At 44.7% G+C, this 72,089-nt stretch overlaps 1 protein-coding gene across 1 annotated transcript; it reads right to left on the reverse strand.

Annotated features, from left to right (window-relative positions):
- Positions 1-8,976: 8,976 nt before the first annotated feature.
- On the reverse strand, positions 8,977-56,371 carry LOC138741761 (gamma-aminobutyric acid receptor subunit beta-4-like). The gene is made up of 6 exons (XM_069896045.1): positions 56,166-56,371; positions 39,521-39,603; positions 35,816-35,953; positions 26,599-26,751; positions 21,736-21,980; positions 8,977-9,789 (listed from the first exon to the last, which is right to left on the reverse strand). Exons 1-6 carry the CDS (start codon positions 56,369-56,371, stop codon positions 9,439-9,441), a joined length of 1,176 nt encoding a protein of 391 aa, XP_069752146.1. The 3' UTR covers positions 8,977-9,438.
- Positions 56,372-72,089: the final 15,718 nt, after the last annotated feature.

Consider the following 72,089-nt stretch of genomic DNA (forward strand, 5'->3'; position numbering starts at 1 on the left):
TTCTTGCACAGAACCTCAAATGATGATGTGCACTCTGTCTCAAATCTTCAACAATTTAACAAAAAGTACCAGTCTGAAAACAGTTGATCAGGTAGTTCAAGTCAGGTGCAGTACATAAAGTTGAAGGTAGTTCTCAATAGTCGCCGAAAATGTCCTCCCAGAATCACAGTGTGGCTTTCGCGCAAATAGAGGAACTACTGACATGGTCTTTGCCCTCAGACAGCTCCAAGAAAAGTGCAGAGAACGAAACAAAGGACTCTACATCACCTTTGTTGACCTCACCAAAGCCTTTGACACTGTGAGTAGGAAAGGGCTTTGGCAAATACTAGAGCGCCTCGGATGCCCCCCCAACTGCACGAAAACCAACAAGGTCGGGTCAGATACAGCAATGAACTCTCCGAACCCTTCTCCATTGACAATGGCGTGAAGCAAGGCTGCATCCTCGCACCAACCCTCTTTAGTATCTTCTTCAGCATGATGCTGAAACAAGCCATGAAAGACCTCAACAATGAAGACGCTCCTTACATCCGGTACCGCACAGATGGTAGTCTCTTCAATCTGAGGCGCCTGCAAGCTCACACCAAGACACAAGAGCAACTTATCCGTGAACTACTCTTTGCAGACGATGCCGCTTTAGTTGCCCATTCAGAGCCAGCTCTCCAGCGCATGACGTCCTGTTTTGCGGAAACTGCCAAAATGTTTGGCTTGGAAGTCGGCCTGAAGAAAACTGAGGTCCTCCATCAGCCAGCTCCCCACCATGACCACCAGCCCCCCCACATCTCCATCGGGCACACAGAACTCAAAACGGTCAACCAGTTTACCTACCTCAGCTGCACCATTTCATCTGATACAAGGATCGACAAAGAGATAGACAACAGACTCGCCAAGGCAAATAGCGCCTTTGGAAGACTACACAAAAGAGTCTGGAAAAACAACCACCTGAAGAAACACACAAAGATCAGCGTGTACAGAGCCGTTGTCATACCCACGCTCCTGTTCAGCTCTGAATCATGGGTCCTCTACCGGCATCACCTATGGCTACTAGAATGCTTCCATCAGCGCTGTCTCCGCTCCATCCTCAACATTCAATGGAATGACTTCATCACTAACATCCAAGTACTCGAGCTGGCAGAATCCGCAAGCATCGAATCCATGCTGCTGAAGACCCAACTGCACTGGGTGGGTCACGTCTCCAGAATGGAGGACCATCGCCTTCCCAAGATCGTGTTCTTTGGCGAGCTCTCCACTGGCCACCGAGACAGAGGTGTACCAAAGAAGAGGTACAAGGACTGCTTAAAGAAATCTCGGTGCCTGCCACATTGAACACCACCAGTGGGCTGATATCGCCTCCAACCATGCTTCTTGGCGCCTCACAGTTCGGTGGGAAGCAACCTCCTTTGAAGAAGACCGCAGAGCCCAAAGACAAAGGAGGAAAAACCCAACACCCAACCCCAACCAACCAATTTTCCCTTGCAACCGCTGCAACTGTGCCTGCCTGTTCCGCATCGAACTTGTCAGTCACCAACGAGCCTGCAGCAGACGTGGACATACCACTCCATAAATCTTCGTCCGCAAAGCCAAGCCAAAGAGAAGAAAAGAGAGAAGAGTTCTCAATTAATCTGCCATTTACTGGGTTATTGTGTACTAGAATCCCCTGCCCACTCTCCCCCACTTTTCCTACCGCTCTATGCTCCTATGCAATTAGGGAAGATACAATATCCTTCCCTTCCCACCAGCCATGGACCCAAACGGTCTTTCTGGATGAAGCAGTGAATCACTTGGAGGTCAGCATAGACAAGCTTTCTTATCTACTCTATCAACCTTTGCAGACTGTTCTCCAATGCAGGCAAATTCCTGGTATATCTCCTCTGCACTCTTTCTAAAGCAGAGGCTGGTGGATAAACTCCCCTCACTGGGACTTGACACCCTTATCTGTAACTAGATTTATCTTGACCAAATGACCAGAGTCAGTCTGGATTGGTAACAAGGTTGTGTGCTGACATTTAGTTCAAACAGAATCATTAAGTTTGCAGATAATATGACAGTAGTTGGACTCATTGGTTATAATGAATTGGTTTACAGAGAGGAGATTGGGCAAGGACAATAACTTGAATCTCAATGTGGACAAGACAAAGGAAATGATTGTGGACCAGGAGGACGAAGGTTGTCCACTCTCCAACACACAAATAGTTCTGTCCTGGAGAACACAGTTCTTTGGTGTGCATATAATGTATGACCTATACTGGACCCACAGTGTCTCATTAATCAAGAAGGCAGAGCAGCACCTACAGTTCCTAAGGAGTTCGAGGAGGGGCAAGGCTACCAGCCTCATCTTGACAATATTTTACAGGAGCACCATTGAGTGTGACCTTTCTGGCTGTGTTATGTGGTATAGTCAATGAAGAGGATCATCAAAACAGCTGATAAGATCACTAGGCTCTCCCTTTCCTCTATTGACTACATTCACTAGGAGCGTTGCTTAAATGGGGCTCAGAATTATTGAAGACCCTTTCCATACACAGTATCTTTGACCAATACCATCAGGAAGGAGGTACAGAGGCATCAAAATCAGGCCTGCCAGGCTGGGAAATAGCTTCTTCCCACAGGCTGTGAGATACCCTGTCACTGAGTAAGTCATTCCAGAATATTTATCATAAATCACATTTTTATGTATATATGTGATTATTATGTGCTGTGCATTGAAGGAGACCGCAGAGCCCACCTCACTGACAAAAGACAAAGGAGGAAAAACCCAACACCCAACCCCAACCAACCAATTTTCCCCTGCAACCACTGCAACCATGTCTGCCTGTCCCGCATCGGACTTGTCAGCCACAATCAAGCCTGCAGCTGACATGGACTTTTACCCCCTCCATAAATCTTCGTCTGCGAAGCCAAGCCAAAGAAAGAAAGAAAGCATTGTATGATTATGTGTGTGCCTGTGGTCCAGAGAAACATTGCTTAATTGGGTTGTATATGTACAGTCAGACGATAATAAACTAGAATGTGAACATCTTGTAAGGAGGCGACCAGAACTGAACACATTACTCCAAGTGCGGTCTAACCAGAATTTTCGAGAGCTACAATATTATTTAATGATCTGACTCCCTGACTAACCAAGGCAAACACCTCACATTGCTTCTTAGCCACCTTATCAACTTTGAGTTCTATGGACTTTACCCCAAGATCCCTCTGTGCCTCTGCACTGCTGAGATTTCTGCCATATTCAACTCCTTCCAATCTACTGTGCATTGGTTTATGTGTTAACAAAATGGCCTTCTCTCCACTGGAGAAACCTCCTGCAGTTTGCATGATTTCTTTCTGGCGCACTTGTGTTCAGTCCCCAAGGATGTCTCTGAGCTTTCTGTGCCGGACAAACTGAACTGGTCAAGGGCCCAGGCCCATAATGCTGGTTTCCCTTTGGATTCCCTACAGATGCTGCATGATCTGCTGAGTTTCTCGTGCACAATTGGGTATTGCACTGGACTCCGTCATCTGCAGACTGTCTTGTTTAAATCTGAGCATTCTGTTGCCTGCCACTTTAATTCCCACTCTGACCTAACCATCTGCATCCTCCTCCTCTGCCACAGTGAGGTCCAATGTGAATGAGACAAACATCTTCTGTCTGGGATGGAGACTGAACTCTTCAACTTCTCATGATAATGCCGAGGTCATTCATACCTTTCTCACCATTTCCATAAAATTCCCTCACTGATGGTCAGTGCTCTCACGTCTTCTCCCCTGATCTGCCGGAACCAATCTTCACCTCCTCTCTTACACCTCCCTCCTTGCCCCTCTCCAGGCTCTGCTTTGAGAACTGACCCCTCCCTGCACTCTTCTACCTCGCACTCCCCCCATCCCCATTACGAGGGAGGGTTGCTAACCTGTAATGTTGACCAGGTTTCTCTCCTCAGATGCTGCTTTACTAATTCTCCCATCATTTCTGTTTTTGGTGTGGACTTCAGTGGTCAGAAATTGTTTTGCAAATAAATGAATCACCAATGTATTTGCAGAACATTGATTTTCATCATTGTTTTATTAGAGGCAATAACTCATTTATTGTAACTGAATAACAGTTCCATTCACCCAGGAATGAAAGCCATGCTGTACAACAATAAACACCCTAAGCATGTGTCCTGACCCTCAAGGCATGCATCCTCCACCTTCACACCTTGCAAATCAAGTTCACGTTGCTCTGTCCAACTTGCTGTGTTGTTGATCTTGAAATAAAGCACCAGGCACCATTCCTCCCAAACTCCTCCAAATGGGTTGGATCGGTTCTCTGTGGGAGCACCTTTTTGTCATGGACCAAGCTCTTCACCAACCCCTCGGGGTATCAAAAGCACTCGGGAATAAAACTGCCTATGCCAGCGTTGGTTTGCAAATCCAAAATTACTCAATAGCCAGTGCTTTCGCTCCTAAGCCAACTGACACATTTAAATGTCCTCTTTTCCTTGTGCTTACCTTAGTCTTTGAGACTCCTTGCTGCCTGTACACCGAGAGGGCCGAGGGTATGAGGCATGGGCCAGTTCCTCAGATGTATACAGAGTTAAGTTCCTTCCTTGGGGTGGGGGGGGGGGGGAATTGTATGGGGTGGCTTGCATGCTTTGATTGACAGGTGTCTTGGACCCTCAAACATGTAGGTCCAAACTACTCACACTTGATCCTGAATAAAACCTGTCTGCATTGTGGCCAGGCCTGCCTTCAATCAAACGAGCTTCAGTTTGATTCACCTTTGTATTTTGTAAAGAGGAGTGGAATAAGAGTCATAGTGTCAAAGAGCATGGAAACAGGACATTCAGCCCAACTTGCCTATGCTGACCAAAATGTCCCATCTGCACCAGCCCTACCTACCTGCATTTGTCCCATATCCCTCTAAACCCATCCAATCCATGTATCTGTCCAAATGTTTCTTAAATGTGGCAATCGAACCAGACCCAACCTTCTCCTCTGGCAGCTCGTTCCATAAACCTGCGTTTCAAAAAAAAACGTTACCTCTTAGGTTCATGTTAAATCCCTCCCTCCTCATCTTAAACTCAATAGGAATCTTTCCAAGGCTGTTGGAAATAAAAGAAAATGTCTGCATATAAATAGAGAAACTGAAGAGCTGGGGCTCATTGGTGAGCACTTCCTGAGTTGGCACAAAGGAATAGTTTCATTTTGTGCTGAAAGTCCTGGATCTCAGACCCCCTCTGGGTATATTTACCAGGCTGGTTCTTAATAATAATAGTTGACCCATCATTGGTTAATGTGACAGGAGGACTCAGCAGAGTCGCTGTAAGATTTATTCCCTGGCAGTGGAATGAAAGCCATTCTATATGAAGCCACTCCCTTCTCTTTTCTGCTAACTTGAAGTGAGCATGGGACCTCGCTGTTGCCTCTGCTCCTTCTATACTTTTTCTGTCTCTCTCCCCTTAATTACCTCCCCCCTGTTTCCTTCTCCAGGGTTGACCATGGAACACTACAACACTGAAACAGGCCCTTTGGCCCATCTAGTCCATTACCAAACTATTATTCTGCCTGGTCCCATTGATCTGTGTAACCCTCCAAGCTATCCATGCACCGACCCATTTTTTTTCTCAAATATCAAAGTGAGTCAAATGGAATAACAGCCTATCACTATATTAAACCCTGGTGAACTAGACTGCATCTCTCGCCAAGCTACTGGAGTAGAAATAAAACCAATAATGCAGAGAAGTGTTCAAACCTCACAATGGCAAATGGGTTAAATTACTTCAGCTTTATCAGTAAATCTGGAATTTAAATCAAAAAGGTAAACCAGAAAATCTGCCAATGTTGGGGTCTTGTGCGGAATACAAAAGTGCTGGAGAAACTCAGTATCGAGTGGAAGTAAAAGGCAGGTGGCATTTCAGACCTGAGCCCTTCATCAGGGGTGTTGAAAATCAGATGCTTGTATAAAAAGATTTGGGGGGGGGAAGAGCACAGGCTAATGGGTAAATGGGTAATAGGTGGACACAGGTAGAAGGATAGAAGAGAAAGAAGCCGCGGTGACCCTGGTCAATGTGAGGTCAAGAAGGAATATGTTCTGGAACATTTTGAGGTTAAGATAAAGGAAGTGTTGGAACTTTTAAAAAATATTCAGGTTGATTAACTCCCCAAGACTGGATAAGATATACCCCTAGGTTACTACAGGAAGCAAAGGAAAAGATTGCTGGGGCATTGGCAATTAATATTCTGGCCACAGGAGAGGTGCGGGAGGATTGGAGAATGGAAAGTGTAGACCCCTTGTTTAAGGAAAATAGGGAGAATCCTGGGAACTATTGGAGAAATTCTCAGGAAGAGGATTTACGAGTATTTACAGAGGCACAGTCTTCTAAGGTAGTCACCGTGGATTTGTGAGAGACAGGTCATGCCTCCTGAGCCTCAATTAGGTTTTTTGAGGAAGTGACAGAAGAAATTGATGAAGAAAGGCCAGTAGATGTGGCGTATGTGGGTTTTAGTAAGGCATTTGACAAGCACCCCATGGTAGACTCATTCAGAATGTCATGAGGCACAAGAGCCATGGAACCTTGGTTGCAAAGAGCATGGGGCAGTAGTAGATGGGACATATTCCAACTGGAGGTCAGTGACTAGTGGAGTTCCACTGGGATCTCTTCTGGGATCCCTGCTCTTTGTGAATTTTATAAACATGCTGGATGAAGAAGTGGAAGGATGGGTGAGTAAGTTTGCAGAAACTTGGAGGTGTGGTGGAGCGTGCAGAAGGTTGTTGTAGGTTAAACAGAATGTTGTCAGGATGCAGAGATGTGTGAAGGTGGAATTTAATCTGGATAAGTATGAGGTGATGCAATTTGGAAGGTTGAACTTGAAGATGGATTAATGGCAGTGTGGTAGAACAGAGGGATGTTAAGGTCCAAATCCATAGATCTCTCAAGGTTGCCCCGCAGGTTGATAGGGTAGTTAAGAGAACTTATGGTCTAGTTGGGGAACTGCTCAAGAACCGTAAAGTAATGTTTCAGCTCTATAAAACTCTGGTTTAACCACACTTGGAATATTGTTGCCTTATTATGGGAAGAATGTGGAAGCTTTGGGGAGGATGCAGGGGGGATTTACCCAGCTGATGCTTAGATTGGAGAGCATGTTTTATGAGAGCTTGGGTTTTCCTCTTTGGAGCTACAAAGCATGAGAAGTGACTTAATAGAAGTCTACAATATTACAAGAGGCATATATAGGGTGGACAGCCAGCTTCTATTTTCTGGGGTGGCAGTAGTAAACACCAGAGGCCATTTGTAGAAAGTAAAGGGAGGAAGGTTTAGGGGTGAGATTGGGGTTAAGATTTTTACACAGAGAGTGGTGGTTGCCTGGAATGAGGCTGATACAGGGCAGGGACTGCACTGCAAAGTTCTGTGTTCTCTGGGGAGAGGGCATTTATAAATAAAGAAAAGTTCATTTTAGTCTTTTAAAAAACTCCATCTTGATTCTCCAGTGTGATTGTCTTGTAACTGTCTGCCTGCTCACTCCAGGTGCCAGTAATCAGGAACAACAAATGAAATCTTCACTGCATTCTGTATAATCTCTGTATCTCTGTGTACCTGTGGACAGGCCAGGGTTTGCCTAGGATTATCGGTGGGTGAATAAGTGGCTGTGTTTCTGCCTCTGAGCCCATGGATCGGAAGGCCTGGCCATATTCAACCCTGACCCTGTGGGTGGGTCTCTCCATGAACAAATGCACACTCTTCTGGCGTTGTAATTACTTTTGTGGACAAGCTCTGGAATGATCAGTGAGTGGGCAAATATAGTACGCAAAAATGCTGGAGAAACTTAGCAGGTCACGTCGGCACCTGTTTCAGTTCTGAGCTTTTTGTCAAGGTATGAGGAAAAAGAGGAAGGGGCAGGGGAAGGAGCACAGACTAACAGAGGAGATAACAGGTGGACACAGGTGGGAGAGTAGAAGATAAGGAACTGAGGTGATAGGAAAGGGGGTGGGGAGCTGAAGGAAAGGAGAGGGATAGAGAATGAGAGACAGAGGGGGAAACGGAAACTAGAGAACCTAATGTTATGCCATCAAGGTGGAAACTAAGGTGTTGATCCTCCAATGGGTGGCTTGCCTTGGTTTGGCAGTACATGAGGCTGGAATGGTCAGTGCTGGAATTCCAGTCCCATCTGGAATGGGCAGTGAGCGGACAAACAGTCTGGAATGGGCAGTGCTACTCTGAGATGGTTGCCCCTCTGTGTCTCAGCCTTGATACCTTTGTGTGACAGCAGACAGCAAGATAGATTATTACCAGTTAGGGTGAGTCGGTGCTGTGGAGAAGGGACAGGTCACATCTCTGTGTGACAGCACTGCCTGGGTTAATGTCTTGACTAGTCAATGGTGGGTGACCATTGTCGCATGAGTCAGTGTCTGTCTGAGTGGGTCACACTGGTGGGTCAATGTCTGTCTGGATGAGTTGCACTGTCTGATTGATTCATACTTTTGGGGTGGGTCAGTGCCTGGGCAGACTGCCAGGGTTACCATTACCTGTGAAGGTTAGCGCTTCTCTGGTTTGCTCAGCAGATGTCTAGACACTGGTGCTGATCTGGGCAGGCTGGGGTGTCTAGACATTGAAACTTGTCTGGGCAGGTCAAGGAATGTCTAGATGTTGGTGATTATCTGGGCAGGTCAAGGAGTGTCTAGATGTTGGTGATTGGGCTGGTTGGTGATGTCTAGATGTTGGTGATTGGGCTGGTTGGTGATGTCTAGATGTTGGTGACTGGGCAGTTTGGGGAGTGTCAAGATGGTCATTTTATGTACAAAACAAGATGGACGCCTCTCTAAAGGAATCATGGATTTCTGAACAGATAAAGAATGGAAACCAGCCCCGGCCCATTGGGTTGATGTTAACCATAAAAGTCATTTAATTTACCATCGATCCCATTTTTTTAGCATTCTATTCCATTCCCAGTGACTCCCCCCACCCCCACCCCTGGTTCTCCCCCTCACCCACACATTGAGGACAATCAACCCACCAACCTTTGGGACTTAGGGAAAATTGGAGCACCCGAGTTATAGCGACCAACTCTCTCTGTGGCTGGTGGGGGTCTAATGAAGGGCTTTCTGTGTCCCATATTCCCCTCCCACCCTACCTACCTACACTTGCTCCCTGCTGACTCTCCCTGATAGTTCACCAGTAGCAGTGCTGCGCAGATAGCTGGGCTCAGCAGTCTCTGAAAGCTGTTTATAGTTAGTGGTCTGCACTGGTTCGAAATTATAAGCATGCAATTGAAGAGCAGAGGCCAGCAAATCATGGTTTCAATGTCAGGGAACATGGAACTGCTGTGAGTACAACTGTACAAAGCATTCCAGTGCAGGTTGAGGTTTCACTCATTGTCAATTTTTACATGTGTACAAAGTCCTGGTCACGTTAACACTGGCAGTTGGTTTCACGTGGCCATCAGACCTGTCGGTTCCTTTCTTGAGCTGGGACCCACCTCTCTCTGTCAGTGCACATAGTACAACCAGTAGATTATGTTGAAGAAGCCAAAAGTTATGGGAAACACAACTCTTGACCATTTGTCAATCGCACTAACATCTGTGAGCCTCGGGATCCTCAATTTGAGTTTCGAGGATCGACGGTGCAGGCGGGTCTTGGTGAGGTCACGGTCTGTATTGCGCTCCCTGGTGGTGAGCCCCAAACCGTCCCTGGATCCGACCCTTCGGAACTGAACTCCGGAACTATCAAATGACATGACAGAATTGCGAGAGTCGCTCACGCTGCTGGCAACCTCCGATGGCAAGATTTCCTCGTTGAGTTCCAAGGCGCTGAGGAGGATGTTTCCGTGCACATCGATCTACATGAAGAGAGACCACTGTTAGTTCTATTCATGTGACACGCACTTAATGATTTGATATGGCTGCCGGGACTCCTCCCTTGTGGCACAGTTACTGAGCATCTGCATGACGTCAGCAACCAAATTGCTCATCAGCTTCTAAAACATTTGATGTAATAATTTTTTTATAATTTTGAGAATTGGAGTTTGTGGTAACCTTGTTTAAAATGCCGTGATTTTTGTTTCAGGGAGAATATCTGTTTGGTTCATGGTTTAGTGTGATGTCAAACTGAAGACATAACTCCATGATTAGATCATAGAACAGAAAATATTTCAGTACCGTGTAGGCCCTTCAGCCCATGATGTTGTGTTGAACAATGTGAACTTACCCCAACACAATCTAGCCCTTCCCTCCCTCACACCCATCATCCTCTATTTTCCTTACATCCATGTGTCCGGCTAAGAGTTTTTTAATGTCCCCATTGTACCAGCCTCGACCACTGCATTCCATGCAGCCACCACTGTGTAAAAAAAAGTACCTCTGATTCTCCCTTGATTTTCTTCTCCTCTCACCTTCAACAGCCCTGCAAGCTGAATAACTTCATATGTTCAGTGGGCTAAATTGTTTAGGAATAACTGTGTTCAGAAAGAACAGAAAAGACCCTTCAATGCACATTCAGGACATGCTGTTACTGCTGTGTCTCCTCCCTTGGTTCAGGCTGAACTTTATGCTCCCTGGGTCACTACAGTGCCCATCCCCTTTCCCATATGCGAGGTTCCTTATTGCTTTGTGTATAAATGTGCCATATTTGTTTTCCTCTGTTTGCCCTCTCAAGGCACACAGAGACATCACTAATCTAGTGCCCTATCCGAAAAGAGAAAGGGGAGTCCCTTCAGAGGCACCAAGTGGATTCCACCACCTCCTGATGCCACAGCATCACTGTGTTTTTTAAAAAAAATTGAGACATACAGCGCGGTAATAGGCCATTTCAGCCCACGTGCCTGTGCCACCCAATTTGCACCCCATTAGCCTACACCCCCGGTACGTCTTGATTGGTGGGAGGAAACCAGAACCCCCGGGGAAAACCCACACAGACATGAGGAGAATGTACAAACTCCTTACAGACAGCACGGGATTCGAACCCCAGTCCCGATTGCTGGCGCTGTAAAGGTGTGGCACTAACCGCTACGGCAACCATACAATGTTCTAAGATGCACCAACACGAGTTATATAAATTGTGACAAAAAGGTCATAAATATAAAAGTATAAAAATTCACCGTTGAAGTTGGTGGCTGGAGAAAGTGGTAATGCAAAACTTTGGTGGTCCTGGAGTAGTTTATGCAGAGGGACACTGAGAGATTCACAAGCCTGATGACTGCTGGATAAAAACGGTACCGACATGTGCTGGTTCTTCAGGCTTCTGTCTGAATGTAGCAACAAAAAGAGGTTATAGCCAGGATGGTGGGGGTGCTTGATGCTGTCTGTCTTCTTGAGGCAGTGTCTCACATATCATGATTTCTGTGCATGGGAGGTCGGAGCCTGTGATGGACCTGTTGAGGTCTGATACCCTCTGCATTCCTGGGCACTTGAGTTTCCAAATCAAGCTGTGATGTAACTGGCCAGGGTACAGTCCGTAGGGCACTACACTTAACCCCATCCAATAAAGAGGTTTATCATCCCGATCAGGGTACAGTCCACAGTGCACTACATTTAACCCCATCCATCAATGGGGTTTATCCTCCTGGTCAGGGTACAGTCCACAGTGCACTACACTTAACCCCATCCATCAAAGAGGTTTATCATCCCTTCCTTAATACTTTATCACCTTCTTCATTAACATATCTATGTTAATATCTTTGTTCAATTTGCCTCAAATTTATCCTCATGAGAGTGAAATTACTCTTCAAATTCCTGTACAGCTTAATTATTGAAGTCTGTTTTGTATTTATGGAGCCTAACTTAAGGTGTCTCCACGCGAGAAAATATTTTCTCAAAGCTTACCTCATCTTTTATAAGCTGAAGAATTGTCACTGAAAGATCTCTGCCTTCTCTCTTTTGGGGAAGAATTAAATTGGATTGCTTTATTATTAATTGAACTGGCATATGATAAGAATCTCAGTTTTGTGTGCTATCCACATGGTGCCCTCCCCTACCCCCCACCCCCCCAATCTGGCTTATCTTCCTCCACATGACCGCTTTGCTTCCTGTCTGGCACCTGGTAATCTTTTGCCCATCACGTTTCACCTCTCCCTGGTTCTAGTCCACCCTCCCACCCTGTCCTCTTTACACTGGCTTCTTTGCATCCACAGCCTCGATGAAATATCGACCGTTCTTTTTCTCCCACTGATGTTGCTCGACCCACTGAGTTCCACCAGCAGAGTGTGTTCAGCTTTAACTCTAACTGCAGTGGTAACAAATAAATGTGTTATTGTGGACAAATAGTGCAGGTTACAGAGACATAGATTGGATAGGCTATTTCATGATGTGTACATCAGGTCTGCTGTGAAGCAGTTGATTTCTTTTCTATTTCTCTCCTACTGATTATGGAAACAAAATTAAAAAAAAATTATGATTATTTCATTCCGTGGCCCACCTTAAATGTACTGTGGCCCCTTTTGTCCCCCTCCCCCAGGTTTAGAAGGATATGAGCCAAATGCAGACAGGTGGGTTTAATAAAGGCAGGGACATTTTGGTCAGCGTGGGGAAGCAAGTTTGGAAAGAAGGGCATGTTTCCACACTGTATGTCTCCATGGAAATGATATAAAAACTAGTCAAAAATATTTATGAAAGATAATATGCAAGCATGAGATCCAGCTACGAGCCTGATAAACAGCAGGAAAGAAACTGTCCTCGAATCTGGAAACTTCAGTTCTTGAGCACTTGTACCTTCTGCTCAATGGCCCATCCTTGCTTATCATTACAGATTGTTTTATTGAGTTGCAGATTATTGTGAATTGTTTCTGCACCACCCCTGGTCCTCCAACCTTTCTGGAACAGTGATACCAGGACTATTCCACTTTTCCTGGATTTCCTTTACTAAAACTGAGCTTTTATATGGATCAAATATGACCTCGACATCTCAGACCTAGATAAAAATTTAAGTTCTTGGGAGTCCACTGTCTCACAGGATATTTCCTGGATCAAACACACTAATGGCATCATGAAGAAAGCATGTCAGCCCCTCTACTTCCTCAGGAGTTTGCAGAGTTTTGGTATGACAGCAGAGATCCTCGCAAATTTCTACAGATATGTGGTGGAAAGTGGGCTGACTGGCTTCATCATGGGAAAACCAATATCCCCAAATGCAAAGCCCTGCAAAAGGCAGTGGACTTTCCAGGCAAAACCCTCTCCACTATTGAGAACATGTACAGGGAACACTACCGTCAGAGAGCAACAGCAATTATCAAAGATCCACACCACCCAGCACATGCTCTGTTCTTGCTGCTGCCATCAGGAAAGAGGCATCAGTGCCACAAGACTCACACCACCAGGTTCAGGAACAGCTGCTCCCCCTCCACCCTCAGAGTCCTCAACAACAAACTCAATCAGGGACTCATTTAAGGACTTTGACTTGTGCACTTTATTGATTTTTTAATTCTCTCTGTATTGCAGTTAGTTTGTTTACATTTGTTACCTGTTTACATGTAGTTTTTTTTGCATGTTCAGTAAGTGGTAATTCTGCCTGGACCACAAGAAAAAGGATCTCAGAATTATATGTGATGTCATGTACCCACTAAGACAGAGTACTTAGAGGTGGCTTGGGAGGAATTGTTAGAGCAGCTTGCACCCACACATTTTAAAACAGAATTTTTGCAGAGTGCTTTTTGCAAGAGGCAACAAAGTATCGACAGCAGGTTGCCTGGGAGAGCATGTAATCTTTGCAAGCACTGGAGAAGAGTTTTGATCTCAGAGAGGGAGGGTGTGAAACAGAGAGAAGAGTGACAGAAATCAGTTCCAGAGGGACAAGCTGGCAAACATTTGAAAGACTGCCTGGTCAAAGGAGAAGACTGGTGGTGTGAAAGGTGACCTGAAAGAAAGAGGATCTTCTGGAGAACTCTGAAGGGGGCAAGTTTCTCAGCAAGACTGATTGAGAAGGAATCAGTTGTGGATGTCCTGGAAAAGGAATCTCTCTCTGAAAACCAGCAAGAACCCTCCTGAGTGGTAACTATTTGCCTGTTAAGCACCAAAGCCTGGTGAACTTTGTTAATGCTAACTTCTGTGCACAGTACAAGAATTGCCTGCAACAAGTGAGATTGGACTGTGATCCAAAGAACTTTTCTAATCTTAAATATACATTACACACATCTGCTCTTAGTGTTAGAGGGGGGGATTAAGTAGTTAAGTAATAAGTTAAAGTTTAATTCTTTTTTCTTGTTCAAATAAATTAAAAAACTACTTTTGTTTAAGTAACCCTGTGTTGTGGTGCATATTCACTGATGCTGGTTTTTGGGGTCCTCTGGGCTCCGCAACAGTACTCTGACAATAAATCTGAAATCTGGAAAATCAGTGCAATGTTTAAGCAGTTTATGTCCCTGAATCTGGATCTCTTTCCTTCAAAACCCCATGAATAAGCTCATTCTCCTCCCCTCCCCCATACATCCCCCTCCCCCTTTACCTTACACACTAAAATATACTTAATCAGTATAAATAATGGAAAACAAATAAAAATACAGATTATGGAATTTGGAACTAAACCAGAAAATGCTGGGAGAACAGCCGGTTGAGCAGCATCTGTGGTGAGAGAATCTAGTTAACGTTTCAGGTCAGGGACTCTTCCTTAGATTTGCGGGAGGTGGAAGTGGAGGGGGTTCAGTTTTCAATTCAGAGGTAGAAGAGTCAAGAGACAAGATTGGATCAGAGAGATTTGGGGGGTGGGTGGGGGATGAGTACTGACCGTCAGCAAGGGGTTTCATTGAGGGCTGAGAAAGGGACTGATGATAGGCCGTAATAAGTGAGCAGTCAGCCCAAAATTATACCCATAGTTTAGTGCCATCGACAGATCTGATTCTTGTGCAAACTATTCTTTGTAAACAGTGGTGATCAGGCACTGGTTGTATAGGACACATTGCTTACCTGTAACCTCCTCTCCTGGCTCCATATGTTCTGGCCTTGGTCATGACACCTGTGTATATTCTTCCCTAACATTAACTTGATTCACTTTCTATTAATTTATCTACGTGTCCCACAGGTCTGGTTGAGTGAACTTGGCCTTTTCTCCTCGTTACGGAGGAGGAGAGATGTACGAGGTGACGAGGCATTGATCATGTGGATGGCCAGAGGCCTTACCCGAGGACTGGAATAGCTAAAGCAAATGGGGCATAGTTTTAGGGTGATAGAGAGGAAGTATAGAGGGAAGTAAGAGATAAGGACGTCATTCAGAGAGTGGTGAGTGCTTGGAATGTGATGCTGCCAATAACGGTGGAGGCAGATGAAATGGGTTCTTTCAAGAGACTATTAGATAAGTACCTGGAAGTGAGAAAAACAGAGCATTAGACAGGAGGAAGTTGGTAAAGTAGGTTATTATGTTGGCACAACAATGTGGGCCCAAGGATGTGCGCTGTGCTGCAGATTTCCAAGATCCACTTTGCTGTGATTTTGGCTTTAAGAGTAGATTTCATTTTGTTTCATTCTATAAAGGTTGGATTAACTTGAAATTAATGATATATTGTTAATTGGACATGGTCTATTTCCCGGTTTTAATGTGTGCGTGTGTGTGTGTGTGTGTGTGTGTGTGTGTGTGTGTGTGGGTGTGGGTGGGTGGGTGGGTGGGTGTGTGTGGGTGGGTGGGTGGGTGTGTGTGGGTGTGTGTGTAGGTGGGTGGGTGTGTGTGTGGGTGGGTGGGTGTGTGTGTGTGTGGGTGGGTGGGTGGGAGTGTGTGGGTGGGTGGGTGGGTGTGTGTGGGTGGGTGGGTGTGTGTGGGTGGGTGTGTGTGGGTGTGTGTGTAGGTGTGTGTAGGTGGGTGGGTGTGTGTGTGGGTGGGTGGGTGTGTGTGTGTGTGTGTGGGTGGGTGTGTGGGTGTGGGTGTGGGTGTGTGTGTGTGCGTGTGCGTGTGTGTGTGTATCTGAAGGAGTTAGAAGAACTTGTGGTACAGAGGGAAGGAGTACACGTTTATTGCTGGTCTTTCTGATTTAGAAACTCAACCAACCTGTTCACCAACAAAATTTTGAAAGAAATTGGTTGTTATATGATAAGAGACATGTAAATGTACATTTTAACTCCAATTTTTAAATATTTTAAAATTTATCTTTAAAATATTTTATATTTTTGCCATGTTGGCCCACGAGTCTGTGCCGCCCAATTAACCTACGACCCCTGCTACATTCTGAATGGTGGGAAGAAACTGGAGCCCATGAGGAAAACCCACACAGACATGGGGAGAATGTACAAACTCCTTACAGACAGCGCAGGATTCGAACCCTGGTCCTGAACGCTAGCGCCGTAAAGTTGTTGAGCTAACCTCTGCACCACTGTGCTATCCCAAAGTTTCGTGGATGAGAGGTGATGTCATGAAATGTACAATATCCTTTGAGGGGTTGGCTGGCAAGGCATTGGAAAGCTTCCTCTCTACAGAGGGAGTCTAGAGCATATCAGGTGAATCAATAAATAATGAACGAAGCTTATTGTCATATTAAAAACACGTCTATAAGCTTCATTCACCCACCCTCCCTCACAATCATTTGGGGCCTTAAATAGTCCTTCCAAATAAAGCAACACTTCACTTCTATATCCGCAGAAGACATCTACTGCATCCAGTGCTCCCATTGTGGCCTTCTCTATATTGGAGAGACTGGGCGCAGACTGGGAGATCGCTTTGCCGAGCACCTTCGCTCTATCCGCATCGGTGACAGGGATCTCCCAGTGGCCTGCCACTTCAATTCTATGCCTCACTTTCATTCTGACATGGCCTCGTATACTGTCAAACCACCTGTAAATTGGAGGAGCATCACCTAATTTTCCATCTCGTCATCCTGTAGCTGGATGGCATTAACGTCAACTTCCAGCTTCTGCTAACCCCCTCCCTGTTCCATTTCTATGTTCTCCATCCCTCTGTCTTCTTTCATTCAGCTCTTCACCCCCTTCACTCTCCATTCACAGAGCCGTCCCCCCTCCCCTTGTTTGCTGCTGTGCCCTCCCTCCGTTATCCATTTATCACCTGTGGGAATGTGCTCCTCTCCTGCCCCTCCCCATCCACCATTTGGTATGGGCACCTGCTGACATTTTGTCCATTCCTTGATGATGGACTCAAGGCCAAAATGTTGGTTTTGAATCATTATCTTTTCTACATAAAGGACACCGATTGACATGCTGAGTTTCTCACACATTGTGTTTCTACTTCAACCATGGTGTCTGCAGACTTTCATGTTCTACATGTCATCATTCTTGTTGTTGTTTGTATTTCATAGTCAAAGATGACTATGCCTTCAAAATCAAATTGGGGATTGGTGGCTGTGGGTCCAGAGGTGACTGATGAGGCCAATCCGGGCCCTGAAAGCTCACCCACATGTGAGACACAAGTGGGTGGGTGCTGTTGTGGCAGTGGATGCTGCTCGGGCCTTGCGCACAGCACGCTTTTGTTGCACCTCAATGATGGGCCTGACTTTAGCTGCACGGGCTCTTGAGGTGACCTTGGTGTACCAAGCTGGACGGTCGAGGGCAAGGGTTTCCCATGTGTTGATGTCAACACCCAGGTCTTTGAAGGACACTTTGAGGCAGTCTTTGTAACGTTTCTTCTGCCCACCGACTGAGCGCTTGCCTTGACACAGTTCTCCATAAAGCAACTGCTTAGGCAATCGGCCGTCTTGCATTCTGACCAGATGTCCAACCTACCTGGCTTGGGCTTTCAGCAGGAGGGTGTAGATGCTGCAGAGCCCAGCTCGTTCCAGGATTTCCGTGTCGGGGACTTTGTCCTGCTACCTGATGTGGGGGGTGGGGGGTCTGCAGAGACAGCTCAGGTGAAAGTGGTTGAGCTGTTTGGCTTGTCTGTTGTAGACAGTCCAGATCTTGCTGGCGTAAAGGAGGGTGGTAAGGACATATTGTCATGTACAAGGTCCAGAACAGAATGAGGATTTATGTCATGAACAAGTCATGAAATTCGGTGTTTTGCGGCAGCATCTTATTTTCTGTAGATTCCCAGGTACATAAAACACTCATGAAAAGAGAATAAAGGATGATAGTGTCAAAGGAAAAGGGAAAACAAATCATAAATATTCACAGTTGGTTGAAGTGCAAAAAGTTGTGCTGAGCCAGTGGTGTGGACAGATCTTTGGTGGTTCTGTGGAAGTTTATGGATAGGCTGGTGTGAGATGTTTCAAGGACATGGACTTCAGGGATCTATAGCTTGTGTCTGAAAATAAAGCAAATGCCTCCTTCAAACTGCTGTCCATTTAAGAAGATTGTGGCTGATCTGTTTATAACCTTAGCTTCAGACTATTGTCAGCGCATGGTCACCTTTCACCCCTTTGTTTATCAAAGGCCTATCACCCATGTCTGAAAAATATTGCAATGTACTATTTTGGCAAATAATTGAAGAAGAGTTCAAAAGATTCTTGACTTTCGGTGAGAAAAAAAAATCACCTCAACCTTGTCTTAAATCCCATTTCTTTTTAAACAACAAGGGAAAACATCCACCCTGTCCAGGACCTGTATACTTCAGTCAAAATCCCCTTTCTCTCTTCTGAATTCCAGTTGGTTCAAACCACTCCAATCATTTTCATAAGAGTAGCTGCCCAATCCTGGTTTTACTCTGGTAAAACTTTCATTAAAATACTTCCACATTACACCCAATTGACCTTCACCCCCGGTTCATTTGGAATGACGGGAGGCATGCGGCATCAACACATGGAAAACCCACACAAAACCCACATGAATGTACAAAATCCTTATAGACAGCGCGGGATTTGAACCCTGGTCCTGATCGCTGGTGCTGTTAACAGCATTGCGCTAATTGCCATTCTCCTTTAAGTAAGGAGATAAATTCTGTATGTTATAAACAAAATGTGTATACACTCAGTCCTTACCTGGAGTCATACTGGGAGATTGCTTCGCTATGTGCCTTATATGTGCTGCAACAGCCAGGACCTCCCAGTGGCCAACTGCTTCAATCCACACCCCATCGCCACACTGACATGTCTGTCCACAGCCTTGCATGCTGCCAAACCGCTGCCACTCGCAAATTGGAGGAACCAGACCTCTTAGTCTGTCATGGCAGGCTCCAACTAGCTGGCATCAACCTCGACCTCCTATTTCCATTAACCCCCCCCCTCCACCAGTCTCCCTACCCCTTTCCTCCAGCTCTCCACCTACTTTTTCTCCTGTCAGGGAGCTACCCTTCTCAGCCCAATGACTTCTCTCCATCGTTTCTCAGCTTTTCCCTCTTATGTCCTCTCACCTGTATCCACTGATTACCACTTTCTGATTGAGCATGTGCTCCTCCCCCTGCCCCTTCACTCTCCTCTCCTTCTCTCCCCCCCCTTCGCCCTCCCCCAACACTTTTATTCAGGCTTCAACCTGCCTCTCTAGATTTCTGATTAATGGCTAGGACCTGAAACGTTGATCTCTCAAGATGGTAGTGCCTGTGCTCGGCTGCGGCCGCAAGGGGTTGCCAACTCTGGAGGAGCAGTGGACCAGCGCAGGGCACCAGAAACGGGGAGAACAACCCCCATTGAGAAAGAGAAGCAGAGGAGAAGACCCTACAGCATGGTGACCATGTCAGAGGGCCAGCAAGGGCCTCAGCATCTGAAGGACCTACAAGGGAAGGCGACCACAGCCACGAACCAGGGAGGGCCTCAGTGTCTGAAGGACCTACAAGGGAAGGTGACCGCGGCCGCGGATCAGGGAGGGCCTCAGCAGCTGAGCGACCCACAAAGGCCACAGACAGCTGGGCACTGGTTCATGGGGTTTGACAGGTTTGGTCCTTGAGGTCAGGTTGTCAATGAATTGCAGCTGGCAGGAGAGCTGGAGGGAAATCCATGGACACTCAGTGACTCATTACAGGAAGGATGTGGAAGCTTTGGAGAGGGGGCAGAGGAAATGTTGCCTGGATTGGATACTAATTCTTACAAGGCAAGGCTAGCAGAGCGGGGACTTTTCTCTTTGCAGTGAAGAAGCATGAGTGGAGACTTAATAGAGGTCGACAAGATTATGAGAGGCATAGACAGGGTGGACAGCCAGCATATTTTTTCCAGAGCAGGAATAGCAAACACCAGAGGACGTCTGTATAAAGTGAAGGGAGGGAAGTTTAGGGGAGACATCAGGGGTAAGAGAGTTGTGGGTATCTGGAATGCTTTGCCAGGGATGGTGGTGGAGGCTGAATCATTAGGGGCATTTAAGAGACTCGTAGACAGACACACGGATGGAAGAAAAATAGAGGGTTGCAGGGTAATAGGGTTGAGTACTTTTTTAAAGGAATATATGGGTCGAAGGGCCTGTTCTGTGCTGTACTTTTCTATATTCAGTGTTTTGATTCTCTTTCTCCTACAACGTGGCTGCTTTTCCTTCTCCAATCAGTGCACATAGATCACCTCCCAGTCATGCTTCGGCGACTCAACGCTATTTTTTAAAAGAAAGGTGATTTGGAACGCAGGTGCAGATCGCTATTGCTGGGGAGGGAGAGAGAGCTGCGCCTGCGTTCCAAATCACCACATAGGTTGCAAGGTGATGCCGCTGCCCCTAGTTATCAGGCACCATCTCAGGTTCCCAGCATGAGCGGGGACATCGGGTCAGTCTCCTGGCAGAAGCGGGGACGTTGGGTCAGTCTCCCGGCAGGAATGGGGACGTCGAGTCAATCTCCCGACAGGAGTGGGGACATCAGGTCAGACTCCCAGCAGGAATGGGGTCATCAGGTCAGCTTCCCAGCAGGAATGGGGATGTCGGGTCAGCGGGGATGTCAGGTCAGTCTTCCAACAGGAGTGGAGATGTTGGCCTCCCGCCGGGAGGGGGACTTCATATCAGTCTCCTGGTGGGAGTGGGGACATCAGGTCAGTCTCCCGGCAGGAGCGGGGACGTCAGGTCAGTCTCCCGGCAGGAGCGGAGACGTCAGGTCAGTCTCCCGGCAGAAGCGGGGATGTTGGGTCAGTCTCCCGGCAGGAGTGGGGACGTTGGGTCAGTCTCCCGGCAGGAGCGGGGACGTCAGGTCAGTCTCCCGGCAGGAGCGGTGACTTCGGGTCAGTCTCCCAATGGGAGTGAGGATGTCGGCCTCCCGGCAGGAGTGTGGATGTCAGGTCAGCCTCCCGGCAGGAGTGGCACTAAAAGCTGTCTGTATAGGATGACCCTGACTTAGGATAAATTCACCTTATGATGCTAATTGCGGAACTGAATCCCATTGTAAGTAGGGGTCTAACTGTATTGTTAGGTGTGCCTGGAAATCCTCAAGGTGATTCTTTGTTTGCCTTACAGCAGACAAAAGTTATTATCATGTATGTTACATTTTTAATGTATAATTACGTGACAATAAAAGGACCTTTGAACCTCAAACCTGGATTGCCCTTCACTTCCTATGGATGAGGTGTGGCCTGCTGAGTTTCTCAGCATATTTGTGCATTGTGCAAGCTTACTCTTATTTTAGTCAGACTCCTGGGCAATAAACACCACCAATTGGTGGAGTACCTCATTATTTTCTGTACCTGTGTCTAGCTTTCTACAATCCACGTGCTGGGAGACCCGGATACCTTCACATCTTGGAGCTCTGTCATCTCATCACATCAACAATGTGCTTCAATTTATTTTGGCCACATGGAGAATTATTTTTACAATCAGAAGCCACTAATTGCACCTGAAGTGAGGAGAAATGTTTAGGACCGCCTAGTTTCAGAAGAATGTGGATTCTGAGCATTGCATTTTCCAGTCTGAGAGCATTGAAGTTTTGGCTGGAGGAGAGGGAAAGAGGTTGGACAAGGATCAGGCGAGCTGAGTCCACCTTCCATTCCCACATTAATTTCCTAACCTTGCCAAGATGACCACAGACTCACCCCAGTGTTGGCGAGCCGGCTCCTCTCTGCGTTGTTCTTGCTGACCTTGCCCATCGGTTTCCTCTGCTGAGTCGGGGCCTTGCCAAAGAAGATGTAATTGACGAAGGCGTACTCCAGCAAGGCCAGGAAGACAAACACGAAGCAACCCATCAGGTAGATGTCAATGGCCTTAACGTACGGGATCTTGGGGAGAGTTTCTCGGAGATGGGTATTGATGGTGGTCATTGTCAGAACGGTTGTTACTCCTGGCGTGGAGACATTGAGGAGAATGTAATTAGTATCAGACAATTTTATCTCTTAGAAATTAAATGTAAATTGTTCCAAATATTTATTCATATTTATTTTATATTATTTTAATGTGATTATTATGTGCTGTGTATTATGTGTGCCTGGTGAAACGCTGTTTTGTCCGTTTCTGTTCATATAATCAGATGATAATAAATCTGGGCAGTGTTTATTCAACATCTCAGATTGTTCCAGAGTGTTGGTAACTGTTACTGTTGAAGAACAATCATTGCTTTAGTTGAGATTGGCTTGATTCCCAGGACCAAGTGCTGGAGTAACTTGGGACTTGGTCATCAAGGTCTAGTCAGAGACATCAATAGGATGAGTTAGAGGGGCATGGACAGCTGGGACTGGTGAGGGTGGACCTTTTGGTCAGCATGGGAAAGTTGAGCTGAAGGGCCTGTTTCTTCACTGTATTAGTCTGACTCTAAATAAAGCAGAACAGGGCTTGATACTGATGTCTACCAGCTCCACATGGACAGCAATAGAGCAATAGATTAAATTAGATTCAACTTTGTTACTGTGCCAATGAGACACAATTAGCATCCAACCAAAAATTAAAAAAAATAGCAAGTACAAAACCGTGCAGATGCTTTGAAATCCAAAATAAAATCCAAGAAGACAGAAAATACCAAGAAAATGAGGCAGCTTCTGTGTGAAGAAAGAAACCTGGGTCAATGGCCTCTCTTCAGAAGTGAGAGAGGAAATTTAGGAATTAAATCACTGAGGTAAGATCATAAAGAATTTATGAGGTAGGCGGAAGTCCAGAGGAGATGTCATGCTGATGTTGGTGATGATTGAGAGAAGGTCATGGTGACTTGTTCATCATTTCATACCTATCCAGAGGAAGTGTGAATGGAAGAAGATTAATGTGGGTGAGAAAAGGGAAAAATTTAGGAAAAACAATTCTGGAACTGTGGACATTATGGAGCATGACTGGGAGTAGACATCATGGGATGTGTCCAGGGAGTAGACATTATGGAATGTGTACAGGGAGTGGACGTTATTGGGTGTGTCCAGGGAGTGGATGTTATCGGGTGTGTCCAGGCAGTGGACGTTATGGGGTGTGCCCGGGAGTGGATGTTATGGGATGTGTCTGGGAGTGAACGTTATGGGATGTGTCCAGGAGTGGACATTATGGAGTGTATCTGGGACTGGACAGTAGGAGATTTTCATTTTTCCCCTATTGACAGGGACTCCCACACTGTGAAAGGGCTGGATGACTTGGAGTTTGTCAAATGTGTTCAGGAAAGTTTTCTAAATCAATATATAGAGGGACTATTGAGAGAGGATGCAATACTTGATATCCTATTAGGGAACCAGACAGGTCAGGTGATAAAACTATGTGCAGGTAAACATTTTGAGTCCAGTGATCATAATGTAATTAGTTTCAAGTTAATTATGGATAAGGATACGTCTGGTCCCCGAGTTGAGATCTAAATTGGAGAAAAGCCAATTTTGTGGAAATGAGAAAGGACCTAGGAAGAGTGAAATGGGTTGAGTTGTTTTTTGGCAAGGATGTGTTCAGTAAAGGTGAAAATTTGAGAGTGCAGAGTTTATATGTTGCTGTTAAGATTAAAGGCAAAGTTAATAGGCAGAGGGAATTATTGTTTTCAAGGGATATTGGCGATCTGGTTGAGAAGGGATATAGCAAGTAGAGGTAATAAGATATTTGAAGGGTCCAAAAAATGCAAGAAAATACTCAAGAAAGAGATCAAGAAGGCAAAAAGAAATAAGGTTGCTTTGGCAGATAATGTGAAGGTAAACCCAAAGGGTTTCTACAAGTAGGTTAAGAGTAAAAGGATAGTAAGGGACAAAATAATGTATAAGGAAGGGAAACAAGCAGTAGGTGTTTGGAATGTATAGAGATTAAAGAGGAGGAGGGGCTTGCTGCCTTACAGCGAATAAAGGTAGATAAATCCCCCAGGCCTGAGAGGATATTCCTTCGGACCTTGAGGGAGACGAGTGTAGAAATTACAGGGGCCCTGGCAGAAGTATTTAAAATGTCCTTAGCCACAGGTGAAGGGCGGAGGATTGGAGGGTAGCTCATGTGGTTCCATTGTTTAAAAAAGCCTCCAAAAAGTGAACCAGAAAATTACAGGTCTGTGAGCCTGATGTTAGTGTGGGTAAATTATTGGAGGGCTTTCTGAGAGATCGTATATACAAGTATTTGGACACCCAAGGATAGTCAACATGGCTTTCTGGATGGTAGATCATTTTTGAGGATGTTACCAAGAACATAGATGAAGAAAAGGCTATGAATGTTGTCCACATGGACTTTAGTAAGGCTTTTGACAAGGTCCCACATGGGAGGCTAGTTGAGAAGGTTCAGAAACTAGGTATCCATGGAGAGGTTGAAAACTGGATTCGAAATTGGCTGAATGGGAGAAGACAGAGAGTGGAAGTGGATGGTTGTTTCTCAGACTGGAGGCCTGTGACTAGTGGTGTGCCTCATGGATCTGTGCCGGGACCATTGTTGTTTGTTGTCTGTATCAATGATCTGGATGATAACATGATAAATTGGATCAGCAAGTTTTCTGATGACACTGATTGGACCCATTGTAGACAGCAAGGAAGGCTTTCAAAGCTTACAGATAGATCTGGTCCAAATGGAAAAATGATGGAGTTTAATGCAGACAAGAATGAGGTGTTGCATTTTGGAAGGACAAACAAAGATTGAACATACACAGTAAATGATAGGGCATTGAGAAGTGCAAAGGAATAAAAGGATCTAGGAATTCAGATACAGGTAGCCCACAACTTCCGACCTACGTGAGTTATGTCCACCCACTCATACAAACAAAATTTAAAAAAAATATTTGTTAGTACCAGTACATATTTTGTATTAAAAGTACTGTATACAGTGGGACCCACTCCCAGCAGCAGCCGAAGTCCCCGCTCCCTGTTCCTCGTTCCCCCTGGCAGCCCAAGGTTCCTATTCTCCCCAGTAGCCTGAGGTCCCCACTTCCTACAGCAGCCCAAGGTCTCTGTTCCCCAACTTACAACAAACTCTGAGTTACAACCAATCCTTCAATCCCCATTATGGTTGCAAGTCAGGGACGACCTGTACATAATCCCCTGAAAGTAGCATCACAGGTACACAGGGTTGTAAAGAAAACTTTTGGCATCTTGGGATATTATGGTGAGGTTGTATAAGACACTGGTGAGGGAAAATTTGGAATTTTGTGTACAGTTCTGGTCTCCAAACTACAGTAAGATTGAAAGAGTGCAGAGAAAATTTATGAGGATGTTGCCGGGAAAGATTAAACAGGTTAGGACTTTATTCCTTGCAGCTTAGAAGGATGAGGGGAGATTTGATAGAGGTTTACAAAATTATGAGGGGTATAGACAGAGTAAAGATGAGTAGGATCTTTGCACTTAGATTAGGAGGGAGATCATGGATTTTGGGTGAAAGGAGAAAGGTTTAGGGGGAACATTTGGGAAACTTCACTGAGAGTTGTGGGAGTGTGGAATGAGCTGCCATCTGACGTGGTGAATGTGGGCTCACTCTTAGGTTTTAAGAATAAATTGGATAAATAAGTGGATGGGAGAGGTCTGGAGGGTTATGGAATGGGTGCAGTTTAGTGGGACAAATGGAATGATGCTTCAGCACAGACTAGAAGGGCCAAATGGCCTGTTTTCTGTGCTATAGTGTTCTATGGTTCTATTTCCCCAGGGAGAGGACATTGTTGGGTGTGTCCAGGGTGTGGACATTATGGGAGTGGACATTATGGGTGCATCCAGGGAGTGGACATTATGGGTCCGTCCAGGGAGTGGACATTATGGTGTGTATCCAGGGAATGGACATTATGGGGTGTGTCCAGGGAATGGATATTATGGGGTGTGTCTAGGGAGTGTACATTATGGCCTGTGTCCAGGGAGTGGACATTATGGGAGTGGACATTATGGGTGCATCCAGGCAGTGGACATTATGGGTCCGTCCAGGGAGTGGACATTATGGGAGTGGACATTATGGGTGCATCCAGGGAATGGATATTATGGGGTGTGTCTAGGGAGTGGACATTATGGCCTGTGTCCAGGGAGTGGACATTATGGGGTGTATCTCGGAATGGACATTATGAGGTGTATCTGGGAATGGACATTATGGGGTGTATTCAGGGAATGGACATTATGAGATATATCCAGGGAGTAGAGTTTATCGGGGGTGGCTGGGAGTGAACATTATTGGGTATGGCTGGGAGTGGACATTATGGGTGTGGCTGGGAGTGGACATTATGGGTGTGGCTGGGAGTGGACATTATGGGGTGAGGCTGTGGGAGTGGACATTATGGGGTGTGTCCAGGAAGTGGACATTATGGGGTGTATCCAGGGAATGGTCATTATGGGATATATCCAGGTAGTGGACATTATGGGGTGTATCCAAGGAGTAGATGTTATGGGGTGTATCTAGGGAATGGACATTATGGGATATATCCAAGGAGTGGACATTATGGCATGTATCTGGGAATGAACATTATGGGGTGTGGCTAGGAGTGGACATTATGACATGGATCCAGTGAGCCTGCTTGTCGTATGGTGTAGGATGTTAATTGGATCATTTTGTTCCAAGGCACTCACCAAGGGCTACTCGAGCAGCGGAGGCATCATAGTTAATCCAGAAGGAGACCCAGGAGAGGATGGTGATGAGGATTGATGGCATGTAAGTCTGCAGAATAAAATATCCAATATTCCTCTTTATGCGAAAGCTGAGGGACAAGCGGGGATACGAGCCTGTCGGGGGAAGCAAAAAGTGAGCACTCAGAAACAATCAGCAACAGACATGATCCTGTTAGATCCCAGCATATTTTCAGTTAGGCATCTCTGGGATAGCTTAGATACATCTCCTAGGGCAGGTCAATATGGGGCAGGCACCATCACACACTCCCAGGGTCAGAGTGAAGCTCCCTGTACACCATCCTGTCATGATAATGAATATGTATGAGATGTACCGGAAGTCACATGGTATGAGAGAGAGATAAGAACACAAGCCCTTTGGCCCGGCCAAAGGCAAAGTTTGCAGAAAGTGTGGAGGTAAGGACCATTTTGCAAAGAAGTGCAAAAGCAAGTCCAATGCAGACCAGAAGAGGAAGAGTACAACTTCCAAAGGCAAAGTCTGGGGGAAAGGAAAGTATCCTGGAAAGAAAGATACCATTCGCCAGATAGACGGTGACGACGATGATACCCAGGAGGAACAGAGTTGTTACCAATTTACGTTGAATGAAGTACATCATGAGAAGGTCCCAGTGATCATTGGTGGAGTGACAGTGCAGGTCATTGTAGACTCAGGAAGTGACAGTAATGTGATTGATCGACATTTATGGGAGAAGTTGAAAAGGAAAAAGATCAAAGATCAAAGAAGTGTTCCAAGAAACTGTATCCATACACAGCAACCAAGCCATTGCAGACCATTGGATGTTTTACTGCAACTGTTGAAGCTGGAGATAAGTACACCGAAGCAGAGTTTATGGTCATAGAAGAGAGGGGAGAACCATTGCTGAGTAGAAGCACACCGCAAGACCTGGCAATACTTCATATTGGAGCTTGTGTCAATTCAATTCAGTCATACAAGGATATGAAGCAAGAATTCCCCGCAGTCTTCCAAGGAGTAGGAAAGCTGAAAGGTCGACAATTGAAGCTAGCGGTAGATGAAACGGTCAAACCCAAGGCACAACCAATGCGCCGAACTCCGTTTGAACTTCGTGGGAAAGTCGAAGCCAAAATTAAAGAATTGATCGAACAAGACATTATTGAACCTGTGGAACATTCGACACAATGGGTCACCCCAGTAGTGATTGTGCCCAAACCAAAGGGTGACATAAGACTATGTGTTGACATGAGAATGGCCAATGAAGCTATAATTAGAGAACGACACCCTATACCAACAGTGGAGGAAATACTTCAAGAACTAACTACCAGTAAGATATTCTCAAAAATTGATCTGAAATGGGGCTATCATCAATTAGAGCTGGATCCAGGTTCCCGAGATGTAACTACATTTGTGACTCACTGTGGATTGTATCGTTACAAGAGACTATCATTTGGAATTAATGCAGTTTCGGAGATCTACCAGTATGAAATCCAACGAGTGATTCAAGGCATTCCTGGAGTTGCCAACATTTCTGACGATATCATAGTCCATGCACCAACGAAGGAAGAGCATGACAAACGGTTGAGGCGTGAACTATCTAGACTACAGGAGGCAGGCCTTACCGTGAATGGAAACGAGTGCCAGTTCGGTGTGTCAGAAATGGACTTCATGGGACACAGACTTACACGGAAAGGACTAAACCCTGCAGAGGCCAAGGTGAAAGCTATTGCAGATGCACGTGCACCTCAGAACGCAACAGAGGTGAGGAGTTTCCTGGGATTGGTCAATTTTTGTGCAAAGTTCATTCCTAATTTTGCTACAGTGGCATAACCACTAAGGAAACTAACCAGGAAAGGTGTACCATTTCATTTTGGATCTGAGCAGAAGAAAGCGTTCACAGCGCTGAAGCAAAGCCTGACAGATGCAAAAACTCTTGGATATTACGATCCGGCGGCATCAACCAAAGTCATAGCGGATGCCAGCCCGGTTGGTTTAGGAGCTGTGTTGGTCCAGATTCATGATGGAGGACCAAGAATCATTGCCTATGCCAGCAGATCGTTATCAGATGTGGAAAGAAGATACTCTCAGACAGAGAAAGAAGCACTCGGACTTGTATAGGCCTGTGAGAGGTTCCATGCATATTTATACAGCATTGAATTTGAACTCATCACAGATCATAAGCCATTAGAGGTGATCTATGCACCTAGATCCAAACCATGTGCCAGAATAGAGAGATGGGTATTCAGACTACAACCCTACAAATATAAAGTAATCCACATTGCAGGGAAAGCAAACATTGCAGATCCGCTGTCCAGATTGGTGAAGGATGGATGTCCACAATCCAAGTCAGAATTGGGAACAGAAACAGAGAGCTTTGTACGCTTCGTAGCTATTCAGTCGACACCGAAAGCTGTGACTACGAAGGAAGTCGAGAGAGAATCCGAACGTGATCCAGAACTCAAGGAAGTAAGAGAATGCATACAGAGTGGACAATGGGACAAGTGTACTCACAAGGCTTACATTCCCATTAGAGACGAACTTTGTTGCATCGGACAGTGTGTATTAAGAGGTTGCAGATTGGTGATTCTGCAAAGATTGAGACCGAAGATCGTATCCTTAGCGCATGAAGGACACCTAGGTATTGTTGGTACCAAGCAAAACCTCAGGACCAAGGTATGGTGGCCAAGTTGTGATAAAGACGCAGAGAAATTTGTTAAAACTTGTCACGGATGTCAAATCACAAGTAGGAGTAATCTGCCAGAACTGATCCGGAGTACGCAACTTCCGACAGGACCATGGATCGACGTAGCTGTTGATTTTCTTGGACCTTTACCGACGGGTGAATCAATTATGGTAGTGATAGATTACTACAGCAGATACTATGAGTATGTGGTGTTGAAGTCCACAACCACTGAAAAAACAATACAAGCATTAGCAGAGATATTCGCAAGATATGGATTACCTGTTACATTATACTCTGACAATGGTCCACAATTCATTTCAGAGACATTTGCAGAATACATGAGGACCACAGGTATCCACCATCATAAAGTAACTCCGAAATGGCCGCAAGCCAATGGAGAAGTAGAGAGACAAAATCAATCCATTTAAAAACGATTGAGGATTGCATACGCAGAAGGACAAAATTGGCGAGAAGCATTGCTATCTTATGTGGCTGTCTATCGAGCAACGCCTCATGCAACCACTGGAAAAAGTCCTGCAGAAGCATTTTTTGGGAGAAAAATCCGCACAAAAATGCCAGAAATAAAGGAAATCTGAGACGACCAGGAGATGAGGGACCACGATGCTGAAAAGAAAGGTGCAGCAAAGCTGTACACAGATTCGAAACGTGGAGCCAAGTATTCAGACATCATGCCAGGAGATAATGTTCTAGTGAGGCTTGAAACTGGTGGTAAGCTAGAGACACCTTATTACCATCAACCCTATACTGTCGTATCCAGAAGTGGCAGTACGGTGACAGTCAAGTCTCCGACTGGAGTCCTGTATAAGAGAAATGTATCAAGTGTAAAAAGGTACCAGTCCAGAGATATATCGAGTGAAGAGGTTGAAAGGCCAATACGAGATGCTGAAACGGAGAGACCTGATGATGTTCCAGAGGCAGTTACCAGCACTCCTGATGAAGTGACTAGAGCGCCAGAAACACCCGAAGCTGAGGCGAGCAGTATTTCTGACGCCGAGAGTGAACAACCAAGAAGCGACGACAATATCGCAGGCAGGCCGAAACGAAACCGGAAAGTGCCCAAACGATACGAAGACTTTGTGCCATAGTTTTAATAAGAACTTTGGGACAGTATTTAATCTTATATCATAAAGTGCATGTATGAATGCTGTAGGAAGTAAATTTTATGTAGTTGAGTTATAGTATTACCATTAGTTACGATGTTTGTATGTTTCCGAGGGATATTGGTAAATGAAGGTAAAGTTTATTTCTGATTAAAGGAGGGATGTCATGATAATGAATATGTATGAGATGTACCGGAAGTCACGTGGTATGAGAGAGAGATAAGAACACAAGCAGGAGAACAAAGGAAACAGGAGAATAAAGCCACTAAGAAGTTTACCTGATAAAACTTGTGTTTAACATTTCGGGCCACAAATGTGACACATCCCACCACATTCTCCCAGGCCACAGGACAAAGTTTACTCTACACTGTCCCATCACACATCCCCAAGGTCAGACGCAGAGTCTGGGAGTTGAAGCAAAATTCCAGTGGAAGAGAATGTCAATCGGAGACTTACTTAAGGTCTCTGACTTGTGCACATTATTGATTTTCTTTGCTCTCCTTGTATTGCACAGTTAGTTTACATTTGTTATCTGTTTACAGTTCTTTCTTTGTTTACATATTAACACTGTGTACAGTTTATTTTTTCCATTACTAATTAGTGGTAATTCTGCCTCACCCACAGGAAAAAGGAATCTCGGGGCTGTATGTGATGTCACGTATGTACTCTGACGATAAATCGGAAACCTGATCTGAAATCTGAATGCTGGAGTGTGGGAGAGATTTGATTTACATCTTCAGCAGTGGACTGCAGTGAGTTTCTTTTGAAGGGATTCCAATTTGCAAGGTTTGCATCTGTCTGTGTCCGAGAGCTGCAGGTGCAGCTATGGGTGTCAGATTGCCAAGGACAGTCTCAGCAATTTAGTGGGAGCTGCAGGTGAATTAATGTTGAGTTATTACCTCAGTCAACACCTGCTCATCCCGATTGCTTAGCCCAGGTCAACTGGATGAAGATTTGTCGGAGGCACCTTGGACATTAGTGAGGCTCGGAGACCACTGGTCTGGCCAGAGGGAGACACATGACCGCGAGGTGAGAGGGAGGAAGGAGCACATTGATAAAAGGACAGCCTTGCCTTTCTGGAGAACACTCCTACCTTCTCCCTTCTTTAAGCTGTTTTCTCTGAGAACTAATTGGTGGAACTTTTTATGATGCTAGTTCTTGATAACTTGTGAAAGCAGCTGCGTTTTCTTTGCGTTTGGAGTACCCAGTTATCATGTCGGCCTGCAAGATGGCAGGACCTCAAATCTACCCAAATATTGCAGGTCCTGCTGAAGTATTGCCTTTTCAACTCCTAACTCGGAGGACTGGTGAATGGTGTGTGCACCCATGGTTCGAAAGTAATGTCTGAGACTGTGGGATCTAGAGCAAGCCTTGTTGCCATGGACAAGTGTTATGGGAGTATGTCTTCTGTATATCTACATTTAATGGTACAAGCCATTTCGGCCCATGAGTCCATATTGCCCAATCACACCCAATTAACCTACACCCTGGCATGTTTTGAACAGTGTGAGGATACCGGAGCCCCCAGAGAAAACCCACGCAGACAAGGGATGAACGTACAAACGCCTTACAGACAGCGATCGTTGGCACTGTAAAGGTGTTGCACTAACCACTATGCCAGCAGTGCCACCCTTCCTGAGGTCAGAGTGCGAGGTGAACCTGGCCACTGATGGGAGGGGATCTTCATGGCAATGGATCCATTGGAGGTTACGTGCTTTCCAATGCTTTACACTTCAAACTCAGTCAGGTCCTCCCCCACCTGCAATCCCTGAGGGAGGTACACTCAATCCTCCTCTCCCTGGCTTTGAGCATTTTGTTTGTATAAACTGCATCAGCAGTTTATGCACCTGGTGTGAGAGGGAAATGCTGAAGGCCAGGTTAATCTAGAGTATGATGGCCATACTTATTGAATCTCCTGAGTCATGGGGATCATGGTGCAACACCTGTAGGGGGTTGGGGTATATTTACAAACATTGCCCCAAACATCTGACTGCCAATTCCACCACAGCAGTCCAGGAGGGCACCACCATTCCATCCCCTGCTGCCCCCTTCCCCAGCTCTCAATCTGTCCCTTCCCCCGACATTATGCCTGAAGTGGTTAGTGTTGGCGAGGACTGTGGTGTGGGAGAAAGGGAGGGGTGGACTTGGGTTCAGTGGAGGAAGGTGAAGAAGAAGACAAAATGTCTCCAGGCTATTCCCCTGGAGGAGAAACAACCAACAGTTCTCTCTGAGGAGCTGAGAGACCCTATGGCTCAGCAGGGGTTGGTGGGACTGGGAAGGAAGTGTGTTCTGAAATGGAGGTGGAACCAAGCGGAGGAGGCACGTGTCCTCTGAGCTGGTGAGAAACACAGAGGGAGAGACCAGCATGCCCCTCCAGAGGACAACCAGAAATTCTTAAGGGATTCCCAGGGAAGCCAGAATGAAACCTAGCTGGTCTCCAACCAATGGGTCAGATTTTCAGGTTCAGATGCAGCGTGCAATCCTCAAGAAAAAGGGGAAAGAGGCGGAAGTGGCCAGGAAGGAACACCAGTTTCAAGACCTCTCAAAGGCCCTAATATAAGGGTGCAGGACAAGGAGGAGCTCAAGAACCAGCTCCTCTCCTTCTACCTAGAGTGCTAGAGGAGGAATCTTCTGTGCTTTTGCCATGAAGATCACCGGAGGCAGTCTAAATATTAATGGTGGCAGGGGAACTCTCCGCAGGTTTAATAATCTCTCGGTCCTCAGGAACGGGAGATAAGCGACGAACTTCCTGCAGGAAACCCGCACTGTTCCAGGAGATGAGTTGAGTCACTTCCGTTCCAATTTGAGTGATGTGGTTATCCTGTTGGCCCCAACCTTCCAGCTGGAGGTATTGTAAGTTTAGGAACAAGTGCCTGGATGTTTGCTTCACCTCACCGTGCTTCTGGATGGCATGCCATTGCATTTTGTGAATGTGTATGCCACTAGGCCCATTGTGGCACAGGGCTGACTGCCTGCCAATCTTCCGGGGTTCTGGGTAGTGAGGGATTGTATTATAATTTGAATGTGTAAATAACAAATTATTGTATTAAAGTGATTTATTGTAATCACTGAATATATCACCTATATACAAGGATTTAGAAAAAGATCAGACTCAGAGAAGCTCTCTCTATACCATCCCATCACACACTCCAAGGACATGGGTCAGACACACAGTGAAGCTCCCTCCCCACTAGCTCGTCATACATAGCAGCATCCTATAGATCCATAGTTGGTAGAGCCACTACCCTGTGGAGACCCAAGACCAATCCCAATCTCTGGCATCGAATGCATTTCTCCAGGTTCTCTGCTCTCACCCCACGAAGATGTGAGAGTTGGTGGGTTAACAGGCCACTGAAAATTGCCACCCCGTGTGTGTGTGTGTGTGTGTGTGTGTGTGTGTGTGTGTGTGTGTGTGTGTGTGTGTGTGTGTGTGTGTGTGTGTCTGTCTGTGTGTGTGAGTGGTAGAATCAGGGGGATTAAAGAGAATGTGGGGAAGTATGATTAGGCTGAGGGGTGGCTGATGGATGGTGGGCACAAACTCAATAGGCAGAAAGGCCTATTTATTGCTGTATCTCTCTCTGTCTCTTTGGATGTGGAAGGACGACAACATTTTGACCTGTTCAGTTGGTTGTGGATTAATTGCCAACACCCTACAGGTGTCACAATTGAAGCACTCCTGATGCTGCTGTTGGAGTAGTCTTCCACACAGTTGAATTAATCAATAGACATTAGGTGCAGAAGTAGACCATTTGGCCTTTTGAACCAGCACCGCCATTCACTGTGATTATGGCTGATCATTCACAATCAGTGCCCCGTTCCTGCTTCTCCCATTATCCATTGACTCCACTATCTTTCAGACCTCTGTCTAACTCTATCTAATTAAGGTCGACCCCTTAACTGGACAGAACCACCAGATCATACTTCTGCTAAAGTCCAGTGACAGAGCTGCTGTTGGTGCTCCCAGAATGATGCAGGATAGGAGGATGTGGTGGATGAGTGTCTTAGAGTAAATAGAGTGTGGAAATAGGTCTTTCAGCCCAACTTGCCCACATCAACCAAAATGTCCCACCCACACCAGTCCTTCCCATCTGCCTGCTTTTGGCCCATGTCCTCTAAACCCATCCTTTCCTTATATCTATCCAAGTCTTTTTCTTAAACGTTGCAATAGTACCTCCCTCAATCATCCCGCCCAGCAGCCCGTTCCAAACACCCACCGCCTTCTATGTTAAAAAGGTAACCCCCCCTCAGGTTCCTGTTAAATCTCTCCCCCCTCACCTTAAACCCAAATCCTGTGGTTACTGATTCCCTTACTCTGGGTAATAGGCTACCTGTGTTCACCCAATCTAATCTTTTCATGATTCTGTACATTTTGACATGATCACTCCTCATCTCCTGCAATCACTAGCTTCATCTGGAATCTGGGAAAACCTCCTCTGAGGAAGCAACAACCTTCAGAGGAAGAAGACCATTGGAGGATTGTGAACAGTTTTGGGCCTCATATCTACAGAAGGATGTGTTGGTGCTGGAGATGGTCCAGAGGTTGTTTATGAGAATGATCCCAGGGATGAGATTGTTAAAATATGAGAAGCATTTGATGGCCTCGGCCTGTACTCATTGAAGGGAGAGGGGAGATCCAATTGAAACCCACAGGGTTGGATAGAGGGGACATGGAAAAGATGTTACCAGTAGTGGGGGAACCTAGGACCAGAGGGCATATCCTTGGAATAAAAAGGTGTCGTGTTCAAATAGAGATTGGAGAGGTCTACAGCTCGGTGTCTCCCCACCCACTCCCCTGAACCTCCACACCACCCAGTCCTTCCAGACTTCAGGCTCAGGATTCCTTTGCCATTAGTGTAGGGCTGAGCTGGTCAGGCTTTGACCATGAGAATATTTTTTCTCTCGTATTTTTGAGAAAGTTCTGCCCTCAGGGGATGATGGCCCTCGAGACTCAAGGGGAGCTTGGACACAATCAAATCCACACACTTTATCACCGCCACAACCTTGCTATTACCTGGCACACTTCCAGAGACTCATAGCTCACAATGCCTGATCTGAGCTGGAGACAGAGTGCCCTTTCCTCATTGCTGTGACATTAAATTTTAAATTTAGACATATAGCACAGTAACGGGCACTTTCAGCCCATGAGCCCATGCCCCCCAATTAATATACCCCCAGTACGTTTTTGAACAGTGGGAGGAAACCCACATAGACATAAGGAGAATGCACAATCTCCGTACAGACAGAGCCGGACTCAAACCATGGTCATTGGCGCTGTAACAGCGTTGTGCTAACCATGCTGCCCCTTTCTGTGCCACAGATCAGCCACCACTCCCTGGACAAATTAGCTTCATTCAGTGAGATATTCTATTGTGGTGCCATCCAAGAATCAACCACTCAGCTCACCCGTTGCAAAAGCCACTTCCTTGGACACTAGCCGCAGCTCAACAATGGTGAACTGCGGCAATTCAAGGTTATCCACTCCCGTCACTGCCGCATCTCCGCCTTTCCAGTAGAACACAATGTCATCTGTGGTGTAGCCATCTAAAAAGGGGGAAAGGAGAGTCAATGGAATCAGTTCTCCAGCCTCTACAGTTCATCATCAAGGATTATTATCTTTTTTTTTTACACAGAGGGTGTTTTTATCTCTTGTACAAAGGTGGTTTATTCAACGATTACAAGAAATCACATTTACAGTATTTCAGTCACATACTATTTACATGATGCACAATCATTACCATCCCAAACACATTTGATCTGTGATCACATGGTGATGCTCAAGGCTTCTCCAGGGACACGCAGGCATGGTCGTAACTCAGGAAGACGGGCAGGCAGTCAGCCTGGGTCGAACTTCCAGCTGCCTGCTGCCTACACCCATGAATGCCAACTTGGCCACAACCAGGAGCCAACCGACCAGATCCTCCAAATGACCCCCCCCCCTCTGTCCTTACCTGATGACCGAAGATCAGGAGCGTGTGAAATGGGCTGTCAGAGAAAGTAGTTCAGACAGGTGCTAGTGAAATGTTTAATCAAAGGTTGGACAGATCCAAGAATAGAATGGGTTGAGAGGGATATGGACCAAATACATGCAGATGGAATGAGTGTGGGTGGGACATTCTGGTTGGTGTGCTCAAGTTGGGGTGAAGGGCTGTGTGACTTCTAACTCACTTTTGAGGCTATTTGACTTTTATGTACAATACGGGATAGCCAGCTAATTTATCAGCAAGGTTTGGAATGTGGGAGGAAATGGGAGTATCCAGGGAAGACCCAGAAGGAACATGTAGACTCCAAGACAGCACCAGAGCTCAGGGTCAAACCTTGACCCTGCTGTGAGGAAGCAGCGTGATCTGCTGCACCTCCTTGCTTCCCCACCTGCTTTCAGTGGATTAACACCCTTCTTTCAAACAGGACAATACCTGTTGGACTTCACATGGGATCTCACCAATTCCCTGTACAGTGAAGATGAAGGCAAGCAGAGTTGATTTTTAAACATTGCCGGCCTTTCAAACCTCCGAGAGTGAGGTTAGACCAGGTTCTTGAACAATCAGCAATTCTCTGCACAAGGCTTGGATTGGCAGAGGTAACCTTTGTCACTGGTAGACTATGTAGAGTGGGAACATGAGGACCAGCTCCTGCAATCAATGGGGAGCACTTTTTCAGATCCAGATCAGGGTGTTAAGACAGGCTGATGAAGTGTCAGATCTTGGATGTCTCCTGACAACCAGGAGTGTGAAGTGAGCTCGGGAGACCCAGTGCTGTTGACACTTGCTATTTCTGGTGTTGAACACCCTTGAGAGCACTGGCCTGGCCTGATTCCACATATGGGATCTCCCACTGACCTGTCTTGTTGACTCTGATTCATAATGTGAACCTTCAGCAAGTAATGCCTGAACCCAAAAGAGCCACAAGAGAGGCTGTTCAGCCCATCGAGCCCCTGCTTACCCTTTGTCCAGGGGGAGAATACAGCATCCAATAGTCTGAATAGGCCTGGGATTGTCAGAACTCGGAAGGTAAGCAGGCACAGGACTGGTCAGAACATGGAGGGGAGACCGCCCAGGAACATTAGGTTTCTGTGAGAGGCGCTGGACAAAGTGGCGACTCTGTTTGCCTTATTCTAAATATAGTATTATGTGACAATAATGGAACCTTTACATTACCTTTACCTTTACAATACCAAGTACCAGAGTGCATCTGTTTAAGGTGAGTGGAGGAAAGTACAGGTGCGATATCGGGGGGTATGTTTTTAACACAGAGTGGTGGGTGGATGCCTGGAATGCATGGTGGGGCTAATGGTGAAGGCTGGTACAATAGGGACATTTCAAAGACACAAGAGAAAAAGAAGGTTAAGGGTGTGAGGCATGGAAAGGTTAGGAGTAGGTTTACATGGGTCAGAATTACATTGAAGGGCAGAAGATCCTGTACTGTGTCAGACTGTTCTATGCATCCAATGCAACATGAATCCCATAGTCCCATCAATGTAGGTCAGAATGGCTCCAAGGACTTCAGTGATGGAGAAAGCACAGAGAAGCTGGAACAAAGAAGGTAGCATGGAGAACTGTTCACTTGAATATTTTTGATAGAGTTAGGGTGGTAATTGTGCAGAAGGAACAGAGAGGTTCAGGGAATCAGGCAGCATTTGTGGAGGGAGATGGTCAGTTGACAGATGGGATGGGGACCCTTCATCGAGATTGGTTATGGAAGGAGTCTTGAGGGGTGTCCTGATGAAGATGATAAAATTATGAGAGGTATGGGCCCAATTAAAATCCTTTCTTCTGTGATCAACGTTTCACAGTCAAGCAGCTGCAGATTTAAGGTGAGAGAGAGGAAGTTTTGGAGGAGCGTGCGTCCACTCAGAGGGTACGGAGTCAGGAACATACTGCCTGAGGGGGGTTGTGCGGTTAGAGACACACAACCCTGAAGAGGCAGCCAGTCAGGTCATCGAATCTTGAGGCAGAGAAGGGCAAGTACCTAATGTAGTTCAATGCACATGGGTAGATGGATATTTTTTTAAATTTGGAGACAGAGCACAATTTCAGACCCTTTTGGCCCACAAGCCCACATTGTTCAAATACACTACAACATAGAAACAGGCCATTTGGCCCATCTAGTCCATTCTGAATTATTATTCTTCCTGGTCCCGTTGACCTCCACCCAGACTATAGCCCTCCATAACCCATCCATGCACCTATCCAGATGTTCTTAAATGTCAAATTAATCACTTCAGCTGGCAACTCGTTCCACATTGTCTCCACTCTTTGCATGAAGAAGGGCCGCCAAATGTTCTCCTAAACCTTTTGCTCCTAACCAATGTGCTGTAGTTTGGCTCACTTAATCTCAGCTTGCATTTATTCTATCTGTGCTCATCATAATTTTGTATTGCTCTGTCAAATTTCCCCTTATTCTCCATCGCTCCAGGGTATAAAGTCCAAACCTGTTTAACCTTCCCCTGAAACTCAGCTCCTCAAGTCCTATCAACATTCTTGTAAATCCCAGCTCTCTCTCAATCTTATTGGTAGCTTTCCCATCATTGGGTGAACAAAATGTACTGGGGGTGTAGGTAAATGGGGTGGAAATCGGGCAGCACGGACTCATGGGCCAAAATGGCCAGTTACCGTGCTGTATGCCTAAATTAAAAAATTTAAATTTAAAACTGACCAATCAACCTTCTCTCCCAGCAAGTCTTTGAAACGTGGAAGGAAACTGGATCACCCAGTTGGAACCCAGGGAGAGAACAGGCAAACTCCTGACTGCAGTGGATTCGAACCTGGGCTGCTGGCTCTGTAATGCTGTTGCTCTAATTCCTTCACTGTGACTGTGATGGAGCAAAGCCCCAGTTTCTGTGGATGTATAACTGAGAATTCATGTTTCAAGACATGAAATGCCTTTCATCAAAATGTTAAATTCTAGAATTTCTCCTCAGTTTCTCTCTCTCTCTTTCTCTACCCTTATTATCGTACGATCTTCAGTTTTGAACAAGCTTTCGGTTATCTGCTCGAACCTCATGGTGCCGAGGTTTGTTGAATAAGCTCCTGAAATGGTTTGATGTATTTGTGCCAAGTCTCCTTTCTTTTACTTAGCTGTGAGCAAGAGGGTGGTGCTGGTTCTACTTACAACTTTCTATTTCCAGAGTGCAGTTCTGTTGGTCCAGGGGATATCTACGGAGATCCATCATACACGCGGCCGTGGTGGTGATCCTGGAAGACAAAGAAAAGTTCAGAGCAGTCACAAAGACCCTCCACAAAGAGTAAACCACTCAGTTGGAACAACACACCAGGTGTAGGAGGAACATAGCAGGCCAGGCAGCATCCACAGAAGGCAATAGACAATTAATGTTATGGGCCCAAACTCTTCAGCGATAAAGAGACAAAAACCCAGATAAAAGGATTGGGTGGGGGGGGAGGGTAACATGGACTGGCAGGTGATAGCTGAATGGAGGTAGGAGAGGGATGAAATGGGGAAAAAAGGAAGATACTTGTTGAGGCAGAGTACCTAGAAACAGCCTATAGATACTGACAGTGAGTTTTCTCTATGGCCTCACATAATAGCTCATCCCAATCAAACAAAAGGTTGGCATCAGAGATAATGTTCATGACCATATGAGAATATTCTGATATTCTCGTTAACTCTAACCCAGGTTTGTTCTTCGCACATTGCTGTCTGATCAGTTCTTTTTTTTGTTCCAGATTCCCAGCATCCAAAGTCTGAGCTTTACAACATTGAAAGAGATGCCATCAGGTATTGAGATGAAACCTGGACACTGTGAACAAGGCTCAATGATCAATACCCACACTGGTGGAAAGTCTGGATAAGATCCATCACCTCCTCAAGAGGTTCTTCAACCCTCCCAGATCCCTCAGCAATCTCATTAGATCCCTCTGCTACACTACAAACTGCCATCTTAATGAGAGATTTCCCACCTCCATCCATAAGAAAACTCATACATGATCAGTACCGCGGTTACATCATGAACAGCATCATAAAGGACTCCCAACACATAGTCAGATACTCTTCCCACTGCTCCCTTTAGACAAAGGGTATAGAAGGCTGAAGACCAGCACCTCAAGGTCCAAAAGCAGTTCTTATCCAACAGCTATCAGGCTCTCGAACTTGCCCATCCCACTCTAACCATAAATGACTCCGGGAACATCATAAAGACCAATCTATGCTATTGAAAAGCCACAATCTTTTTCTTGCACTAATTAAAACTGGGAATCTATTGATCCCTTTTCATTAGCTCTTTTAATGCATCCTGTTGCTGTTGGTGTCTTATGTATCTCCATGGCTGTAGTAAGAATTTTCATGTATGTTACACATACAATTATGATATATAATAATACATTTAAATTTCAACTTTAGATATACAGTATGGTAACACGTCATTTCAACCCATGAGCCCGAGTCATCCAATTACACCCGATTGACCTACAACCCTAATATGTTATGAACAGTAGGAGGAAACCAGAGCCTGCAGAGACAACCCTCACCGACACAGGAAGAACGGACAAACTCTTTACAGATGGCACGAGATACGACATGGGTCACCGGTGCAGTAACAGCATTGCTCTAACTGCCACACTAACAGCATCACCCAATAAACTCAATATCATCCATTTACTTTGAGAATAAAGTTGCTAGAATCACTGAACTATGTGCCAGCATAGACCCAAATGGGTGCTGTACTAATTCTGTGGTTTGATGATTCTATGAATATGCTCTTAGTACAAAGAGCACAGAACTTTCCAAGACAGGAAACGATATTGTAGGTTTGTAAAGCTACTCGAGAATAATCTAAACCTTTTCTACATCACACCCATAACCCTTTATTTTCCTTTTTTCTGCCTATCAAAGAGTCTATTGAATGTCCCTATTGTACCCCCGACAATGCATTCAATATGTAAAATATCTACCTCTAACATCTCCCCTAAACTTACCTCCACTCACCTTATACTAGATATCCTCTATTATTTGTCACCCTGGATAAAGGTGCTGGCTGTCCACCATATCGAATCCTCTCACAATCTTACATACCTCTATAAATTTACCTCACATCTTTCATTGTTCCAAAGAGAAGACCTCTGCCAACCTCAAAGTTAGCAAAATGAAGGATGATTGTGAACTTCGGGAGGAAGTCAAGAGAACATGACCCAGTCCTCACCGAGGGCTCAGTAGTGGAGAGGGTCAAGAACTTCTAATTCCTGGGTGTCAACATCTCTGAAGGTCTGTCCTACAACCTTTATTCAACACAGTCACGAAGGAAGCTCGCCAGTGGCTATATTTTGTGAAGAATTTAAAGAAATTCGATATGTCACTGAAGACTCTCGAAAACTTCTACAGGTGTACCATGAAGAGTATTCTGGCTGGTTGCATCACTGTCTGGTATGGAGGTGCCAACTCTCAGAATAAACTCCAGAGGATTGTTAACTCAGCCTCCAACATCACAGGCATCGGACTTCATGCCATCGAGGACATTTACATGAGATGGTGTCTTAAAAAAGCAGCCTCTATCCTCAAAGACCCCCACCACCCAGGCCATGCCCTCTTCACTCTGCTACCATCAGGAAGGAGGTCCAGGAGTCTGAAGATGAGAACTCATCTTCAACATGGCAGCTTCTTCCCCGCCGCCATCAGATTCCTGAATGAATAATGAACTGCAGACACTGCCTTCCTTTGACTTTTTCTTGCACTATTTTTATTTTTTTTGGTTTACATAAATATTTGCACTGTGATGCTGCCACAAAACAATACATTTTGTGATATGTTCATGACATAAATTCTGATTCTGATTGATTACACTGCAAAAGGTTCATCTAGCTACAGCTCCTGACAAACTGGAGCTGAATGAACTCCGGATCATTTGCAAGGCAGAGGTGGTGATAGAGAGGTATTTCAGGAGACAGACACTCCTAAATGTCAAGAGGCAGGTAGCTGGGTGACTGTCAGGAGACAGAAGAGAGAGAAAGAGAGAGAGAGCAGAGCAGAGCAGAGCACCCCTGTGGCCATTCCCATCAACAATAAGTATACCGTTTTGGATACTGTTGGTGGGAATGATCTACCCAGGGGCCAGTTGTAGTGGTCACATCTCTGACACCGAGACTGGACCCTCAGTTCAGAAAGGAAGGAGGGAAAAGAGGAGAGTAGTAATGATAGGGGATTCGATAGTTAGGGGGACAAATAAAAGGTTAGAACATTGGAAAATAGCACATTACAGGCCCTTGATGTTGTGCGGACCCATATATTCCTTCCAAAATAAAAGTTGTAAATCCTCCCTACCCCAAACATTTTTATTTTATTTTCATCCATATGTCTGTCTAAGAGTCTCTTACATGTCCCCAATGTTTCAGCTTCCATCACCATCCCTGGCAAAGCATTCCAGGCACCCACAACTATCTTGTGTAAAAATAAAATTACCCCTGATGTCTCCCCAAACTTCCCTCCCTTTACTTTGTACAGACGTCCTCTGATGTTTGCTGATCCTGCCCTAGGAAACGGGTGCTGTCTGTCCACCCTACCTATGCCTCTCATCATCTTCTAGACCTCTATCACGTCTCATCTCATCCTCCTTTGCTCCAAAAAGAAAAGTCCCAGCTCTGCAAACCTTGTCTCATAAGATTTGTTTCCCAATCCAGGCAACATCCTAGTAAATCTCCTCTGCACCATCTCCAAAGCTTCCACATCCTTCCTATAATGAGGTGACCAGAAATGAACACAATACTCCAAGTATGGTTTTACCATAAATGTGTAGAGTTGTAACATGACCTCTCTACTCCTGAACTCAATCCCCCATTAATGAATCCCAGCATCTCATAGGCCTTCTTAACTATCCTATCAACCTGTGCGGCAACCTTGAAGGATGTATGAATTTGGATCCCAAAGTCCCTCTGTTCATCTACAAACTTAAGTAACTGACCATTGACCCTGTTCTCAGCCTTCTGGTTTGTCCTTCCAAAAGGCATCACCTCACACTTATCTGGATTGAAATCCATCTGCCACTTTTCTGCCCAACTCTGCATCCTGTCTATATCCTCTTGTAACCTTCAACAACCTTCAGCTCCATCCACAATTCCTCTAACCTTCGTGCCATCCACACACTCACTGACCCATCCTTCTGCCTCTTCATCCAGGTCATTTATAAAAATTACAAAGAGCAGGGGTCCCAGAATAGATCCTTGCAGCACTCCATTAGTCATCGACCTCCAGGCAGAATACTTTCCTTCCACTACTACTTTCTGCTTTCTTCCTACAAGCTAATTTTCCACTGATCCATGCCTCATGACTTTCTGGTTGTGTCTCTCATGGGGGACCGTGTCAAATGCCTTGATAAAATCCATGTAGACCACATCTACCACCCTACCCTCATCAATTTCCTCAAAAAACTCAATTAGGCTTTTGAGGCATAACCTTCTCTTCACAAAGCCATGCTGACTATCCTTGAGTAGATTGGACTTCTCCAAATGCTAATAGATCATATCCTTAAGAATCCTCTCCATTAGTGTACACTTCACTGACATAAGACTCACTGGTCTAGAATTCCTATGATTCTCCCTATTAAATTTTTATAAACGAGGGGACTACAGAGGTTCTGTGGGAGAGATCGAGAATCCCGGATGGTCTGTTGCCTCCCTGGTGTCAGGATCCACGATGTCTCAGATCAAGTTCTCTGTATTCTCAGGAGGGAGGGTGAGCATGTTGGGACCAGTGGGTAGGAAGGGTGACGATGTCCTACAAGGAGAGTTTAAGGAGGTAGGTGCAAAGTTGAAGGACAGGACCCCCAGGGTTGTGATTTCAGGAGTGGCTACTTGTGCCAGGTGCTGGTGAGGCTAGAAATAGGAGTTAATGCAGCTAAATACATGGCTAAGAGATGGAGCAGGAGGGAGGGCTTCATGTTTCTGGACCATTGTGCTCTGTTCCAGGGAAGAGGGACCTGTTCCAACAAGCAGGTTTGCACCTGAACTGGAAGGGGACTAACATCTTTATGGGTAGGTTTGCTAGTGCTGCTTTGGGGAAGGGGGGGGAGGGTTTAAACTAGATTGGCAGGGGGATGGGAACCAGAGTGTTATAGTGAGAAAGAGGAGGATAAAGGTCATGTAAAGACTGCAAGTATAGACAGAAGTCAAAGTTTGTGCATGACAGAAATGTTCTCGAGTGTATTTATTTCAATACAAGGTGTATTGTCAGAAAGGCAGATGAGTTTAGGGCATGGATGGGCTCGTGGGATTACAACATTATCGCTATTAGTGAGACTTGATTGCAGGACTGGTAGCTCCATGTGGTCCAATGTGTCAGTTGTGATAGAAGGGGAAGAATGAAAGGGAGAGGAGAGGCATTGCTGGTCAAGGAAAACAGGAGGGCTCATCTACAGAGGCCATAAGGGTGAAGCTGAGGAACTGGAAGGATGTGACCACCCAATAATCAGAGAGAATTTGTGGAGCAAATTTGTAGAGAGATAGCAGGCTGATGTAAGGAACAGAATGTTGTGATAGTTGATTTTAATTTTCCACATATTGACAGGGACTCCCATACTGTAAAAGGGCTGGATGGCTGGGATTTTGTCAAATGTGTTCATGGAAATTTTCTAAATTAATATTCAGAGGCACCAAATAGGACAGAATGAAATACTGGATCTCCTATTAGGAAACGAGACAAGGCAGTTGACAGAAATTTGTGCAGGGGAACATTTTGGGTCCAGTGACCATAATGCCATTAGTTTCAAGATCCAAGTCCAATTTCGTGGAAATCAGAAAGGATCTAGGAAGAGTGGATTGGGATTTGTTTTCTGGCAAGGATGTGTTCAATAAATGTAAGGCCTTCAATAGTGGAATTTTGAGAGGACAGAGTTTCCATGTTCCTGTCAGGATTAAAGGCAAAGTAAATAGGTAGTAGGAAACTTGGTCTTCAAGGGATATTGGCGATCTGGTTAAGAAGGTGTACAGCAGGTATAGGCAACAGGGAGCAAAAGAAAATACTTGAGAAGTAAATTAAGAAGGCAAAAAAGGTTACTTTGGCAGATAATGTGGAAGTAAACCATAAGGGTTTCCACAAATATGTTAAAAGGATATTAAGGGACAAAATTGGCCCTCTAGAAGATTAGAGTGATCGTCTATGTGTGGAGCCTCACGTGATGGGGGAGATTTAAAACATTTTTTTTTACATCAGTATGTACTCAGGAAACTGGCATTGTATATAAGGAAGGAAGGGAAACAAGCAGTTATGGCATGGAATGTATAGAGATTAAAGAGGAGGAGGGGCTTGCCTCCTTACAGCGAATATAGGTAGATATTCCCTCGGATCTTGAGGGAGACGAGTGTAGAAACTACAGGGGCCCTGGCAGAAATATTCAAAATGTCCTTAGCCATTGCAGAGGTGCCAGAGGATTAGAGGGTAGCTCATGTTGTTCTATTGTTTAAAAAAGGCTCCAAAAGTAAACCAAGAAATTACAGGCTGGTGAGCCTGACGTCAGTAGTGGGTAAATTATTGGAGGGTGTTCTGAGAGATTGGATATACAATTATTTGGACAGCCAATGACTGATTAAGGATAGTCAACATGGCTTTGCACCTGGTAGATTGTGTTCAACAAATTTTATAGAATTTTTCAAAAAGGATACCTTTTGAAAAAGTTCCACATGAGAGGTTAGTTCAGAAGGTCAGACACTAGGTATCCCTGGAGAGGTTGTAAAATGGATTCAAAATTTGGTGAATGGTTGAAGACAAAGAGTGGAAGTGGATTATTGCTTCTCAGACTGGAGGCCTGTGACTAGTGATGTGCCTCAGGGATTGGTTTAGGACCATTGATGTTTGTTGTCTACATCAATGATCTAGATAATAATATGGGAAATTAGATCAGTAGGTTTTCTGATGACACTAAGATTGGAGATGTTGTGGACAGTGAGGAAGACATTCAAAGCTTACAGAGGGATCTGGACCAACTGGAAAAATGGGCAAGAAAATAGTAGATGGAATTTAATGCTGACAAGTGTGAGGTGTTGCATTTTGGAAGGACAAAACAAGGTAGGGTGAACACAGTAAATGGTAGGGCACTGATGAGTGTGGAGGAACAAAGGGATCTGGGAATTCAGAAACATAATTCCCTGAAAGTTGCGTCATAGGTGGACAGGGTTATAAAGAAAGCTTTTGGCATCCTGGCCTTCATAAATCAAAGTATTTAGTATAGGACAGTGGTTCTCAACCTTTTTCTTTCCACTCACATACCACTTTATGTATTCCCTATGCTCGGTGATTAGCAAGGGATTGCTTAAGATGGTGTTTGTGTGTGGAAAGAAAAAAGTCTGAAAACCTCTGTTTTAATCATACCTAATTGATTTGTTATGATCACAATTTCATAACTCCAAAGGAAATGGGCCAATGACAATTTTTCTCAAGCAAAATATTTCAGTAACAATTGGGTCTAGAGCAGTGGTTCTTAACTTTCCTTTCCCGCCACTGCATTAAACCTTTCCCCCTTCATCCTAAAGCCATGTCTTCTTGTATTTATCTCTCCTAATCTAAGTGGAAAAAGCCTACTCGCATTCAGTCTGTCTCTACCCCTCAAAATTTTGTAAATCTCTATCAAATCTCCCCTCATTCTTCTACGCTCCAAGGAATAAAGTCCAAACCTGTTTAATCCTTCCCTGTAACTCAACTCCTGAAGATTCGGCAACATCCTAGTAAATCCTGTCTGTACACTTTCAATCTTACTGATATACTTCCTGTAGTTAGGCAACCAGAACTGCATACAATACTCCAAAATTGACTTCACTATTGTCTAAACATACTCACCATAACATCCCAACTCCTACACCAGTGGTTCTCAACCTTTCTTCTTTCCTCTCACTAACCACGTTAAGTAATCCCCATGCCATCGATGCTCTGTGATTAGTAAGGGGTTGCTTAAGGTGGTCTGTTGAGAACCACTGCTCTAGACACAACTTTCACTGAAATATTTTACTTGAAAAAAATTGTCTTTGGCCCATTTCCTTTGGAGTTATGAAACTGGGCACCTAACGAGTCAATGAGGTACGAATTAAACAAAAGTTTTCAAACTTTTTCTTTCCACTCACATTCCACCTTAAGGAATCTCTTACTAATCACAGAGCACTTATGGCATAGGGAATACTTAAAGTGGTATGTGAGTGGAAAGAAAAAAGTTAAGAACATCTGGTTTAGGGGGAACAATGGGGGTTCTTCACTCAAAGAGTGGTGCGAGTGTGGAACGAGCTGCCATCTGCTTGGTAAATGTGGGCTTGCTTTTATATTTTAAGAATAAATTGGATAGATACATGAATAGGAGATATCTGGAGGGTTATGGAAAGGGTGCAGGTCAGTAGGATAGTGGAATGATGTTTTGGCACATTCTAGAAGGGCTGAATGGCCTGGTTTCTGTGCTGTAGTGTTCTATGTTCCTATATGATGTTCCCTAATTCAGGCAACATCCTGGTAAAATCTCTGTACCTTCTTCAAAGCATCTACAGTACATCCAGTCCTGAAGCTTATGAAGTTACCCACATGTGGCAAGCATATGCCTCACACTTCAAGGAAGTAGCTAACCACCTCTGGGTGGCAAGGTTAGGGTAGCAGTTTGCACAATGCTGTTCAGATCATGTGCTATCTGTCAGGAGTTTGTACGTTCTCCCGTGTATGTGAGGGTTTCCTCCAGGTGCTCTGGTTTCCTCCCATCATTCAAAACACAGAGGTTGTAGGTTAATTAGGGTATTTGAGTGACACCAAGAGATTTCTTTAAGCAGTCCTTGTACCTCTTCTTTGGTGCACCTCTGTCTTGGTGGTGCCTGCCACATTGACCACCGCCAGAGGGCTGATATCGCCTCCAACCGTACATCTTGGTGCCTCACAGTTCGGCGGGCAGCAACCTCCTTTGAAGAAGACCGCAGAGCCCACCTCACTGACAAAAGACAAAGGAGGAAAAAGCCAACACCCAACCCCAACCAACCAATTTTCCCTTGCAACCGCTGCAACCATGCCTGCCTGTCCCGCATCGGACTTGTCAGTCACCAACGAGCCTGCAGCAGACATGGACATACCCCTCTATAAATCTTCATCCGAGAAGCCAAGCCAAAGAAGAAAAAAAGAAAGAAGTGACATGGGCTTGTGGGCCAGAAGGGCCTGTTACCATGTTGTATGTCTAAATTTAAAATGTTAAAAACCTCTCTTTCACATTCCTCAACTTTACTGTTGTCCAGTTGCCTCGACATCAGCATCCTGGGTCACCGTTGATGACACATGGATCAGGCTTAATACTCTGATTCCAAATGCATGTCAGAGACCATGAATCCTGTAGGAAATGACTCATCTCCTGACACCCTTGACCCATTTCTCTTCTTCCCAGTCTCTTTGACCTTATTGCTACTATGAACAGTAGTGAAATATTTGGCCTTTCAGGCCAGTACTACTAGATGGAAGATTATAAGATACTGAAGCAGAATTAGGCCATTCAGCCTATCAAGTCCGCCCCGCCATCCTTTTCAATCCCATTCTCCTGCCTTCTCCTCGTAACCCTTCCTTGGCCAATAAGTTCATGGGTGACCCAATTTTGACCTCACCATTGTCCAACTTTCCCCCCCAGCCCAACCTCTGACTCTCTCGTAGTGCAATTAACTCTCAGTCCAAAGACTGAGAGTCCAGAGTTTGAATATATAGCAAAATCCCTGCTATCCAGAATTCAAGCAACTGGGAGCCAGCAAAACAAAAATGAGGAAATAACTAAATAAAAAATTAGAATTGTAAATGTTCTCTGATGTAACTCCTAAACCTTTGGTGAAGATGGGAGCCAGTATTCAACCTTTCTTCTTTCCTCTCACATACCACGTTAAGTAATCCCCATGCCATCGGTGCATGGTCCTTGGTCGGGCTTGCTTGTAGCAGCTGTTTGAATAAAGTTGTGTGAATCAGTGATGGCGTTGCACAGGATGAAGAGCTGGTTGATGGCTCTCGCTGTTAGATGCCTGCTTAGTAAGAGTCTTAGTAAGATGTTCATTCCCTGCCTAGTAAGAATATTTATCTTTATTAGTATATTAAGTACATAAGTAAAACTTTTCTGTAAACGGGGTGGGGGGTGGGGTTTAATTATGATGGCAACATGGTTGATGTCACAGCTGGGGTTCAAATTTAAATTCTTTAAATTACTAGAATTACCTGATTAAAGTGATCTTTACATAATTAAAGACTATGATACTGATTATTTTTCAAATTATTTTACATTATTTTGTCTTTTAAACTGTTTATACTTAATGCTGGTGAATTAATTAGGCATTGTAAGGATGAATCTCAAGCAACCAGGATGTTTGGCATCTACCAATCCCAAGATAAGTGCCAGATACCAGGAGTTTTACTGTATATTATTGAGTATATTAGTGGGGGTTTAATCTGTAAATTTGGGGGAGGGGAGCTTAATTATCTATAACATTATTGTTCATTTTCGGGCGGCCCTGTGGAGGGGGAGGAAGCTGCAGATGCAATGACGGTTAAATGTTTTCAAAGAATGTGACTGAAAATAAAGCCAAATTCTTTAAGGTTTATATATTCATACAAGTGAAGTTTGTTCAGTGTAAGGACAGTATGGTATTTTTGCCTTTTAAACTGTTTATTCTTAATGCAGGTGTGTTAGTCAGTCATTGTAAGAGTGAGTCTCAAGTAACCAGAAAACTTGATTATCTGGCACCTAACAAACCAATTAACCAATCTTCACATCTCTCTGGAGTAGAATATTCCTAAGAGTCCTGAACCTTGGAGGGAAATCTTCACCTTAAACCGCTTCCCATCCCCCTCCCCAGCATTACCAGTTGAATCACTCCACTCCACAGCCACCCTCTCTCCTTTGTGTTAGCTGACCTCTCCACACAGATGCTTCTCAACGTTCTGAGTTCTTCCAGATTCCAGCATCTGCAGTTTTATTTGTTTTCCTTCAGCGTTATTGCTTTCTGCTCTGACAAGTCTTTTCATTTGGAGTTAACGAGATTTTTAATTTCTCCTGCCTTTGATATTTTTACTCTTCATGTTCTGTTGCCCTGAAGGAATAACTCTTTGTTAAAGGTAAATTTGATCCAATGCCTGTCGTACCTCAGTTTTCTTGGTTTAGATTGAAAATTCCAGTTTTAGATTGAACATCACCTTTTAATTTAAAATAATCTTTGTTCACTTTATAGTCACTCTTCTCAGGAGGGCCTCTTTATAATAATGTGATGAATTAAATCTTCCTCATTGCTCTGTTCTGGTACTGAAATAACTTGCTTTAGGCACTTCCTCAATGTACTGAGTAGGGAAATCATCTGTGAACCCTCTGGGGAGTTCATTGTCCCCGCTGCTGGAGCCTGGGGCCACGCAGATGAACATCCCCAGGTTTTCTGGATTACTTGCATTTCTGCTTTTTCCACATCCTGAATTGCAAGCACAATTCATAGGCATGGTTGGTACAACGCTGTTACAGTGCCAGCGATCGGGACCGGGATTCAAATCCCACCCAGCGCGCAAGGACTTTGTATGTTCTTCCCATGGATTGCGTGGATTTTCCCTGGGGACTCCAGTTTCCTCCCACCATTCAAAAGGTATAGTGGGATTGTAGATCAATTGGGTGCGATTGGCACGGGCTCGTGGCCCGAAAGGGCCTTTTATCTTGCTGTACGTCTACATTTAAATGCATTTAATTAAAAAAATTAAGATTAAAACTCCCACCATATTTTCTCTTTCCCACTGCTCGCCCCAAAGTGATTCTAATTCTCCTCATGATCGGCTGAGCCAAGAACCAGCATAACCACGGTGCTGACAACATCCTTCATTAAAATTGCAGACCTCCTTTATCCGCCTGCTTCCCGAATGTGAAACACCCTGGGGTACATCATTCCCAGTGCTGGTTACCTGCTAGTACCAATCACTGAATGACATTTATATCACACTTATTTATGACCATTTGTGCACTTAGTGGCATGGTTAGTGTAGCAGTTAGCGCAATGCTATTAAATGGCCTGTGACCTGGATTTGAATCAACTGCTGTGTGTCAGGAGTTTGTATATTCTCCCCGTATCTGCATGGTCTTCCTCCCATGTTCCAAAAACATATTATGGGATTAGTTGGTTAATGGGTTACATAGGCATATTTGGGCAGTGCACTCGTGGGGCGGAAGGACCTGTTCCCATCTTATGTTAGATGAAATACTTCAACATTTGGCCCATTGACAGTCAGCATTAATGAGACAGAGGTGGAGAGGGTTAGAGCCTTCCTGTTAGTCCACATATTGGGAGACGTCTCCTGGAGGCAGCACATTGGGGTCACTGTGAAAAAGGAACACCAGCACCTCGCAGTTCTCAGGGATCCGAAGAAATTTGGCATGTTGCCAGATACTCTTTACAAACTTCTACAGGTGCACGGTAGAAAGCATACTGATGGTTGCATCGCAGCACAGTGTGACAGGTGCCCAGGAATGCAGAAAGCATTCCTGTAATCTGGCCATCCTTTCTGAGGCTAACTAATGGTTTGCCCTGAATTATTTAATAGGGCCTGCAGAATTCTGGGAAAAAAGGTTTTGTGTACAGATGAGAACAAGATTAACCTGTACCAAGTGATGGTAAATTGGATCAGCAAGTTTTCCGATGACACTAAGATTGGAGGTGTTGTGGACAGAGAGGAAGACTTTCAAAGCTTGCACCAACTGTAAAAATGGGCCAGAAAATGGCAGATGGAAGTTTAATGCAGACAAATGTGAGTTGTTGCATTTTGGAAGGACATTCACATACACAGTGAATGGTAGGACACTGAGGAGTGTGGAGGAACAAAGAGGTCCAGAAATAGAGATGCATAATTCCCTGAAAGTGGTTTCACAGATAGACAGGTTTGTAAAGAAAGCTTTTGGCATCTTGGCCTTCATAAATCAAAATATTGAGTACAGGAGTAGGGATGTTATGTTGAAGTTGTTTAAGACATTGGTGAGGCCAAATTTGGAATATTGTGTGCAGTTCTAGTTGCCAGACTACAGGAAGGATATTAATAAGATTGAAATAGTGCAAAGAGAAGATTTACTAGGATATTTCCGGGTCTTCAGGAGTTGAGTTACAAGGAAAGATTAGGACTTTATTCCTTGGAACATAGAGGTTTACAAAATTATGAAGGGTATAGATGTGGGGACATTTCTTCACTCGAGAGGATGTTGGGCTAATGGAATGAGCTAGCAGACAAATGAGGGTTAATGCGAGTAGGCTCTTTCCAGTAAGATGAGGAGAGAGAAATATGAGAGGACATAGCTTTTAGGTGAAAGGGGAAAAGTTTAGAGGGAACATCAGGGGGAACTTCTCTCAGAGAATAGTGTGAGCGTGAATGAGCTGCCATCTAATGTGTTAAATGCGGATTCACTCTTAAGCTTTAAGAATAAATTGGATGGATACATGGATGAGAGAGGTTTGGAGGGTTATGGACTGGGTGCAGGACAATGGCACTAGTGGAATAACATTTTGGCAGAGAAGAAGGGTCAGATGGCCTGTTGTAGTGTTCCATGGAGGCATAAAGGAACTGCCCAAGATCCAAAACCTTTCCCATGGTTTGCATCTTGCAGTGCAGCCTCTGTATTTCTGTTCATGAAGTGTTCTGTGGACAGTAGTCATTGACTCAGCCACATCTCCCTCCTGAAGAGTGTTTATGATCTGTTGAATATACGTTTCAGGATTTTTCTTCATTATGATGAGAATTCTTCTGTCATCAGCAGTGGAGTCTTCCTTGGATACTAGGCCCTTTGCGAATACTGAGCTCACCAGTACACTCTTTTTTAATGATGTTCCAAACTGTTAATTTTGATAATCCTAAGGTTTGACTGATGTCTGTTAATTTCAACTTCACAATGGCCTCTTTGACTTTCATTGGCACAAGGCACATGTTTGGCGTTAGCGGTTAGCACAACACCTTTGCAGCGCCAGCGATCGGGACCAGGGTTCAAATCTTGTGCTGTCTGTAACGAGTTTGTACATTCTCCCTGTGTCTGTATGGGTTTTCCCTGGGGGCTCCAGTTTCCTCCCAAATAGGTTAATTGGGTGTAAATCGGGCAGCACGGACTCACGTGCCAAAATGGCCTGTTACCATGCTGAATGTCTAACTTTAAAAAAAATTTAAAACTCTGGTCCTCGTGTTGAAAAATGGCAACTTGATATTCCAAAGGAGATCAAAAGTTCAGAAGAATGCCCAGCTCTTTTATACCTGCACCAATGAAGCAAGTTTGTGGTGCCCTGAAATGAGGGGATAATTTACAAAAAATGCTGCAGTTTCTACATGGTCAAACTAAAATGTATACAAATAACCTTGATTATAAACTGGAGTATACACTTTCATGACATGTGAATTTTTGATTACAAATTTAAAACTTTGGATCACAGGGGCAAATAAAGGAAAATAAATTGTCTTTGTCCCAAACATTACGGTGGGTCCTATATGCCTTCTCATCTTAGATTTCCCATTCTGGGAAACAGAGTCACTATTCATCGTATCAATGCCCCTCATGATTTCAGAAACTTCAATAAGTTCCCTCTCAATCTCCTATGCTTTAAGGAAACAGGATGAGTTTTCCAGCCTCCTGTGATCATTCAACTTCCCTAATCCTGGCAACAACTTTGTAAACCTCTTCTGCACCCTTTTACAACTTTCTAATATGCTTCCTTTAGCTGGGTGTTCAAAACTTCACACAAAATACTGAGCTTAAATAGACTGGCCTGTTGTTGATCTGTAAATCCTGTCCTGTAACACAACCCATTATTGTATTGATAACCCTTACGCACCACATTTCTAGAAAATGTTTTAGTAATGGTCAGTACAGCTTCTCACATGATGTGTCAAACCCAATCTCAGTCTAGACTTCTGTCTTGAACCTCACCCGTCCCTAGTTCTGAGAAGGGGGAGGGGGTGTGGTTGACCTGAAACATATGCCGGATCCTCTCTTCACAGATGCTGTTCGACAGGCTGAGCTCTTCCAGCATTTAGGACATAGAGCAGTGCAGGTCAGGAACAGGGTCTTCAACCCACAATTAGGCTCATCTGCAGCACATACATTTGACATCTATTCTGGCCGCCCCTTCCTGGATCAATCTCCTAACATTCAGAGAGTTCCAGACTTCCTCGTTCACCCACCCAAGCAGAAAATGCCCAATTAGTGATATTTATACAAACGTGCGAGAGAATCTCAGCCAGGTCCACAGGAAGCAAAAGGAATAAAATATTTTGGGCTTGGGCCCTCTGTCAAATGAAAGTATAAACAGGCAGTGGCTGAATAAAAAGATGGGGGGGGAGGAAAAGGAGAGGGAGGAAGGAAGTGGTAGATGAGGAACACTGAATACAGGTAAGAAGTCATCTCCTCTCCTCCCCCCTACCTTCTCCCCATCTTTTGATTCAGACATCCGCCTGTTTTGGCTGTGCGATCTGCTCGGTTTCTCCAGCCCATTTGAGCATTGTCACCAAAATGTTCTTCCTTTTCTCCTTGCTCTTTTGCCCCATGTTTCCTCTCACTGCTGACTGTCACACTGGAGACAATTAAACCAGGGCGCTCAAACATCACGGCAGAGCCAGAGGCTGGAATCTTGAGCAAGGGAAGTACAGCTGGTGGGAGCAACTAAGAAAATCTGCAGGTGCAGATTGAAGTTGAAGCCAGGGAGGGACTCAACGGGAACACACAGCATCTGTAGAGAATAACGGTCAGTTGTTTGGTGTTGGACCCTTCATAGACTGGTATATAGATGAGGGGAGGGATAGGGGGCAGTCTACAGGGATGGGATGAGGAGGAAATGGGGGAGGCTTTTCTTTCTGGTGTGATGGAGGATGAGAGATTATTTAATGGGGGTATCGAAGATTATGAGGGGGTCAGGTTGGGCAGCCAGCACCTTTTTCCTGGGCTGACAGTAACCAATACTAGAGGACATCTGGGCAGCATGGTTAGCATAGTGTAGCTGTTAGCACAACACTGTTACAGTGCCAGCGATCGGGTCCGGGGTTCAAATCCCGCGCTGTCTTTAAAGAGTTTGTACATTCTCTCCGTGTCTGTGTGGGTTTTCCCCGGGGGCTCCGGTTTCCTCCCACTGTTTGAAATGTACCGGGGTTTTTAAAAATAATTATTTTAACAATAGACAAACAGCACGGTAACAGGCCATTTTGGCCCACGAGTCCATGCCACCCAATTTACACCCCTTTAACCTAGACTCTGGTAAGTTTTGAACAGTGGGAAGAAACCGAAGCCCCCGGGGAAAATCCTCACAGAAATGGGGAGAACTTACAATCTCCTGACTGACAGCACAGGATTTGAACCCCAGTCACGATCGCTAGCGCAATGAAGACGATGCACTAACCTCTACGTCAGCACGGGGCAGCACGGGCTTGTGGGCCGAAATGGCCTGTTACCATGTTATGTGTCTAAATTAAAAATTAAAATCTGCATAAGCTGAGGGGACGAAAATTTAAGGGAAATGTCAGAGGTAAAGTTTTTTAACACAGAGAATGGTAGGAGCTTAGAATGCATTGTCAGGGTAGTGGTGGTGGGCGACAATTTAAAGACTCTTGCATCGGCACATGGATGTAAGAAAAGTAGAGGTGAGGTAGGGAAGGGTTAGATTGTTGAGTAGGTTTACATGGGTCAGCACAACATTGTTGGTTGAAAGGTCTGTACTATGCTGCTATGTTCCATTGATAGAAAGGGTGATCAGGGTAGAGAGCGGAGGCAGAGGGTCTCAGATTCCTGGTATCTGCAACTGCTCGTAGCTCCCTCCTGCCAGCTCCATCGGGCACTCACCTGAGTCCATAGAGAACAGTGCCATCCGGGTGGAGGCGGATCATGCGGTTTTTCACAGTCACTCCGTGCAGAAAGGACTTCTTGTCATTCAGGAAGTAAGTGTCGGGCAACCAGAGCTGATCCGCCACCCGGTTGTCCAGGGTCAGGTTGAGAGGGATGGCCGTGTACGAAAGACGCTTGTCCCGCCAACCTTGTTGAAAGTACATAGTGATGGTGTAATCCTGGGAAGAAAACAATCATGGGTTTATGGTCAATCACATTGTACAGGTGCACCAAAATTTCTACTTGCTATCACCAAACAGCTGCCTACAAAGATACACGATAATTTGAATTATATTAAAAGAGACAAGAAGATGGATAGTAAATATTCACAGTGATCCTAGAGCAAAACAAAGTGACAGCAATGATGCAGGCAGTCCTTTTGCAGGGTTGGGAGTGGTCCCTGATGAAGGAGATGATTGTACACCTCAGGAGGATGAAGGTCAACCTCTCTCCACCTCGCATCAATGGCTCTGTCATGGAGAATGGAGAGCACAGGGTTCCTTGGTCTGCATAGAAAGGACGACCCATCCTGGACCCACAATACTTCCTCAGTTCATCAGGAAGGTGCAGTGTCGCCTACACTTCCAAAGGAGGTTGAAGAGGATAAGGCTACCGGCCCTCTTATAGCCATATAACCATATAACTGTTTACGGCGTGGAAACAGGCCATGTTGGCCCTTCAAGTCCACGCCGGTTCACTTGAACAACTCCACTAGCTTCCCCCTCCTACTCTCTGCCCATAACCCTCCAACCCCACACATCCATGTACACAACCAACCTTCTCTTAAATCTTGACAACATTTTACAGTAGTACTCTTGAGAGTGTCCTGTCTGGCTGCAATATTGTGTGGGATGGTAGCTGCAAAGTATTGGACCTAGTCAATACAGAGTATCATCAAATCAGCTGAGAAGATCACTGGGGTCTCCTTTGCCTCTATTGACAATGTTCACCAGGAGTGCGGCTTAAATCGGGCTCAAAGAATAACTGATGACCCTGTCCATCCAGCACACAGTGTCTTTGACCCACTACCATGAGGAAAGAGGGACAGGAGCATCGAAATCAGGATGGCTCGGCTAGGAAATAACTTCTTCCCGCAGACTGTGAGATTGATCAATAGTATCCTGTAACCAAGAAGATCATTCTGAAATATTCATGTACATCTATTTTAAATCAGAACTTTGTGTTTATATGTGATTATTCTATTCTGTGTATTGTGTGTGTATTTTTGTGCACCATAGACCAGATAAACGATGTTTCGTCTGGCTGTATGTGTATAGGAAGATGAATAAACTTGAAGATTAATGTAACATTCAAGTGCCTCTCTCTCTCTCTCTCTCTCTCTCTCGACGTTGTGCACCATCTGCTGAGGAGATTCTGGAGCTACAACTTTGTGATTCAGGGGTAGAAGTGGTGCCCACCGCACCCCTGCTGATCCTCAACCATAAAATGTATAACTGAATACAATCATTTTGAGGTAGTAAGTTGCCTCCATCATCAACTAGTGGTCGAGGGACTCAAAAAGGGATGCAGGATCTGAAACCACAGTAGTAACTGCTCAAAGACCTCAGCCAATTAGGAAACATCTGCAGAGAGGGAAACCTCTAACATTTTGGGTCGAAGAGCTGGAAGAGCTGGAGGAACTCAGCAGATCAGACAGTATCCATGGGAAGCACAAGGTAGACGACATTTCAGGCCTGAGCAGGGGGAAGGAATTGAGAGGTGATCAGGGGAGGGTCGAGAGGAGAAGGGAAGGGAGACAAAGGGATGAGGGAAAGTGAAAGGATCCTCCCTCAGCAGGTTCTTGGACAAGGCGAGATGTTGCTCCTCCAGTTGCCATAAAGCCTGAGGGTAGGATTGCCGGGAACCACAACAGAGATTAGGAATTAAAGCAGCAAGGAAGAGGAAGGCTAAGGCCGCCCTTGCGGACTGGATGTGGTTGTCTGCAAAACTATGTCTAAATCTATGTTTGGTTCCTCCACTACTGAGACGCTCTCCCTGAAAACAAGCCTTCTCTATTCTGGAAACCTCCACTGCAAATGACTACTTCACCTGGAAGGATCAATTCGGTCCCTGTGGTGGGGTAAAGCATCCCATGCACAACTGCCTCATGTCTCCTTGTCTCTTCCCATGAATTGTCCTCCCAGTACCCTGTGACTCCAAGAAGATGGACAGTGGTCCTAATACAAAGAAGAGTGACAGCAATAGTGCAGGCAGTCCTTTTGCGGAGTAGTCCCTGAGGAAGGAGATGATTGTGCACTTCAGGAGGATGAAAGTTGACCACTCTCCATTATGCATTAGTGCACCCACACCTCCTTCCTCACTACCGTGTAAGGACTAAAGCGAAGCAACACTTCATTTCCAGGAATCTCCCAGTCTGTATCTGCAGGAATCATCTATTGTATTCAGTGCTCCCGTGGTGGTGTCCTCTACATCAAAGGAAACTGGATACAGACTGGGAGAATGGCTTTGTTGAGCATCTTCGCTCTGCAGCAGCAAGGCCATCCCAGTGGCCAACCTTTTAATTCCACACTGGCATGCAGTGCCAAACTGAGATCACCTGCAACCTGAAGGAACAACCCCTTACTTTCCATCTTGGCAGTCCCCAACCAGATGGCAATTGACATCAACTCCATTCTGCTAACCCATCCCCCTTCCCAGTCTCTCTCTCTCTCTCTCTCTCTCTCTGTCTCCTTTCCTCCAGTTCACCCCCCTTCCCTCTCAGAGCCACCCTGTCCCCATCACTTCTCAACTTCTTTCTCTTCTCCCACCTGTACCACCTATGTACCCTATCACTTCTCTCTTCTCCCACCTGTACAACCTATGACCTCCTTCCTATTAACCTATACTTCTGCCCCTGCTTGCCTCCCTGCCTCCCTCCTCTCCTCCCCTCCACTCGCCCATTCCCCCACCTTTATATCTAGGAGCCTGCCTGTTTTTGCTAATACCTGATGGTGCCCAGTTCCGAGACATTTACTTCCCTTGAATGCTGCATGACCTATTGAGTTTCTCTAGCACGTTTGTGCACAGAGACATGTCAGGCAACGAACAAAGAATTTTTGAATTTTAGAAAAAAATAGTCCCCTATCTCCTCTTCTTCATCCCTTCTGTTCTGAATGTTCACTTTTGTCCCCCTTCTTCACTCCCTCCACCCCCACCCATTCTCACCCCTCTCCAGTTTAATACCACCCACTCCCCCCATCTCTCCACTGGATATTTCCGCTCTCTCCTCACACCTCCCCTCCCTTCGGTCCCACCTTCTTTCTTCTCATATCCAAGCTCTGGCAGCCTTTGTCTTGAAGCACGCACTCCCTCCGTATGACTCATCTTCCTCCACCTGACCCCACAATTTTTCTTGCCCCCCCACCACCCCCTTGTCTGGCAGCTCAAAATCAGAATGTATTGTCATGAATGTGTCATTAAATTCATTGTCTTGTGGATGTACTAGAGCTGCAAAAACTGCTATAAATTACATAAAAAAGTAAATTAGTGCAAAATTGATATGCCATAGACATGGACCAGACAAGTGTTATACTAATACTGGGCTTTTATTAACAGACTAGAACCAATAAACTGGCCAGTGGGAAAGCACCTCCATCTGTTATACCAGTAGGTGGAGTTTCTCTACAATCTTAGCCAATAGCAAGCAGTCAGTAAAATATGCTCCCCCACCCCCCTCCATTACATATCACAAAAAGATGAGAGAAAGTGAGGTAATGTCTGGTTCATGGTCCATTCAGAAATCTGATGACAGAGGGAAAGAAGTAGATTTTGCCACATTGACTGTTCATCTTTAGGCTCACTGGCAAAGAGGACATGGCCTGGGTGGTGAGGGTTCTTGAGACACTGCTTGTTGTAGATGTCCTTGATGGAGTGAAGGCTGATGTCAATGGTGGCACTGGCCAAGTTTACAACTCTCTGTAGCCTTTTGCTGTCCTCCATTCAAGATAATGAGGCAATCAGTCAGAATACTCTCCTTTGTACAGTTGTAGTAATTTTTCAAGAGTCTTTGGTGACGTACAAAATCTCCTCAAACTCTCAATGAAGTATAGCCACTGGCGAGCCTTCTTAATGATTGTATCCAATATGAAGGCCCCAGGATAGAACTTTAGAGATGTTGACACCCAGGAATTTGAAGTTCTTCACTGTTGTCCCCTTGATAAGAGGTGGCTTATGTTCTCCTAATTTACCCTTCCTGAAGTCTACATTCAGCTCCTTGTTTCTGCTAACATTGAGTCCAAGGTTGTTGTTGTGACACCACTCAACTAGCTGATCTATCTTATTCCTGTATGCTTCCTCATTGCCATCTGAAATTCTGCCCAATGATGGTAGTGTCCTCAGCAAATTAGTAGATTTTATTTGAATTGTGCTTGGCCACAGTCATGGGCGCAGAGAGAGTAGAGCAGCGGATTAAGTACGCATCCTTGAGGTGCGCCTGTGTTGATTGTCAGTGAGGAGACGGCATTGTTTCCAATTCCTACTGACTATGAGGAAGGATCCAGTTGCAGAGGCTCAGGTTTTGAGTAGATCTGAATGGATAGCCAGTGAAATTGCATCTGCTGTTAAGTGATTGTGGAGGTTGGCAGTGGGTCCAGATCTTTGCTTAGGTGTGTGTTAATTCTGGCCATGGCCAACCTCTCAAAGCATTTCATCGCAGTAGGTGTGAATGCTACTGGGTGATAGTCATTGAGGCAGCTCACGCTACTCTTCTTGGGCACCACCAGGATGATTGATGCTCCTTTTGAATCAGGTGGTAACCTCTGACTTCAGCAATAAGAGGTTAGAAATATCCGTGAACACTCCGGCTCGTTAGTTGGCAAAGATTTTCAGTACTTGCATGGTATGCCCTCAGGATCTGATACCTTGAGGAGTCACCCTCTTGAAAGATGTTCTGAATTTGGTCTCAGAGACAGATATCAAAGAGGCACTAGCTTCTGCAGTGATTCTTATTGGTAACATTAAGTTCTGCTTTTCAAATCGAGCATTGAAGTGAGGTGTGATGGATCTGGGTTAGTTTAATATGAATCTATATTTCATATTAAAAATGTCTTAGAGTAAGTTATAGAGTTAAATGCATTTCTAGTGAAGGAATTGTGGGCTGGTACTGTATCACACATGGTCAGCACATTTACAGGTACAACATTGAACTCAGAAAGAGTGTTTATCTTTGGAGACACAGCATCTAGAAAGACAGAACTAATGGAATTGAAGTGAATTTTAATTTATTCAAAAACAATGAAGTGTATTAAAAGGGAAGTAACTGAGTACTCAATGAGAACTGTGGAAGGCCATCCATTTTATACAAAAACATGTTTATTAGACTTTCCAGAACTAAGACACTTAAGCCTCCTGGAACTGAGATGAAGCCAGAGATTGTTATGGATATGGAATGGTTTTGGAAAAAAAGGCAAGAGGTTTTGTAGAAATGAAACTAAAACTGTTAAAAATTCCAGTACATGATCACATGGTTTCCAAGAATTGAGATGGTCTTGTTGATGATGTAATGTCACATGATTTTGAGAAATAGATTGGCAAATTCGGACATTTGGCATCAGTTCAGAAATCAAGACCCTCTGACACACACAGGAGTTGAACTCTTGAAAAAGACAGGGTTGAACTATAGTAACCAGAAGAGAGGCAGTTATATGTTATTCCTCAAAGGGGATACAGAGAAACTAGATTTCAAAATGATTTCCGATGGTCTTTTGAATATAAAGCCTCATCATAGAAGATAAGAAAATTAACATCCTGGAAAGGCAGGACTGCTCTTTTAAGAAAATGGAGGCAGCCTCATTTGTGCTCAGATGATGGTCACTCATGATTGAAGAATCTCTCTGAAAGACAGCTGATCAAGAGTCCTGTGCATTTAAAGAGATCTGAAAGTATAATGTTTAAAAATGCTTCATAATTACTTCTGCACCACATTTTAAAAGGATCTTGAAGTCAACAAAATGTTTGAAACTGGACTTTAAAATTGACTTTTTCAGAAGCAAGTTTAAACTGTAATAATTTTGTACTTTAACACACATTTACATTTGTGCATAGTGGGGTTGAGAGGTAAATAAGAAAAATGATGCTATTAATAGATTAATAAAAACTATAGTTACAACTCCGATTATCCAGAATTGGATTCTCTGAAATCCTCAGTTATCCAAAACATTTTTGGAGCTGAACTGAATGGGGATCTCAGGCCCTAGGTGCCAGTAGCAGTGGACCTCGGGTCCCTGGCATGAGTGGGGTCTCGGTGAGGAGGAGTCGGTGATTGGTGGTGGCCAGAATTTGTTTTGGTGAAAATTAAACATTATTTTAATGCTTAAAAAACCCCCTTGTTTAAACACTGTTACAAGTGATTTGCTGTTGCTACCGGGCTGTTTATTTTTAAAAAATGACCATTTCTCTGAAAACAAAAGTTTATCCGACATAGGCCCAATTCCAACCATTTTGGATAATCGGAGTTGTAGTGTATTATTTTGAATTTATCATTGTTTGGTTAATTTTCTATTGCTGTTTCTGTGTTAGTACTATTAAGGAGTTATTAGTTTGTAACAGAGGCCTCACAGCCATTTATGATGTTAGGCTTCGCCTTGTAGAATGTAATGACCTGCAAGCCCTGCCATTGCTGGTGAGTATCTGTCAATGAACTGCCTTTGACCATCATGTTTCATCTCTGCCTGGTTGGCCAATCTCCCCCACCCGTTTACATTGCTTCTGCAGTAACATCCCACAGTCCAGAGGAAGAGTTTTGCCTCGAAATGTGGATCGTCTTTTTTCTCCCAAGGACGCTGCCCGACCGGCTGAGCTCTTCCTGCAGGTTGTGTTTGTCAAAAGATTGCAAGCTGCAGCACTTGAAAGAAGGTGAAGGAGGAAAGGACCGGATGCTGTCACAATCACGTGCAGGAGCAAACGTGAAATCATTGCGATTTTTGAAGTGAGTGCCAATCACGAGATGAGCAACAGGTTGCTGAAGGAATTCAAACAAGGAGCTCAAGGTGAGATTTTGGAGAGCACAGGGAAAATAAATTGCAACACTAAATCAAGGGGCCATCTCAAGGACGGTGTGGGCTTGTTGTGAATTTAAAGCAAACAGAACACAGAGGAGAGGAGGGGTGGTGCATATGCGCTGTGTATGGGATGAGTATTGGACAGGAGTGGCCTGAATCTGTGAAGTGCGCAGATACTTTTCAGCAAAAACTGAAAACAACCCAAAAAATGCTTATGATTCTGTGGCTTTTAAAGGAAGGAAGAATCTTGCTTGTGGGTATCATTAAATCAGAGCAATTTTAAATGAGTTTTTTGGCAAAAATAAAACAATCTGTTGAAGCAATTCAGCAGCATCCACAGGAGAAAAGGATGGTCAGTATTTCAGGCCCAATCCTTTCATCGAGACTGGCCTGCAACATCAACTATTCCTTCTGTCCCACTGATGCTGCTGAGTTCGTCCAGCTGAGTGCTTGTTGCTCCAAATTCCAGTGTCTGGCGTCTCTGGTGTGTCCCCTTTCTGTGGTTTTCAGTTTGTTTTTTTTCCAAAAATGATGTTTAGATCTTATTTATTTCATTCATTGCATATCTAGATAATCAGTGACACTCAGTTAATGACAAACATAGGGAATTAACTGCAAATACCAAAAAAATAAAATAAATTTCAGCAAATACCCAGGGCAAGTCAAAACCTATCAGTTACAATCTGCAATATCTGTCAATACCGCCCCTTGTGCAGTACAGTAATGAAATGAGTGTGAAATCTAGTATCTTGCATGTAGCATAGATTTATCACAAAGATGTGCACTACACTCAGTCTTTCAAACCATCCCCTCCCCCCACCCCCCCCCCCCCCCACATTGGTGGCTCTCTATAGCTCCATGGAGACCGAATTTTAATTTTACCCATTGCAAACTAATGGCATTTTAAATTCATAATTTGAAGTACCTAGTACTTGGGTGGACTTGAGCTAATTTTTTGAACCATAGGACATGACAGCACTTAAGGCCTTTGGCCCATCTAGTCTGTGACAAGCTGTTATTCGGTTTAGTGTCAGTGACCTTCAACCATACCTCTTCTATCCATTACCAATCCAAATTTATCTTAACTGTCAATACTGAGCGTGCATTCACAATCTCATGATTCTCTGCATGAAGTATTTCCTCCTAATTTAGAAACAAAGCACAGAAAAAGGCCCTTCGGCCCAGTCCCATTGACCTGCACCCAGACCAGAAATGTCCAACATTTCCCTTAAACATGTTCCCCTTTCACCCTTAACCCATATCCTCTAGTTCAGGTCTCATTCCAAGCTCAGTGGATGAAGCCGGCTTTCATTTATTCTGTCTATATGCCTTGCGATTTTCTATACCTTATACCTCTAATAAATCTCCCTTCATTCTTCTATGTTCCAGGGAATAAAGTCCTAACCTGTTTAACCTTTCCCTGTAACTCACTTTCTCAAGTCCCATCAACATCCTTCTCTGTACTCTTTCAATCTTATTGATATCTTTCCTGTCGTTGGGTGACCCAACTACTGGAATCCCATGGAAAATCTGAACATTTGTGCACTAAGTTCCTCTGGGAGACTAACAACAATTTAATACCAGTCAGATGATTATATTGGAGACAAAGAACCATGTTGAGTGATGGAGCTAAAACATGTCTTAGAAACCATTACACTGACTGTTTATAATGACCAAGAAATTGTTTTGGTTTGTGATTCCTTCTGGAAAATCTTTCCATATTGATCTACTTTTGATTAAAGTTCAAAGACAAGATACTATTATTGTGGCTGCAGTGTCACTGAGCATTGCTTAAACACTCTCGACAAGGGGCAAAACTTCACACAAGATTATCAGAATTAGTAGCAGTCCACTGGCCTAATGAGCTTGCTCTGCCATTCAATAAGATCATGGTTGATCTGGCCATGGCCTGATCCCCATAAACACACTATTCCCCTTTTCTTCAAAGTATGTGCATTAATTGAGACAGTCTCTACTGCTTCAAGGTGGGCATTCCTCAGAGGCTTTGCATCTAACACTGCAAAGGCTTTTCAAGGGATGCCAACCCGAAGAAGCTCCCCTCCTGTGCTTGAAAGGAGTTCTGAGAGTCTCTCTCATTGGTCCCCTCTGTAACCCCCTATTATATAGTCAGGATAATGTAAACTATTTCATAACCACTCAAGAATACACCCTTCTCATTGTAGTAATTGTAATGCCCCACTGTTGTGTGTATGTATATGTATGTGTGTGTGTGAACAGTTCCCTGTGATGGTGGATGGTATAAGTCTCTTTTGTTATTTGAATCTTGCATTTCTAAGTTATTGAAGAGGTCTCCCACGTAACACAGAGACATAACATGGTGGCAGCAGTCGGTATAAGAGAACAGGAATAAAGACAAAATTGATTGTAAGTCACTGAAATACGAAGGGGAAGAAGAGAAAAAAGCAACAGTAGTTCATCCCGTGATGGACGGGGAGGCTGGAGACGTTGTTGAATCCTTTAAAAAGTTTCAGCAAACGTGCACTTTAGCATTAAAAAGCTATTTTAAAAATGTAACAGCAGAGGAGAAGGTCAGTTCTATACTTCACTGGAAAGGGGAGTGGGGCCTTGGCATATTGAACACCTGGGAGCTTACAGGGGTGGAGTGAAGTGATCCAGAACAAATATTTGCAAAGTTTGTTTCTCACTTTGAACCAAGGTAGAATCATAGAATTAAACGCTATAAATTTCAAGGCTTAATGCAAAAGACTGATGAAACTGTTGATAACTTTGTGAATCACAAAGCAATGTCCTTCTATTCAGACTCTACCGTCAGATGTTCCCAGAGAACAAAATAAAAGAGGATCCAAAGGATCCAAAGGAAACAGCAAATGTCACATTAAACACCCATGATCAAGCAGCTAGGGAGAGCTAAGATCAATGGCCACCATAAAGGAAAGAACATCCTCTGTACATTTTTATGTACAGCTGCCAGGATAGCTGCCAGGAGTTGCAATTGATCTCTGAAAATTATGAGATCCAGAAGAAGATATCCAAAAGGATCAACAGAGACACTCCATTGGAGAACTGACCTCCAGTCACAAACAAAGCTGAGCTCATGAGCATGTACCTGGAATACTTCGATGATTTGGTTGGATGCTTTGGAGTCTTTGAATATCACATCCCTATAGATCCAAGTTCCAAGTTCCAAAGCAGTAGTCCATGCTCCAGGGGAAGTATCACTAGACTGAAGAAGAACCTGGAGCAGGAAGTAAAGGACATGGAAAAGATGGAAAAGTCATAGCCAAAGTGACTGAGCTGACTGACTGGGTAAATCCCACAGTGGTCTTCTTCTTTCTTTGGCTTGGCTTCGCGGACGAAGATTTAATAGAGGGGTCCACGTCAGCTGCAGGCTCGTTTGTGGCTGACAAGTCCGATGCGGGACAGGCAGACACGGTTGCAGCGGTTGCAGGGGAAAATTGGTTGGTTGGGGTTGGGTGTTGGGTTTTTCCTCCTTTGTCTTTTGTCAGTGAGGTGGGCTCTGCGGTCTTCTTCAAAGGAGGTTGCTGCCCGCCGAACTGTGAGGCGCCAAGATGCATGATTTGAGGCGATATCAGCCCACTGGCGGTGGTCAATGTGGCAGGCACCAAGAGATTTCTTTAGGCAGTCCTTGTACCTCTTCTTTGGTGTACCTCTGTCACGGTGGCCAGTGGAGAGCTCGCCATATAACACGATCTTGGGAAGGCGATGGTGCTCCATTCTGGACAAAGACAAACCAAATGGCCACTTGAGAATACATCTGGAGCCTAAAGACTGAATTAAAATAATAAACAAGGGTCACTACCCAACACCGACACAAGAAGACATCAGACAAGAAATAAGAGGATCCAAAATCTTCAGCAAGCTAGATGCTAAGAATAGATACTGGAATGTGAAACTAGATGAGGAATCAACACTACTAACAACGTTCAATACTCCATTTGGTCGTTACAAGTTCCTCCGACTACCTTTCGGCTTAAAGGTGAGCCACGACGTGTTCCAGCAGAAGATCGATGAGACCTACAGAGGGTGTAAAGGTGCTGTTGGCATCGCCAATGACATCCATGCTTTTGACAGAGATGTTAAAGCTCATGATATTCATCTATATGAAGCCATGGAGAGAACAAGAGGAGCTGGAATTAAACTTAATGCAGACAAATGCATTATAAAAGAGAAGAAATGCAAATTCTTTGGAATAGTGTCCACTCCTGATGGGATAGAGCCAAGCCCAGAGAAGGTTAAAGCCATTGCTGAGATGGAGCACTCAACGGTCAAAAAGGAACTCAGAGGTTTCCTTGGGTTGGTCCAATACACTAGTTCCTTCAGAATACATGTCAGACTACACAGCAAACATCAGAGAGTTGCTGAAGGAAGAGATGGGATTTCATTGGTCACTATCACATCAGAGAAGTTTTGACCAGCTCAAAAGAAACAATATGCAGAGAAGTAGAGTTGAGATACTATGATAGAGATAAAGCTCTCTCTCAGCAAGTAGATGCATCTAACAGATGCCTTGGTGCAGCATTAGTAGAAGGAAAACCAATAGTTTTTGCCTCAAAAGCACCAACAACAGCAGAGACCAGATGTGGCAATATTGAGAGAGAGCTGTTGGCAGTTGTATACGGATGTGAGAAGTTTCACAAGTTTCTGGATAGAAGAAAGTTTCTAGTGGAAAGTGATCATCGCCCATTGGAACACATCCAGAGAAAGAACCTGAACAAGAGACCAGCGAGACTGCACAGATTAGTTCTACGATTACAACGCTACATTTCGACTTAAAATGCAGACCAGGCAAAGAGATGGTGCTTGCTGATACCTTGTCACGACTTTCCTCAAATGAAAAATATGAAATGGAAGACATGGGGATCAAGATGCATCATCTTGTCAGTGTGACCAGTAATAAACTAAGCCAGATCAGAGAAGAAACCAGTAAGGATGAGGTGATGCAAATGCTTTCTCATCAAGTAACATAAGGATGGCCAGAGAGGATAAAGCAGATACAGCCTTCAATACGTCAATATTGATTGATCAGAGATGACATATCATTGGAGAATGTGATTCTACTGGCTGGATCAAGACTGATTATACTTGAAACAAGGCAGGAAGAGATTCTCCAGAAAATATATGAAGGTCACATGGGAATGGAGAAATTCAAAGTCATGAAGTCAGCCCGTGTACTGGACTGGTATATTCAAAGACATTGAAAATATGGTGGCTACAAGTCAAATATGCCAAAAGTACAGAAACGCACAACAAAAACAGGAAATGATTTCCACTGAAGAACCTGCCAGGCCATGGCACACAGTGGGAGTGACATGTTCACCGAGAGTCAAGAGTGGTATTTAATAGTAGCTTGTTACTACTCTAAGTTTCCATTTGTCAAAAGGGTGAAAGACCTGAGAGTGTCAATCATCACCTCAGAACTGAGAGCGCTCCTTGCTGAACAAGGAATACCCGAGCAAGTAATATGTGACAATGGAACACAGTTCACGTCATAAGAATTCAGAAAGCTGGCTGCAGAGTATGGGTTTGTTATCATCAACCCCACCCCACCCCAAAGGTCATGGGTTCAAACTGTGAAACGCACACTAGTTAAATGTCATGAAACAAAAGACCCAGACCTTCTATCATTACGAGCAACACATTTGAGGGCTGACATGAAGTCGCCTGCAGAATTTCTAAATGGCAGGAGATATAAAGCAACTCTGCCAAGCAAAATACACCCTCCAGAAGATCAGGAGGAAACCAGAAGATTGGCTGACAAACATGAAGAAGGACGCCAGCAATATAACAAACAGGCCCATACATTGCCAGAACTCTTCAGAGGGCAGCACGTGCATATTCAAGAGCCAATGTTGAAAACATGGACCCCAGCAAAGGTCATCAGAGAAGCTGAGACACCAAGATCCCACATTGTCGTGACAGATTATGGCAATCAGCTGAGGAGGAACAGAATTCACATCTGGCCGACACAAGATGTGATGAAGCAGAAAACTTTATACCAGCAAACCCTGCAACACCAATATCAAGTGAAGAAACCACAACCACTAATACCGAAACATCGACATAGCCGTTGTCAGCTGAAACACAACAAGCTACATCACCTCCACGTGGACCAGCAACACAGAACCCAATGGTCTCAGACAAATCCACAAGATGGTAAAGCAACATACTGCTGCCAGTGTGATATCGATAAGGATTAATTAAAAATAGTAGTATAAATAAACTAGTGTGAAAGTTCAGTTACTTAAGTTTCACTGGAAAGAAAGTGATAAAAAACACTAAATTTTTTCTTTTGAGAAGGAGGGATGTGTGTGTGTGTGTGTGTGTGTGTGTGTGTGTGTGTGTGTGTGTGTGTGTGTGTAGTTATTTAAGAAGCCTCTCAAGTAACTCCAGACACATAACACCCCCCCCCCCCCACTGTTCTCCAACTCTATGACGATGTGATCATCCAAACTCACGTACAAAGCCTAACTATCTGTATCCACTACCTATTTGGAGCTTTCGACCTCAGTTTCTAGGCCTCCCAGTTTGGCTCCCACTAGGATCTCAGGGACCATTGCTGCCTTGACTGTTGCTCTTTGCTTCTCTTGCTGAATTCTATGGACCGGCGAAGCCTCCACTGCTTCCTTGGGCAGACAATCCGACAGATTCACCAGTCTCAGAGAGCAGTTCCACACCTCTGACTTAAATCTGCTCTCCCAAATCTTGAGGCTATACCCCCTCGTTTGAGTCTCAACTGCCAGTGGAAGCAACTTCTCTGCCTCTAGCGTATCTATCCTTTTCATTACTTTAATTGTCTTTAAAAGGCCCCTCCTCATCCCAGTAAACTCCTTTGCTTTTTAACTTGACAAATGTGGAGGCTCCAAAATGCAACCATCAGCCACAAAGCAAATGAATTCCAAAAGACTGTAAACATTAACGGGGAGGATGGACAATAGCTGACAAAGCAGTAATTCAGGGGTTGGCTTGAACATTGCAAGACCTTAGACACTACAACATTAGGTAGTGGTGTGGACTTGGAGGTGGGGGGGGAGGGCCGGGAGTGGGGCAAGCAGTGGAGTGGACTGGGAGTCGGTTGCGTGTTTAGTTCAACGTTATTACAGTGCCAGTGAACTGAGCTTGAATCAGCTGCACTTGATAAGGAGTTTGTAAGTTCTCTGCGTGTCTGTATGGGTTTCCTCCGGGTGCTTGGTTTACCTCCCACCTTCCAAAGTTGTGCAGGATCTGTAGGCTAATGGGTCACATGGGGCATTTTGGTGGTATAGATCCATTGGCCAGAAATGTGCTGCATCATTATATTGAAAGAAAAATTAAATCATTGTGTTGTGCAATTTATCTGCTCTGAATTCCTCCAGGCATTTTGCCTGTGTACAGGTGTGGCATGGCTTGGAGAGAAATTAAGGTGCTCTTTGTACTAACGGTCCACAGGCTTGGCGTCAGGAGCAAGATTCCGGTCACACTGGTGTGACTCTATGAATTAATGATGGCAATAGTGAAAGGCTAAGAGAACAGATTAATTGGCATCAAACATTTTACAAATGTAAAAAGCATGAGAATTAGATTTGGAAAATGGAGTGTGGCATGGGGTTCGAGTCCCACCTTTTCTGTAAGAAGTTTGTACTTTCTCCCCAAGTCTGCGTGGGTTTTCCCCGGGGGCTCTGGTTTCCTCCCACCATTAAAAATGTACCGAGGGTTATAAGTTAATAAAGGTATAGTTGGGCAGCACAGGTTCATGGGCCAGAATGACCTGTTACCATGTGGTATGGCTAAATTTAACATTAAATTTAATTTAAATTCTAAATTTAAATTACATAGGACTGAAAGAAGTCATGTAGTGTAGCTCAACTATTGAGTACACTACATCTGTCTTAATGGAGGAAATAGATGATTTTAAAATATGGAAAATTGATGGCAGTTTGCAAAGGAGAAACCATTGAAAATAATGCTATTTTAGTCTGGACACCTCCTGGCAAGATGGAAGGAATTCTTAATTATCCAGAGAAGTATGTCCATCATTGCATGCTGACACCAGCAATTCTGGTCACCCCATGACTGGGAGTGTGCAGAGGCTCTAGAACAGGGGTTTCCAACCTGGGGTACATGTACCCCCAGTGGTACATTTGCACTTTTTAGCCAGTACATTGGGTCTGAGAGAATAACGACTACTGTACAATACATGGTGTTGTAATCTGTAGTCAGATTGCACAATGTCATGTTTTTTTTTTATCCTTCATTTTTAGGGGTACATGGGAACCTATAAAAAAGCTCAAGGGGTACAGAGGAACAAAAAGGTTCGGAACCCCTGCTCTCGAAGAGTGCAGAAGGTTCACCTGGACATTGGCATGTTCAGAGGGTGTGAGTTCTGGGGAGAAATTGGACAAACTTGGGTTGTTTCCTCTGGAGCCTCAGAAGCCGAGTCCTGATAGAAGTTCCAAAAATTCTCTTTTTCAATGATTTCATTTAGCATCTCTCTTTCTTTGGCTTGGCTTCGCAGACAAAGATTTATGGAGGGGTAATGTCCACGTCAGCTGCAGGCTCGTTTGTGGCTGACAAGTCCGATGCGGGACAGGCAGCGGTTGCAAGGGAAAATTGGTTGGTTGGGGTTGGGTGTTGGGTTTTTCCTCCTTTGTCTTTTGTCAGTGAGGTGGGCTCTGCGGTCTTCTTCAAAGGAGGTTGCTGCCCGCCGAACTGTGAGGTGCCAAGATGCACGGTTTGAGGCGATATCAGCCCACTGGTGGTGGTCAATGTGGCAGGCACCAAGAGATTTCTTTAGGCAGTCCTTGTACCTCTTCTTTGGTGCACCTCTGTCTCAGTGGCCAGTGGAGAGCTCGCCATATAACACGATCTTGGGAAGGCGATGGTCCTCCATTCTGGACACGTGACC

Source organism: Narcine bancroftii, chromosome 8 (assembly GCF_036971445.1).
Source record: "Narcine bancroftii isolate sNarBan1 chromosome 8, sNarBan1.hap1, whole genome shotgun sequence".
Lineage (NCBI taxonomy): Eukaryota > Metazoa > Chordata > Chondrichthyes > Torpediniformes > Narcinidae > Narcine > Narcine bancroftii.

Bases quoted from the DNA above. Each gene is read 5' to 3' on its own strand.
- LOC138741761 (XM_069896045.1), bottom strand. From the start codon at position 56,371: ATGTACTTTCAACAAGGTTGGCGGGACAAGCGTCTTTCGTACACGGCC. The intron at 39,604-56,165 runs GTGAGTGCCCGA...TTTGTCTTCCAG, and splicing joins ACTGTTCTCTATGGACTCAG to GATCACCACCACGGCCGCGT. The intron at 35,954-39,520 runs GTAAGTAGAACC...CCCCCTTTTTAG, and splicing joins CACTCTGGAAATAGAAAGTT to ATGGCTACACCACAGATGAC.